The sequence below is a fragment of the Manis pentadactyla genome, chromosome 16, assembly GCF_030020395.1.
Source record: "Manis pentadactyla isolate mManPen7 chromosome 16, mManPen7.hap1, whole genome shotgun sequence".
NCBI classification, from domain to species: Eukaryota; Metazoa; Chordata; class Mammalia; order Pholidota; family Manidae; genus Manis; species Manis pentadactyla.
The window spans coordinates 77896478-77956498 of NC_080034.1; the positions used below are offsets into that span (position 1 = coordinate 77896478).

The following is a 60021-nucleotide window of genomic DNA, read 5'->3' on the forward strand; positions in this document are numbered from 1 at the left end:
TGGGCCAGAGTTCCAGGCATGGCATGGCTAAGCTGGTTCTTCTCTGGATCTCACAAGGCTGCAATCAAGTAGGTGTCCAGGTTGCATTCTCACCTGGAAGCCAGGCGGGGGAAGATCTCACTTGCAAGCTCATGGAGGTTGTTCGTTGACCAAAGGCTGAGGTTTCTGCCTTTGGCAGGATTTGGCTGGAGGCCACTCTCTGGTGCAAGAGGCTGTCCACAGTTCTCTCCCACGTGGGCTTCTCCAACCTCCTGCTGGCTCCATCAAGCTCACACTGTAGTAAAATCATGAGCATGCATCCCATCACTTCTGCTGGCTAGAAGCAATCCATAGGAGCAGCCCCTATTCAAGGAAAGAGAATTATATAAATTTGTGAACAGCATGAGGTGGCAATCACTGGGAATCACCTAAAGTTCTGCCTTTCACATCAAGCTAAAAAGCAAGTCTATTTGACTTTGATTAGAGTAGTATTCGATTCCTCAATATCGCCTTATCAGGAAGGAAAACCCTTACAAAAATGTTGAATTTGAACCTCTCATTCTAATTACAGCACATTTTAGAATTTCTCCAAATCCTCCCTTTCCTCACTCCTTCCACTATAAATACCTGTGCTGTACTAGACAGAACAGTGTGGCCTTCAGGGGAAAGCTCTTTTGGTTAGGCTCAGGGTACCTCTTTCCTTGCAGTTCTGTGGACTTCTTGAACACTCCGGGTGTTGGGCTCTCCTACACTGTGAAGCCGTATAAACCCTGGAGGCGGTTGCACTTGGGCTGCAGCATAAGTATTCTTACGGAACCATCTGGGACAAAATAGAAGCCGCCATATACATGTGGCACAGCGGCTAAGAGCATAGGCGCCAGAGCTACGCTGTTAGCCGATCTCTCCGTGCCTGTGTTTCCCCATCTATGAAATGGGGTTAGTAGCAGCAGCTGGCGGAGGATTGCTGTGAGGATTAAGTGAATTAACTTGCAGGCATCGTGTTTCGTGGCCCGTCAGGAGCATCTGACACACCTTCCCCTGAAGCCCTTTCCCCTCAGCTTCCAGAGCGCCACACTCTCCTGGCTTCCTTCCTACTCACCCACTGACCTTTACTTTTCAGTTTCATTTACTGGTTTTTCTCCATTTATCTGACTTCTAAACATTGAAGAGCCCCAGAGTCAGTGCCTGGTTCTCTTCCCTGTTTATTCTCATTTCCCAAATATCATGGCTTCAGTATCATCTGCAGATTATTGACTTCCATGTTATGCTCATCCCCTACTCTCTTCTAAACTCCTCTAGTTTCTAGTTCTAAACTCTAGCTGTATATCCAACAACACCCCCAACCCCTTCTCTTGGATGCCTAAAAGGCATCTCTGTCTGTCCAATAATAAGCTCTTGATCACCCCGCTCCCCCAAAACCTGCTCCTTCCCCACAACTCCCTTTCTCAGTGAATGGCAGCGCTATTCTTTGAGTTGTTTAGAACAAGAACCTCTCCAATGCCCCTTCCCTACCCATCTGTAAAACTGAAGCACTGACTTAGCGTCACTCCACACTGGGATTTATCTGGGTTCTGATCACATTTTAGCTCTGCTAACCACTCTAGTCCAAGGTTCTTCACTGCTCTTCTGGATTACTGCAATAGCTTCAAAAATACTCAACAAAATACTAGCAAATCAAATTAAAAATACATCAGAAAGATCACCCATCATGATCAAGTGGAATTTATTCCAGGGATGCAAGGATGGTACAGTATTTGAAAATCCATCAACATCATAAACCACATCAACAAAAAGAAGGACAAAAATCACTTATCTGATAAGGGGTTAACATCCAAAATATATAAAAACTTACACGCCTCAACACCCAAAAAACATCCATAGATGCTGAAAAAGCATTTGACAAAATTCAACATCCATTAATAATAAAAACTCTCAACAAAATGGTTATAGAGGGAAAGTACATCACCATAATAAAGGCCATATATGACAAACCCCCCACAGCCAACATCATAAGGAAGAATAAAGCTGGGTGGGGGGATTACGTGCACCAGCTTCAAGCTCTACTACAAAGCCACATTAATCAAAACAATTTGGTACTGGCGCAAGAAGAGACCCATACATCAATGGAAGAGAATTGAGAGCCCACATACAAATCCACACATATATGGCCAATTAATATACGATAAAGGAGCCATGGATATACAATGGGGAAATCACAGCCTCTTCAACAACTGGTGTTAACAAAACTGGGCAGCTACATGTAAGAGAATGAAACTGGATTATTGTCTAACTCCATAAACAAAAGTAAACTCAAAATGGATCAAAGACCTGAATGTAAGACATGAAACCATAAAACTCTTAGAAGAAAACATAGGCAAAAAATCTCTTGAATATAAACTTGAGCAATTTTTTCCTGATCACATCTCCTTGGGCAAAGGAAACAAAAGCAAAAATGAACAAATAGGATTACATCAAACTAAAAAGCTTCTGTACAGCAAAGGACACCATCAGCAGAACAAAAAAGCATTCATCAGTATGCAAGAATATATTCATAAATGACTTATCTGATAAAGGGTTAACATCCAAAATACATAAAAACTTACATGCCTCAACACCCAAAAAACAAATAACCTGATTAAAAAGTGAGCAGAGGAGCTGAACAGACACTTCTCCAAAGAAGAAATTCAGATGGCCAACAGGCACATGAAAAGATGCTCCACATTGCTAATCATCAGGGAAATGCAAATTTAAACCACAATGAGATATCACCTCACACCAGTTAAGATGGCCAATATCCAAAGACAACGAACAACAGATGCTGGTGAGGATGCAGAGAAAGGGGAAGCCCTCCTACACTGTTGGTGGGAATGTTCAACAATTGGGGAAAGTAATATGGAGGTCCCTTAAAAAAACTAAAAATAGAGATACCATTTGACCCAGTATTTCCACTCTTAGGAATTTACCAGAAGAAAACAGGATCCCTGATTCAAAAGGACATATGTTCCCTATGTTTATTGCAGCACTATTTACAATGGCCAAGATATGGAAGCAACCTAAGTGTCCATCAGTAGATGAATGGATAAAGAAGATGTGGTACATATACACAATGGAATATTATTCAGCCATAAGAAGAAAACAAATCCTACCATTTGCAACAACATGGATGGAGCTGGAGGGTATTATGCTCAGTGAAATAGGCCAGGCAGAGAAAGACAAGTACCAAATGATTCCACTCATATGTGGAGTATAAGAACAAAGAAAAACTGAAGGAACAAAATATCAGCAGACTCACAGAACCCAAGAATGGACTAACAGTTACCAAAGGGAAAGGGACTGAGGAGGATGGGTGGGAAGGGAGGGATAAGGGTGGGGAAAAAGAAAGGGGGCCTTACGATTAGCATGTATAATGTGGGGGGGTCACAGGGAGGGCTGTGCAACACAGAGAAGACAAGTAGTGAGTCTACAGCATCTCACTACACTGATGGACAGTGACTGTAATGTGGTTTGTGGGGGGGACTTGGTGAAGGGGGGAGCCTAGTAAACATAATGTTCTTCATGTAATTGTAGATTAATGATACCAAAATAAAATTTTAAAAAGAAAGACCTACCCTGTCTTGACCCCTCTGCAAATGTCTGGACAGTGTGTACAGTGTGTTAAAGCTCCCAAGGGGGCAATATTGGAACCTTGGAAAAAAGCAAAAACATTAAGCACTAAATGAGCATTAATGAACATATAACATGGGGGTATGACAGAGACCAAAGTCAGACATAGCTTGAGAACTCAGCATCTCAGGAGGGCGGATGACTTTTACTCAAAGTATCACACAAACTAATGTGCAGTGACCACTGTGCAAAATGGAATAACAAGGGGAGCATCAGGCTGTGAGTATGAATGATGGCACGTATGCCAAAGCCTCAGGGTGAGAGCGGGCCACCACTGCGAAGCTCTAAGTGAGCTGGGAACAGAAGGGCCATAGTTAACCGCTGCAGGAGGTAGACGGGGAGGGCCCTGCAGGAAGGGGGCACCGCCTAAGCCGAGGTTTGGCGGCAGATCAAGTACGGCCGGGGTATAGAGAGTGAGTGAGGCGTAGGTTGTGAGGAGGCTGTAGAGGTACGCACAGGAACACCCTGTGTGTCAGAGACGTGCACTGATTTTTATCTTGAAATCAGTGGGAAGTGTTTTTGTGGTAAGGGATGTAATAAAGTTTTTATTTTTCATAGTTTTCCGCCTGAGCGAATAGGTTGAAGTGTTCAGTGTATAGTTCAGTGTGTAGTCCGGGAGAGAGCGACTGGCAGGAGGGAACGGACGTAGTGAGAGGCGGACAGATTATTTGATTTAAGCAATAAATCTGACAAGACAGACATAAATGAGAGAGCACAAGTGTCGGGAATGATCCTAGGCTTTGGCTCGCCCCGGACGGCGGGGGATGCCTCCCCCTAAGGTGAAGAGGACAAGGAGTACGGACACACGGGTCTGAATTTCACACGGGAGATCTGGACTCCAGTTACAAATTCAGAAGCATCTAGATACAGGTGGTGATTAAAATTCTTACGCGGCTGAGATTGCCCAGGGTGACGACATAGCCGAAGAAGGGAAAGCCTGGCAGCAGGCCTTAAAGGGACTCTGACACTTCACGGCCGGCCAGGGGATGATCAGTCTTTAAAAAGAAAAGTAGAGAATTAACTAGAAAGAGAGAAGGAAAACTAAGAGGATATGGTGCTAGAAAGGAAAGAAAAGAGAGAATGTGTTTCAAAAAGGACTGAATAGTCACTTGTGTCAAATTTACTGAGAGTTCAGGCAAGATTGGGAATGAGCAGAAAGTGGAAAAAGGAGAAAACCGCCGAGAAATATGGCTGCCAAGGGGAGGCAGGAGACAGGAGAGGGGCCGCAGAAGGATCTGGGATCAAGAGAGGAATTTGAAACAGCGTGTTTAAGACTTGTGAGAAGAATCTAGCTGAGCAAAAAAAAAAATGACTATGCTAAAGAGCACACATTAATGGGAAGTCCCTAGGCAGGCTGTGGGAAGGGGAGAAGTGTGCCGTCTAAAGCCCCGCTGGGAGGATGTTGAGAGGTGGAGAGAGGGCTGCTCCAGCCTTTTCACCAGGCGCCCTATGATCAAATCCATTGCTGCTAGTGAGAGGTCCAGGGAGGTCCCCTGTGTGGTTTTATTTTGTTTATCTTGCCTCCTACTTGGAAGAGTGCAGTTTATGGGGTAAGAGAAAGGTCTGCTGTGCTCTTTTCAGACAAGAGGAGAGTGGCCTGGAAAGACACCCTTCAGCTGGCCTGACAGGACGATCCCCTCCCACTGAGCACCTCCCTTAACTCACATTGCTCCTCAACCACTTCATTTACCACAGTTTCATCTACCAGTTCTTACTGCAGACTACTAGAGTTCTGGAACCGTGATACATACTATTTTGCAATATCTTTAGCACAAGAATAGCAGCTTGCACGCAGTGTCAATAAATTCTTGTGTTTTTGTGTGTATGTAAATGCTTATTGAATCACTGTATAAATCAATGGAAGGTATGGTTCTGGGGTGGTGTGGGAGTCTGGTTAAGGAAGAAATGTGTGAGAAGAAAAAGAATCTACTTTGATCCAATTTTTCCTTAATTTCCTTTGTTTTTCAAAACATAGACTCATCTTAACCTGTGAATTCCTTTCTGTATCTCATCTGGTATTAAGATACTGAGATCTGCTGCGTTCTGTTTCTCCAGCAATCACAGAGCCACCCCAGGCTCTTCTCTGCGATAACCGTTTGCTCATCAGTGCAGTCTCCAGCTTATTTCTGAGCCACCCATGTCTGCATTTATTCATCTCCACTCTTTTTCTTGACCCTTTTGTTTCTTCCTAATCTGTCACTTTTAGCTGCTTCTGAAAAGAAGTTTGATTCCTCCTTGGGCCTGACTAGTACAGTTTCCCTCAAATGGATTAATCCTTAAAGGATAGAAATCTCAGATTTTCCTCTAGCCTATACATCTACAGTGCAGAGTAGTGAAAGTTCAAAATTGTGGAAAAGGTCATTCACAAAGTCTTAGAATAAAATTCGATCTTTTTATGTTTGTTTATTGGTTTATTTAACAATCATTTGTAAAGCAGCTGATGTAGAATGGAAGACAAGTGAACACACATTTTGCAATTCAGACATGTTATCCATTGTAAACAATTCCATGCTACAATAGAGATGCACAGGGCAAGGAGGTGGGGAGGACCAGGCCTCTTAAGAGTCCGCCTGCCATCTTCTCGGGCTCCGTGACTGCCTTTCAGTCCCAGTTCTTGCTGTCTTCTTTTCTGGAGTGGCTCATATGTAGCCAAAGTTATGGTGACTAATTCTGTAACAGTATATGATGATATTACATGGGAGAATTCAGTGTAGAGGGCAACACATAATAGATCCAAAATTCTGAAGTGAAGTGAAATAGTACCGTGCAGACATTGCTCAGAATGTCCTAAAAAAACAGTCGTGTGGTTCTAAAACAATTTAGGATTACATGAGAGTGAAAGCCGCAGGAGAGAAGAGATGGAGAAAGGCTTTGGAAGAATTTTAAACTGTGTGTTTTCTCCCTAAGATCAAGACCCAGAAAAATATATCCACTCTTGACACTTCTATTCAACATTATGCTAGAGATTCTAGGCAGGGCAATTAGGCAAGAAAAAGAAATAAAAGGCATCTAGATTGTGAAAAAGAGGAAGTAAAACTACATTCACAGATGACATAATCTTCTACATAGAAATGGTAAGGAATCCACTAAAAAACTATTAGCATTGATAAATAAGTTCATCAAGGTTTCAGGATACAAGATCAATATTCAAAAATCAGTGATTGTTCTATACACTTACAATGAATAATCCAAGAATTAAGCTAGGAAAGCCATTTCATTTAAAATAGCATAGAAAAAGAATAAAATACTTCGGAATAAATTTTAAAAAAGAAGCACAAAACAATTTGATGGTTGCCAGAGGCAGAAGGTGGGGTTAAGAGATACAGTAAATGGGTAAAGGGGGTCAAAAGTTATTTTATAACTCCCAGTTATAAAATAAATAAGGCATGGGTGTATAATGTATAGCATGGTGATTATAATTAATAATACTGTATTACATCTTTGAAAGTTGCTAAGAGTAGATCTTAAAGTTCTCATCACAGGAAAAAATTTTTTCACTATGTAAGGTGATGGCTGTTAACTAGACTTACTGTGGTGAGTGGTCATTTCTCAATGTATACAAATATTGAATCATTATATTATACAGCTGAAACTAATATGATACTGTATGTCAATTATACCTCAATAAAAAATAAATTCAAAAAAGCACAAAACTTACATTCTTAAAAGTATAAGACATTGTTGAAAGAAATTAAAAGAGATTTAAATGAATGGGGAAACATCTCATGTTCACGGACTGGGAGACTCAGTTCTGTTAAAATGGCAATACGCCTGAAATTGATCCACAGAATGAAAGCAAACTATCAGAATCCCAGATGATTTCTATGTAGAACTTGACAAGCTGATTCTAAAATTTATAGGGAATTGCAAGGAACCCTAAATAAATAAAACATCTTGAAAAAGATGTACATAGTTGGAGGACTCATACCTTCTGAGGACTCACACTTCAAAACTTTCTATAAAGCAACAGTAAACAAGACAGAGTAGTACTGGTGTAAGGCTAGACATACATACCAGTGGAATACAATTAAGAATCCAATGTGTCTAAAGGCCACTGATTTTTTACAAGAATGCCAAGGCTTTTGTTCAATGGAGAAAGAATAGTTGTTTTAACATGTAATGCTGGAACAACGGGATAGCCATACGCTAAAGAATGAATTTGGATCGTTAGCTCTCACTCATGGAGAACAGAGACAGGAACCAAGCATCGTGATTAGTTTTCCAAGCAAGCTGAGATATAAAGTGAGACAGAAGGGATTCCGTCTTAAGACTTAAGATTCCATTTTAAAAGCCAGGAAATTAGGAGGTTAGATTCCTAACATATTTTTTGGGAAACAGATAATAACTCAACCCATCTTAAAATGAGGCAAACAGTATTTAATATATTCCCAGAAAGAAGCCATGATCCTGGGGAGAAACTGGATCAATAAATTTCTTGTGTTAAGTTTATTTTGCAGAATTGGCTGGAGAACTAATAACAGAAGAGAGGAGACCTGGTGTCTCTCACTGGAGACAAGCATCTTGAGACCACCTGACAAATCTACACCTCTGGCCCTTTGTCACATTCCTGAATAAATGCTTAAAAGATAAACCCCCAGCCTTTCAGCACCTCCTCTCTGAGGACACTGACACTTTTCTCTTCAAGTGTGTAACTTTAAATCAAGCTTTCCCCACTGCTCAACTTAACTGCGTTTTGTCTCTCTGCACTTTTCCAGTGGCAAGCATCTTTGTTTCTTTGCTATTTCATTCTAAGTCTTCACTTGGTCTCCACTTTACTCCTGATTGGTAGAGAGGGGCTGCTGAGAGTTCAGACTTGGGCCTGCAAGTTCCCATCACCTGGGTGACCCAGAGGAAACTGCACCTGCAGGAGCTGCCTTTGAAAACCTCCCTTCTTTGGGAAGTTCTCAGAACATAATCCCACTCCATCCCGTGCTCTGCAGCTCCCCCAAATCCTGGGGTGGTAGGGTTAGTTTAGCCCCCCACGCCTAAAATGGACTGGAGCTGCCAGGTGACCCGGGCTTTAGGAGCTGGCGAGGGAGACTTCCCCAGGCCGAAGAAGTTCACAAGCTCCCACCCCCTTCCTCTGCACTTCTCTGCCCTCCGCTGTCTGCAAGGCGCTGCCATTACTGCTCGCGCTGTAATGAATCCCTCCTTTACCTACACTCTTCCGACCTGCTCCTTCTCATTCAGAGTCAAGGACCCTCCCAGTGGAGGCTGAAGTCTCACCTAGTGCATAGGGGAGAGCTGCCCGGAAATATCACTATTTATGAAAACTAATTCAAAATAGATCAAAGATCTAAATGTAAGAGCTAAAACAATAAACTCTAAGAAGAAAACACAGGGGTAGATCTTCACAACCTCAGATTTGGCAATGGTTTCTTAGACAATGACACCAAAAGCACAAACAACAAAAGAAAAACTAAAGTGGAATTCATAAATATTAAAAACTTCTGTGTATCAAAATACACTTACCAAGAAAGTGAAAAGCCAACCTCAGGATGGGAGAACCTATTTGCAAATCACATATCCAATAAGGATCTAGTGTCCAGAATACATTAACTTAACAACAAAAAAAGACAAACCCAATTAAAAATAGGCAGAAGACTCGAATAAACATTTTTCAAAAAAAGATATAAAAATGGCTAATAAGCACATGAAAAGGCGTTAAACATAGTCATTAGGGAAATGCAGCTCAAGATCGCTTCAAACCAACAGCATGGCTAGAATAAAACAAAAACAAAACAGAAAATGACAAATGTAAGAATGTAGAGAATCGGAACCCTCACCCATTGCCGGTGGGAATGTGGAATGGTGCCGTCGCTGTAGAAACAGTTTAGTAATTCCTAAAAAAGTTAAGTATAAAATTACCCTATGAGCCTGTATTTCCACTCCTTGGGTATAGTTACATACTCCACACACCTGAAGCAAATGTTCACACAAAAACTTGTGCCAAATGTCTACAGCAATTTCTTCACAATAGCCAAAAAGTCGAAACCACCCAAATGTCCATCAATGAATGGATAAACGAAATATGGTATATCCTATACAATCAACTATTACTCAGCTACAGAAAGGAATGAAGCATTGCTGCTACATGCTATACCACGTATGAATCTTGGAAACATCATGTTAAGGGAAAGACGCTAGTTAAAAGACATATAACCCCATTTGCATGAAATGTGCCCAATAGGCCAATATGTAGAGACAGAAATTGGATTAGTGGCTGCTTCAAGGTCAAAGGATGAAGGGACAGGAGAGTGAGGATAAAGGTACAAGGTTTCTCTCTAGACAAAAATGTTCTAGAATTAACTGTGATGGTTACCCATATCTGCGACTATACTAAGAAATACTGAATTTCACATTTTAAATAGGTAAATTATATGGTATGTGAATTACACTGTTACGTGACTAAAGCTGTTTTTTAAAAATAATTGTCCTGTTCTGCTCCAGAGTAGGTGGAAGGCTGGCCAATCCCACATTCATATCTACTGGGATGTGCCCTCAGTGAAACCACGGGAGTCTAGTGTGCATTTGGGTGGGCACGTGGCTCTGCCACTGGCACCCCTGAGGGCCCCGAGAACGAGGGGTTGCATCAGAGGGGCAGGGCAGAGAGACAAGGGCTGCTGCATTGCGAGTGGGCCACACTTGCCAATTCTGTCAGCCTAGAGGATGAATGGCTGTTTCTCATGTACCAGATGCAGATCACAGGAGCAGCAGTCAGATCGAGGGACCCCCTGAAAGGGTGACAGGACACCCACGGCGAGTGTCTGTGAAGAGCGGAGCCAAGGGCCAGGGGAGGTGGGCGGCTGGAAGAACCCAATGTGCTGCCGCCTTACAGACCTCGTGTATGTGAAGGGAAGGGTCTTCTTTTAACATCTGCCAACCCGGGGAGCACAAGGCATCTCACAACAGGGCCAGGTGATCAAGAATCTCCATACCTGCTTTCCCTCCTTCCCCTTGTTATACCCCGGAAGGGGCCGGAAGTGGAGTCAGCATACTGGGGGGTGAGGAGAGGAGAGAGAAGAAAATAGTCACACCTTTTCCCTGAAGGTGACAGTCTGCTTGCAACTCTGTCCCAGTGGGACAGTCAGGAAAGGGGTCTCATACTTGAAGGGTAGTTGATGTGCTGAGTTATATATTGGAATGAGTATCCTCAGTGACCTCACTGGGATTGTGTGTTTGTTATTTAAAATGACCAAGGACTTTTTTTAACCTATGTGTGTATTAAAAAAGAAAAGATGGGGAAAAATCCAGACTTCTCATTGCTTCTTCACTGAGTGATTTCCAAAGGAAAGCCAAGCCCTTGCCATCCCCTTTTCATTTCCTGAACATAAATTGGCCAAATTAGGGTGAAGGGATTAAAAGGTGATCTTCCAGTTATAAGATAAATAAGACCTAAGGTTGTAACATACAACATAGCAAATATAGTCTATAATATTGTAACTACTTTGTATGATGACTGATGATAACAACTTATTCTGTTGCCTATTTGGTAATGTATATAAATATCAAATCACTATGTTGCATACCTGAAACTAATACAATATTGTATGTCAATTATTATTCAATAAAAACTTAAAAAACAACCAATTTATTACTTAAGAGTAAAACCAGAGTCTATGCAGCTAAAGCTATAAAGAATAAAGGAAAAGTAACATTAACCCATTATTTAAGTTTTTCTAGAAATTCTGTTAAGGGTAATGAGCCAAGGGAAAAGAAAAGAAAAAGGAGGAATCAAAATTATTATGATTATTTGCAAATGATGTGACTGTCTACCTGAAAACCAGAGAAACAACTCATAAACCATCCTAAAGAGATAACTCGAGGTAGCTTAGCCATGGTTAAGTTTTTCAGCAAAAAAAAAAAAAATTCAAATTATCTTCCCTATGTCCTAGTCCAAACATATAAGAAAATATAATAAAAATCACATTCAGAAAATATAAATTAAATTTTGTAAGAAACATACAAGAAACACAGTTGACCTTTGAACAATATGGGTTTGAACTGTGCAGATCCACTTACCCATGGATTTCTTCTATAAATATATAGGAAAAATTTTTGGAGTTTATTTTTAAGAATACAGTGTATAACACATACAACATTCAAAATATGTGTTGTTTATGTTATCAGTAAGGCTTCTGGTCAAATAAACTATTAATAAAGTTTTGGGGGAGTCAAAAGTTAAACTCAGAATTAGATTCAAACCACACTCTCACCATGACCTAAAAACTCTACAGAATCTGGCCCTTAACAGTTGATGCTTGAACATCTCAAGTACTATGGACACTGACCCTTGTACAGTTGAAAATTCACATGTAACTTCTGACTCCCCAAGAACTTAACTATGAATAGCCTACTCTGTTGATTTTATGGCAGTAAATGATCAAATAGACTAGTATCTTCATATATTTTATGTATTCGTGACATACCTTTGTCTAATTTCTTGCTATTTCTAGGCTACGCTGTTTGTGAGTTTTTACAAATTATTACAAATCTACAAAAAAATTTCCAATACAGTGATTGAAAAAACAATTGCACATAAGTGGACACAGTTTGAACTCATGTTGTTCAAGGGTCAACTACAGTTCCAAATCTCATCTCCCTTTACTCACTAGATCCCAGCCACACTGTCCTCTGTTCTTCAGTGGACTGAGCTCTCTCCCATCTTAAGATATTTACCTTAGTAACTTTTTATGCTTGGAACACTCTTTCCCCAGATTTTCATGTGGCCCCCATCACTAAAGTCTCAGCACAAATGTCACCTTCTGTTCCTCCACCTAATGTAGGTCTCTTGGACATTCCCTACCATGTTACCTTATTTCATATTCTTCATGGTGTATCAGTACCTGGAATTGTCTTCACTTTTAAAATATAGATTTCATCCTTCCCTTCCCTCCCTCACCCTGTCACACACACCACACTGCAAAGCTCTTTTAGGTACGGACATTCTTGATGGTGTTGCTCATTTCTCTATCCCAGTATAAAATATTTCTTATCTGGTTAAATATTATAAAGCAGGAGTTCTTAATCTGGAATCTGTGAATTCATATTAGAAAAAAATTACATCTCTTTATCCCTAACCAATGACTGAAATTTAGCATTTCTTTCCATTATGAATGGCAGGCAACAAACCACAGTAGTATCAGCAGTACTGTGACTTTGATGCCATAAGAAATATTTTCTTATGACATTACAGTTATTACCAATATCCTAGAATATATTGTTTTGCTCATCACTAGTTTGAAATTACAGTAGTTATATCAGGCCTGTTGTTCATTATTTAATGAAATAAAAAACATATATATTATCATAAATATGCTTTTTAAGTATCTTGGTAACTATTTCACATAATTATTCTCCTTTGGAGTTCTCCTTGCTATATTCTGAATTGATGTCTATTGCACCATTAAGGAACTTCCACAGGCAGAATGCATGTCCCTTTTCACAACTATTGTCTCAGGAACCCACTGAAACAAATTCAAAGAAGCAATAATAGAAAATTACAAAAACTAGGAAAGTATCTCATGCCAAACCAGCAAGGACGTTTTGCTAAATTCAAAACAACGAGGACCAAACGAAAAGCTGACATTGGTATCAACTCAGAGCTGCCCATCAGATTGAGGCTCCCAGGCGTTCCTCTGAGGAAGGAAGACAGGAAACGCCCCAGGGCTGGGCCTGCAGGATCCTCCCACCAGGGTGAAGCCAAGAGGGCAGAAGTGCATCTGGTTACCAGCTGGACTTTTGCAGTTTCTGGCCCTTGGCAATGGCCTCTGGGCCGGAGGAGAAGCACATGACCATGACTGAGCCCTTTTTTATCTTCCCCTAACTTCTTCAATCAAGATGGAAGTTGAGATTGAACAGTTTTGCAACAACGTGTGTTTTGCCCCTGATGGAAAAATACTGCTGATTCGGAAAGCAAAAGCTGTGTGCGCCTGATGGAGGATAGGCTACAGAAGTACGTTGTGGACATAACAGCAATCAACACAACACAACAAAAAGCAGCATGGAGGAAAACATCTCCCAACCACCCTGCTGCCTGTGCTGGCATTCCCTGAGCTGTCTGTCAGGAGCCCAGGGGCTGAGAGGCGGATCCCACACTTCCGGCCCTCCAGCCCCAGCCTAACAAGACCCCGTAATGGAGAAAAGTATACCCACATCATGTTTGGGGAATTATAAGCTCAGGAAAAATCAGTCCTGACCAGAGGAAAAGAATTGGAGAAGTTGAATGTGTTAGATATTTTGGAAGGGAGAGGGCAGAAAGAGAAAATAGCATACCAGTGAATATTAACACATTTTCAAAGATTTAATGAAGGTGTAAACACAATCAAAATTTAAAATATTCCATAAACCTTCCAAATTACTAGAGGTACTAAAGGGGCTGGAGTAGAAGGAGGACCACAAGAATGAGGAAATTTTTTAAGGGAATATAAAGTAACAGAAAATGAAGTATATTTGTAACGATAATAAATGCAGTTGGATTCAACTCATCTGTAGGAAGGAGATAGCTCTGAGTGGGTGAAATAATTGACCCCAGTTAGGTACACTTTGTAAGAACCAAATATTACATGAAATGACTCAAGTGGAATTTAAAGAATACAAAAAAGTATTTCAGGGAATCAAAAACAAACACACAAACAAAAAATTTGAGGTTGCAATATCATAATGCAGTTAAGAGTGAAAATCACAAAGTGGAAAAGACTGATAATTTTACAAAATCAAAATTAAATTTCTGTTGCTTGAGGAGGAGGGGGTTTCCCACTCCAGGCAGGTTCACTATGAATTTGGTGAGACCCAATAAAGACCAGGGAAAGTTGGGGGCTAAAAGCAGGTCGCCCCAGGTTTGCTGCCCCTGGTCTCCGGGTCCTGCGCCCCTCCAGCTTGCTCCTCAGCCCGGGGCTCTCTCCCCTTCCAGCACTGGGGCTCCATGCGGCTTCTCTCCTGCGTCCTCTCTCCGCCGCCCTGAGGTCTCGGCCTCTGCATGCCCACCACTTTCCCTGCTCTTCCGGCTACCTCCCCACCCACAGCACCAGGAGGAACTCTGTGGGCAGGTCTCTGTGGTGACTGTCACCACTGACCAGTCAGATCCAGGTGCTTGCGTTCCCTCCGCACTCCTCCCCTGGGTTCATAGTCCCGTGACTGATGGGGGGCTCTGTGGGCCAGTAAGCACCCTACCGCCCATGGGTACACAAAGTCGGCTCCTTGATGTGGAGAGCGGTTCATGGTAAAGTCAGGAGAGAATGATGGTCATAAATATCCATGTTCTCTATAATTTCCAATTAAGATTCACTTGTCAAAATTTTTTTGAAATTGTAATATAACATCAGAATGTTCAATAATAATTGCCTGCGCATAAACAGAAGTGAATAGAAATAATAGTAGAAAACTTTAGTAGTATAACATTTTGTATTTAATAGGTCACATACATAGAAACAAATAAAATGTATAGGGTCTGAATAAAATAATGATTACTGCCATAGGTGTGTCCGACTCTGTACCTTGGAAAGAGAAGGTAAACCTTTGTTAACCTATGAAATATATCCTAGTGTTGTTATGTGTTTATTCATAAAGACCTCAGTAATTTCTATATTAAAACATTTGTATGGTCTCCCATATTTTTCAACTACTGGTTATATTCCATTCATTTATACGGAATCTATTAACTAAGACTACACCGACTCCACATTTTTTATCTAGATTTTTGCCATTTTTAATAAGCAATGTTATGTATAAATGTATCTTGATTAAATTTCGTGAGTGCACCATTATGGAAATTCTTAGTACCAACAGTACTGAATCCATTTAATTTTTTTATTAAAACTATCAAATTTCCCTCCAATCATCACTTGGATCATTTCTTTCAATAAATTTGCTAACTGGTTATTGTTGTTTAACCTGAAAAAAAATTATTTCTGTACTAATAGGTTAGGAAACTTACCGTATGCATTTATTATTTCTATAGCTTTCTAGTCAACCAAGTTGGATTTTTCTAGGTGAACAGTCATATCATTCATTCATAATGGTAATTTTACCCCTTTCCAATGTGGAATTCTTATTCCCTCCTCCCAACTAGTCCCTCTTAAGTAAAAACCTCACTGCTTATTGCACAGATAAAATGCCAACCCATATATTGACCCACCGTATTTGTCCCCATAACCAATTCTAAAACAAACAACAAACAAAACCCCCCAGTGCCACATACCCTGCAGGTACCAGGCCATGTCTCTGATTCCCTTTGCAGGGTTGTCTGTTTCTGCTGTCTCCATTCCCTCAGTTCATGTCCTCTGTCTCCCTCCCTCCTTGCCTTCTCTCCTTTATTATAAAACATAGATACAGAAAAATGCACAAAACAAATGTGTAACTCAATGAATACTTTTAATAGCCACCCTGGACACGAAAAATAGAATACTGCCAAGACCCCAGAAGCTTCCGTGTGGTCTATCCGAATCACAATTTCTCCCTCCCCCTAAAAGTAATAACTATCCTGACATCTAGAGTAACGTTTTCTGTGCATGTACTTATAGATTCATCACCCATGTATATATATGAGTAGAGTTAGACTTGCCAGAAAAGTTAGTATGTCTTTAAAGTCCCTTCTAATCTAGAGGCTACCCTCTCCAACCTTTTTCTTGTTCCTTTTTAATTTATTTATTTATTAAGAAATCTGAGTCTTTGACCTGTAAAATTCTCACAGTTTAGATTTGCTGATGATATCCTTAGGATTTAGTTCAACACGTTCTCTGTCCTGCCTACTTCTTATTACAAACAGCATCGCTATCCAGGGGCTTGATCGTCTCAGTGTGGTCCTCGCAGCAGGACCTCGGTGGTGGTGCGCTCTTTCATCAGGATGTACACCATGTCTCCAATGTCTCTCTTTCTGTGATGTTAACAGCCGTTGATGCACAGCACCTGGATCCCTGAATTCATAGGAGTTTACAAAATGGGTATGTCCCACACCTATCAATTCTTACTTGTGTAGTAGCTGAAACAGGTTTACAAAAACACATTTCTCTATTTTACCACTGACGGAGTTTAAAGAAAGGCACTCTTGAACTTTAATGGACCCTTTGTCCCCATGATTCATTTCAAAACCATTCTACTCAGGGTCACCTTAAGGTGCCTCTTGCCAAATCCATTAGGAAATTCTCAAACCTTATGTAATTTGACCTCTTGGTAGCATTTGCCATGGGTACTCATTCTTACCTCTTTTCTGAGATACCCCAGTCTTCAGTTCTTCCTACTTCACTGAAGGCCCTTCCCAAGCACCCTTGCAGACTCCCCTTCCCTTCTCACCTTTAAATGTTAGAGGGGCCCAGGCTTCCAAATTTATATCTCTAGCTCCAGTATCTCCCAGAATCAAGGGTAGTACATCCTCTGGGCTGCATGCCATCCCCATCAGGATGTCATATAGTTTCACGCTTTGCATGGGGCCCTCTTCCCTTCCAAAACCGCACCCCTTATCTTTCCCCATCTCAGTCAGCAACACCACAGTTTGTTCAGGAGTCATCTTCAGTGCCACTTGCACCAGCACTGCCAGTTAAAAAAAAAATCTGGTTTCTTAATCTAAGTACTTCCTACCTTCAGAGGCGTGTGTGTTGTCCTTCTTTAGCCCAGTCTTCAATTTCTGCTTTAATAAATACAAGGCAGAAAATGAGGCTTATCACATTCACGGCCACAATCAGGTAGAAAGTTTTAAACAAGGAAGATTCTGGATCCTGAAGAATTAAAGACAAAGTAATTATAAATTATGGGGCTTGTTGTTGCATTTTTTAACATTTAAAATAGAATCTTAAAATTAATTTAGGCTCAATGCAGGTCATTAACATGGAAAAGTCATAAGGGGCAAAAACGGTCGTCATTTCACTCTACAAAGATAATCACTATTTGTCTATCTTCTGATCTGTGTCAATGTCCATATCATTTTCATATATAAAAATGACATTATGATATACATGATGTCAAAAATGTATATGGTTTTTCATTTGGAAATATATCATAAACATGGTTGCGACTGGCAGGGCATTGATATTACTATGGACCAATGGCTGCTGTCTGTCTACCAGTCTTCCTTTTCTGAAAGGAAGTATTTATTATGGCCATTGGATCCCTGTGCTGTGATAGTTTACAGCGCAATGGGGCATGTCACCCCTGCTATAGAGGGGTGTGGTGCTTTATCTTCCAGTGAAGGGATGACGCATTCTGCCCTTTGAACTTGATGCTGTAACTAGGTGGGACTCTGGGTTTGTGCCACATCCTGTATGGAGGAGTGAAATTGTCCTACAGGCAGGAAGAGTAAACTGAATTTTTGGTGAGTGGAAGAGTAGACTGACATAATCAGTAAGTGGCTCACCAAATATTTTGGTCCTCTTTCTTGACCAAATGGCACATGATAAGGTGGCACTCCATAGCTCCCTTAAAGTCAAGTTCAGCCGTGCAACTCCTTTGGACCATGAGGTGGAGCAGAAGGTTAAAGAGATGTCACACAACTCACTACCCACCTTTTCTCTGCCTCAGCCACGGGGAATGCTTAGGGAAGGGGTGCTCCCCGCTTAACCCGCCAGCTGACTCGTGACAGCTCCGTCAGCCAAGAAAGGAAAAACTTTTGTAATTTTCTGCTCCCAGGATTTGGGTTGTTAGCATTGCAGCTATATATGTCAAGTTCATCCACTGAGTTCCTAATTTTGTTTTTAAATTTTCCATTTTTAAAACTATTTTTTCCGGGAGAGGATTAAAGATGGCAGCATGAGAGGTGAGACAGAGGCTTCCTCCTAAAACTGCATATAACATGAAAATATAATTAATACAACTAACCCTGAGAGAGAAACAGGAAACAGGACTGTGCCAGACTGCACACACCTGGAGAAAAGAGCAGACCTCACGGAACAGGGTCACATACCAAAGCTGTGGCCTGGTGGGACCCAAGCCCTTCCCCCACCCCAGCTCACCGGCAGGAGGAAGAGAAATGGAGCAGGGAGGGATCTGCTCTGGGAGCACAAACCTACATTTCATGGTGCTTTCATGATACTCTCATGATTACAGGGTTGGAAAGCTAAGACAGACAGAATTCCTGGAGAGACTGAGATTCCAGCCACTAGTGGAAAGCAGGGATCCATATCTGGCTGCTCTGGGACAAAAACTTATACCTGTGTGCCCGGCCCACTGGCTCAGGCAGTGTAGACAGGCACAGCAGCCGGGAGGCGGGGAACAGCCCTTTCCTACCCCCAGTACCGCTCCCCTGTGACCCCCGACATTGCTTCAGGGGCTCAGCAGCTCCAGAGACTACAGCTTCTGGACACTAGAGGGCGCCATATACAAACATGAAACGCCAAAGGAACCTGGTCCAGAGTAAAATTAATATAACTCCAGAGAAAGATTTAAATGACATGGAACTTATGACTCTTCCTGAAAGGGAGTTCAAAATAAAAATAAACAACATTCTAACAGAGGTATGGAAAGACATCCAAGAACTCAGTAATAATTTCCGGTCAGGATTCAATCATTGAAGAGCACAATGGAGGATATTAAAAGCAGGTTGGATACAGTGGAGGAGACGATAAATGAAATAGAAACTAGAGAAGAGGAATGCAAAGAAGCTGAGGCACAGAGAGAAAAAAGGATCTCTAAGAAGGAAAGAATATTGAGAGAACTGTGTGACCAATCCAAGCGGAACAACATTCGCATTATAGGGATACCAGAAGAAGAAGAAGAGAGAGAAAAAGGGATAGAAAGTGTCTTTGAGGAGGTAGTTGCTGAAAACTTCCCCTATCTGGGGACGGAGATAGTCTCTCAGGCCATGGAGATCCACAGATCCCCCTACACAAGGGACCCAAGGAAGACAACAGCAAGACACATAGTAATTAAAATGGCAAAGATCAAGGGTAAGCACAGACTGTTAAAAGCAGCCAGAGGCAGAAATAAGATCACATACAAAGGAAAGCCCATCAGGCTAACATCAGACTTCTCAGCAGAAACCTTACAGGCCAGAAGGGAGTGGCATGATGTATTTAATGCCATGAAGCAGAAGGGCCTGGAACCAAGATTACTTTATCCAGCAAGATTATCATTTAAATCTGAAGGAGGGATTAAACAATTTCCAGGTAAGCAAAAACTGAGACAATTTACTGCCCACAAACCATCTCTACAGTGTATTTTGGAGGGACTCCTATAGATGGAGGTGTTCTTAAGGTTTAATAACTGTCACCAGAGGTGATAAAACCACAGTAAAGAAAGGAGAACAGCTAATTACTAAGCAAATGCAAAATTAAATTAACTATCCCCAAAGTCAATCAAAGGATAGACAAAGAATACAGAGGATGATACCTAATATATAAAGAATGGAGGAAGAAGAAAAAGGTGGAGAAAAAGAAAAGAACCTTTATATTGTGTTTATAACAGCATACTAAGTGAGTTAAGTTAGACTCTTAGATAGTAAGGAAGTTAACCTTGAACTTTGGTAACCACGAATCTAAAGTCTGCAATGGCAATAAGTACATATCTATCAATAATCACCCTAAATGTAAATGGACTGAATGCACCAATCAAAAGACATAGAGTCACTGAAAGGATAAAAAAAAACAAGGCGCATCTATATGCTGCTTACAAGAGACTCACTTTAAACCCAAAGACATACACAGACTAAAAGTGAATGGATGGAAAAAGATATTTCATGCAACTAACAGAGAGAAAAAAGCAGGAGTTGTAGTACTTGTATCAGACAAAATAGACTTCAAAACAAAGAAAGCCACAAGAGACAGAGAAGGACATTACATAATGATAAAGGGGTCAATCCAACAAGAAGATATAACCATTATAAATATCTACGCTCCCAACACAGGAGCACCCACATATGTGAAACAAATACTAACAGAATTAAAAGGGGAAATAGAATGCAATGCATTCATTCTAGGAGACTTCAACACTCCACTCACTCTGAAGGACAGATCAACCAGACAGAAGATAAGTAAGGAGACGGAGGAAATGAACAACACAATAGAACAGATGGACCTAACAGACATCTACAGAACTCTACACCCAAAAGCAGCAGGGTACACACTCTTCTCAAGTGCACCTGGAACATTTTCAGGAATAGATCACATACTAGGCCACAAAAAGAGCCTCAGTAAATTCAAAAAGATTGAAATTCTACCAACCAGTTTCTCAGACCACAAAGGTATGAAACTAGAAATAAATTACACAAAGAAAATGAAAAATCCCACAAACACATGGAGGCTTCACAACATGCTCCTAAATAACCAAGAGATCAATGACCAAATAAAAACAGAGATCAAGCAATATATGGAGACAAATGACAACAATAATTCAGTACTGCAAAATCTGTGGGACACAGGGAAGGCCGTGCTGAGAGGAAAGTATATTGCAATACAGGCCTACCTCAGGAAAGAAGAACAATCCCATATAAGCAGTCTAAACTCACAATTAATGAAACTAGAAAAACAAGAACAAATGAGGCCCAAAGTCAGTAGAAGGATGGACATAATAAAGATTAGAGCAGAAAGAAATAAAATTGAGAAGAATAAAACAATAGAAAGAATCAATGAAAGCAAGAGCTGGTTCTTCAAGAAAATAAACAAAATAGATAAACCCCTAGCCAGACATATCATGAAAAAAAGAGAGTCTACTCACATAAACAGAATCAGAAATGAGAAAGGAAAAATCACTATTGATACCACAGAAATACAAAGAAATATTAGAGAATACTATGAAAAATTATATGGTAATAAACTGGATAACCTAGAAGAAATGGACAACTTTATAGAAAAATACTACCTTCCAGAGCTGACCAAGGAAGAAACAGAAAATCTGAACAGACCAATTACCAGCAACAAAATTGAACTGATAATCAAAAAACTACCTAAGAACAAAACTACTGGACCAGATGGCTTCACCACTAAATTTTATCAAACATTTCGTGAAGACCTAATACCCATTCTCCTTAAAGTTTTCCAAAAAATAGAACAGGAGGGAATACTTCCAAACTCATTCTATGAGGCCAACATCACTTTAATACCAAAACCAGACAAAGACACCACAATAAAAGAAAATTACAGACCAATATCCCTGATGAACATAGACACAAAAATACTCAACAAAATATTAGCAAACCAAATTCAAAAATACATCAAAAAGATCATCCATCATGATCAAATAGAATTTATTCCACAGTTGCAAGGATGGTACAACATTCAAAAATCCATCAACATCATCCACCACATCAACAAAAAGGACAAAAATCACATGATCATCTCCATAGATGCTGAAAAAGCATTTGACAAAATTCAACATCCATTCATGATAAAAACTCTCAACAAAATGGGTATAAAGGGCAAGTACCTAAACTTAATAAAGGCCATATATGACAAACCCACAGCCAACATTACACTCAACAGTGAGAAGCTGAAAGCTTTTCCCTTAAGCTCTGAAACAAGACAAGGATGCCCACTTTCCCCACTTCTATTCAACATAGTACTGGAGGTCCTAGCCGTGGCAATCAGGCAACACAAAGAAATAAAAGACATCCAGATTGGTAAGGAAGAAGTTAATCTGTTCCTGTTTGCAGATGACATGATATTGTACATAAAAAACCCTGAAGAATCCACTCCCAAACTACTATATCTAATATCTGAATTCAGCAAAGTTGCAGGATACAAAATTAATATGCAGAAATCTGTGGCACTCCTATACTCTAACAATGAACTAGCAGAGAGAGAAATCAGGAAAACAATTCCATTCACAATTGAGTCAAAAAGAATAAAATACCTAGGAATAAACCTAACCAAGGAAGTGAAAGTCCTATACTCTGAAAATTACAAGACACTCATGAGAGAAATTAAAGAAGATACCAGTAAATGGAAACATATCCCATGCTCATGGATAGGAAGAATTAATATGGTAAAAATGGCCATCCTGCCTAAAGCAATCTATAGATTCAATACAATTCCCATCAAAATACCAATAGCATTCTTCAACGAACTAGAGAAAATTGTCCTAAAATTCATATGGAACCACAAAAGACCATGAAGAGCCAAAGCAATCTAGGAAGGAAGAATTAAGCTGGGGCATTATGCTCCCCAACTTCAAGCTCTACTACAAAGCCACAGTAATCAAGACAATTTGGTACTGGCATAAGAACAGACCCATAGACCAATGGAACAGACTCGAGAGCCCTGATATAAACCCAACCATATATGGTCAATTAATATACGATAAAGGAGCCATGGACATACAATGGGGAAATGACAGGCTCTTCAACAGCTGGTGTTGGCAAAACTGGACAGCTACATGTAGGAGAATGAAACTGGATTATTGTTTAACCCCATACACAAAAGTAAACTCGAAATGGATTAAAGACCTGAATGTAAGTCATGAAACCATAAAACTCTTAGAAGAAAACATAGGCAAACATCTCCTGAATATAAGCATGAGCAACTTCTTCCTGAATGCATCTCCTCGAGCAAGGGAAACAAAAGCAAAAATGAACACATGGGACTACATCAAACTAAAAAGTTTTTGTATGGCAAAGGACATCATCACCAGAACAAAAAGGCATCCTACAATATGGGAGAATATATTTGTAAATGACATATCTGACAAGGGGTTAACATCCAAAATATATAAAGTTACAGGCAGCTCAACACCCAAAAAGCAAATAACCTGATTAACAAATGGGCAGAGGATATGAAGAGACAGTTCTCCAAAAAAATTCAGATGGCCAACAGACACATGAAAAGATGCTCCACATCACTAATCATCAGGGAAATGCAAATTAAAACCACAATGAGATATCACCCCACACCAGTAAGGATGACCAGCATCAAAAAGACTAAGAACAACAAATACTGGCAAGGATGCAGAGAAAGGGGAACCCTCCTACACTGCTGGTGGGAATGTAAGCTAGTTCAACCATTGTGGAAAGCAATATGGAGGTTCCTCAAAAAACTAAAAATAGAAATACTATTTGACCCCGGAATCCCACTTCTTGGAATTTACCCAAAGAATACAAGTTATCAGATTCAAAAAGACATATGCACCCCTATGTTTATCGCAGCACTATTTACAATAGCCAAGATATGGAAGCAACCTAAGTGTCCATCAGTAGATCAATAGATAAAGAAGAGGTGGTACATATACACAATGGAATATTACTCAGCCATAAGAAAGAAACAAATCCTACCATTTGCAACAACATGGATGGAGCTGGAGGACATTATGCTCAGTCAAATAAGCCAGGAGGAGAAAAACAAGTACCAAATGATTTCCCTCATTTGTGGAGTATAACAATAAAGCAAAACTGAAGGGAAAAAATGGCAGCAGACTCAGAGACTCCAAGAATGAACTAGTGGTTACCAAAGGGGAGGGTGTGGGAGGGTGGGTGGGGAGGGAGGGAGAAGGGGATTGAGGGGTATTATGTTTAGTACACATGGTGTGGGGGTCACAGGGAGAACAGTGCAGCATAGAGAAGGCACATAGTGGATCTGTGACAACTTACTACACTGATGGACAGTAACTGCACTGGGGTATGGGTGGGGACTTGATAATATGGGTAAATGTAGTAACCACATTGTTTTTTTTCATGTGAAACTTTCATAAGAGTGTACATCAATCATACCTTAATAAAAAATATTTTTGATCAAAAAATCAAAAATCAAAGAATAAAACACAATTTGACCCTGGCAAATGACACTACTTATGGGGCTAAAAGATTGATGCATATTCAAAATGAATTATTAAATTATACATTAATAGGGAAAACAAAAAAAACAACTATTTTTAGTACTTTTTCAAATATTCTATATGACTTACAGTTTTGAGCCTTCTGCAGAAACTTTCAAGCTTCGCTTATACTTTAACAGAGAATACGTGCTGATTTGACCGTCTGATTTGAAAATCCCATTATTGTAGTCCTTGAGTCTGTTTCTGTTGCAGCTATTTGCTGTTGTGTGCTATTCTGCTGGTCTCCCCCATTTTGTCATGCCTCCTCAGTGTGCCTGATTACCTTTTGTTGTTTGCAGAAGACTGTACTCAAAAACTATTTCTAATGATAATTTGATTGGTGATGCTATCTTCCTCCAAGCAGCGTTTTTCTTTGCTATGACCAGGCTCGTCTGGGACACTAGCCCTTTAAGTTGAGGTTTGATATTTTCTGGTCTACCCACATGACTCAAAGCAGACCTTGTGAGGGCTGGTTTGTTTTTGTTAGCCTTTATTCTTCCCATGAAGCACTTGGAAGCTCTCAGATTAAATTCTAACTTAATTTATCAAGGTCTTCATCCTGGCTGGCCCTGGAGAGCAGCTTTCTTCACCCTAGTGAGAAAATAACCCCTAGTCCTTCACTCAGTTCTTTCATGTCCTGGCTTCCCCCAGATCTTTCCTGTTAAAGCTTTCTATCTCTTTAGTTCTCTGAAGCTTCACAAAAGATTCTTTTGATATTTTTCCAGGCTTTTAAATTGTCTTCATTAACTACTTACTCTCCCAGAAGCACCACTAATTCTCTTTTTAGCTGTATTTGATCTGAACATTTTTATTTCAGTTTTTATATTTTTAATTGCCAGAGGTTAGATTTGGTTCTTTGTCAGATTCTGTTTCTTTATTTTTTCAATCCTCTCTTTTACTTCTTTAAAGAATGCATAGATTTCCAATATTTCTGAGGATCTGATTCTTTGGGTTTTTATTCTTCTAATTTTCACATGACACCTATTTGTTCAAGGGTTTCATGCTTTTTGGTTGACTGTGAAATCATGTTCAATAAAACTATGTGTGGGAAAATTCTGGAGTATGACTTTAGGGAGAGTTTCTCCAGAAAAATTTTATTTGTTCCTACTAGGCATCCGTGGACTACTTAGAATTCAATTCTTGGCTTATGGTATTTGAAGCAAATAGAGTTTGAATTTGGGCCTCAAGCCTTTGTGTAAATTGGTTTGTTGATTCAAATGTTCAGAAGATCTTCATTCAGTTATTCTTCTGCCTTTGAAGCTGAGACTGAGACAGACGTTTCCTTACTGGGCAAGGACAACTTTGGATTGTTCTGGAGCCACATTTCCTCCCACCTTTTGAAGTTAGCAGAGAAGTTAACTCACCTAATGACCTTTGGAAGTCAGCTCAGCATGTCTGAGTGTGTTCAATAGACAAACAGGCTGAATAGGCTCTATGCTCACGGAAATAAAACACACCTTGGTCTCCTGGAGTTCTCCTTTTCTAGTGAGGCCACTTCTCTGACCAGGGAGTTTCCATTATTATAATGACTTTTCCTGCCTTTCTGATACCATAAGTACATAGAACATGATGGTGGAGGGCTCCTCTCTATGGGAAATTTGGCATGGGGATTGCAAACCATCTCTCCCTGGCCCAAGTCATGAGATAAGGAGGATTTGGAGGCATTGCCTGCACACTTCAAATTCTCAGCTTGTAGGTTTTCCTCCAAATAAGCCAAGTTAATATACGAGCTTCAGGGTGCTCATGTATGAGGGTGTAGTCCTTAGTGAGTACAGGTTTATGCCTGCATTTCCATTCTGACTCATCTTGTATTAGTGATTTTGGGATTTTTATCTCTTATTCTCTGTTTGTCAATTACCACTGAAGCTGCAGATTACCCAGGCTGGGTCCCCAAAGCAGCTGGTGACTTTGATGGTCCTTTACCTTGAAGGAATCAAGCCCTTCATTAATTTTTGATCTCTGAAATTTTCTCATTTTTTTTCCAAGATCAGGCATGCATTTAAAATGATCGTCAAAATTGGTAGTGCATTTTAAACATTTGTAAGAGGAGGATTTCACAACACTTGTAGAAATAGAAGTTGACCTTTTAGAAGGGTTTCTTTTGGCCTTTTAAAATTCTGTTTGCCCCAGATTTTTCATTTCTTCTCTGACAAAACTGTACCTTGTCACTTAATGTTACCACTCACCCAGTCAAAGACCTGTTTTTATCAAGCCACACATTCTTCATTAAAAGTCACAGAGGGCTGCTTCTGTTCCAATGACCAACGATTTGTTCCTACCACAACTAATTGATGTGCAATGAGAAACTGTATTATCTGTAGATTTGGAAGGTTGCCTGATTTGATCAAGTTTAATATGACATAAAAACTCATTACTTAGCTCCTGCTGATGTCTCTTTTGCAATTTTTTGTATATGTATTACCTTCTTTCTCTGTACAAATAATATTATAAAAATAACTACCCATGTCTAAATGTTCCTTACCTGACCAAGAATCACTCCAATCAGAGTAGAAGAAATTACTGCTCCCAACATTCCAATTAGATTTGTAACTCCTTTAAGAAATCCATAATACCTATACAAAAAATAATGATAATACATAGATATAAAAGAACACAAATGCTGCAGGAAAAGCCAACTCTAATGAAATGAGGTTTAAGAGAGAGAACTGTTGTTTCCTGAATTTCTCATTCCTACTTTTCAAATTCCATTGAAATGTCAGAAAAAGAATGTGAATATAAATAATTTTCTGGTTGTACTATAGTCAGAAAGGTTGGCTTTAGCAGTAAGAATATTAAAATACTGAGAAAATGAAACCATATCAGAGTGAAAGCCAGAAGGGTTCAGAAATCTACAAATACAGTTGAAAAATTCAGAAGGTGATGTGTGTGGATAATAGGCATTGGGTTTGGCTTCATGCAAAACTGAAGGAGTCTGTTCTTTTCCACAGTCCCAGGGCTACTGGCTCCAGTGACTGCTGCTTATGCTCAGGTAAGGAAACCAGAAGTCTGGCTGACAAGCAACTATGACCTGGGCCCCCAGTCAACTTGAGCAGAAAGTGAGCTCTAAAATCAGGGAAGCCTCATAGAATAATAGATAAAGTAGGGACCAAATCCATCAGCCATAAAGAACAAAGAGTGCCTTTTGAAGAACAGAATCAGTGTCTAATAAAGAAATTAGCTCATTCCAGGACAAAGAGTTTTTTGCCTTTCCTGCCCGACAGATTTCACATTAAAGGTTCTGTGTTTTTAGTTCTTCCCTTTTATGAGAAGGAGGGCCTTCAGTTTGTTTTGTTCTGTTTGCATTATTTCCCTGGGTCTATTCCATTCCTATTTGCCTTTACTTGTTGAACATGGGAGGGAGTGTGTAATTTGTTTATGAGTTTATGTGTCCCTGGTCAGACAGGCGTCACGTAGGGATCTGGACGCAAGCTGTATGTAGTTACTGGCTGGAAGTTTTGAGCTGTGTCTGCGTGAACAACGTTCATGAATATGAGCGGCCACAGGTGTAGGCTGGGGCAGAAACCACCAGTTGTACCCAGAACTCATTGTTCCTTTTTTCATTTTAGTAATAGAAGCCCCAGGGCTTTCAGTGGGAATAGGGCCACTTAGGCCTTTTGTGAGCCCTTGTCAGTTTTATTAGCCCTTTCCCCCAAGAAAAATACTGAAAATCATATTTTGTGGCTGTGTATATGTGTGAGTGTGTGTGTGTGTGTGCTGAGGGACTTCCCGTTTCTAAATTATCAGATTTACTGGTGTAAAGTTGTTCATACTATTCTGCTATTTTCTTTATTAAGTGCTAAGGCTATAATGTAACCTTTTTCATTACTGATATTGATCATTCTCTTTATTTTTCTTGATCAACCTTTATTTAATTAATTTTATTACTTTTCAAAGAACCAACTTTTGATATTATTGATTTTACATGTCATTTTTCTATCTTATCTTCATAATTTCTTTGCTTTTTGGTTTAATGTGCTGCTTTTCCCCCTGGCTCCTTGAGATAGAAATGTGATTATTGACATTAAGACTCATTTGTCTACCAATATATATCTAAGGAGCTATCATTTCTCTCTGGGCATGATTTTAAAACCATCCCACATGCTCTGATATGTCATGTTTCATTTAAGTATTTCAACTGCGATTTCTCCTTTGACCTAAATATTAATTTCAAAGCAATGGGTGTTATGTATCTTTTTCTTTTGATGGCAACCTGAGTTTCACTGTGATCAAAGAAAATATTCTGAATAATTTCAATCATTTTAAATTATGACCCAGCATACTGTCAGTTTCAGTTAACTGTCTCAGAGGCAACTGAAAAGAATGTGAATCCTCCCCTTGCTGAGTTCCACGTATGTCAGTCAGGTTGACAGTGTTGTTTTTTGTTGTTGTTCTAATCATCCATACCCTCACTTTTTGTTTACCTCTTTTTTTGTAAAGCTATTGAAAGAGGTGTGTGAAAGTCTCTTTCTTCATTATAAGTTTGTCTAGTTTTTTGAGTTCTCTCAATTCATGATGAATATACATTAAAGCTATATTATTAGATTCAAACAACTAGAATTCTATTTTTTCTCTTTATAATTATGAAATATCACTCTTTATTTCTAGCAATGTTCTTTGCATTTAAAGTCTATTTGACCTGACATTAATACAGTTAGTCCAGGTTTCTTTTGGTTAATACTTGCTTGGCATATCTTTTTATTTCATCCTTTCTATATCCTCATGTTTGTGTCTTTTGCAGTATAGGGCTGCATTTCCTTTTATTGAGTCTGACTATCTTGGTACTTACTCGGAATATTTTGTCCATATTAATTTAACATAAATATTGATATACTTGTAATTGTCATTTATCTGCTCACTATTTTCAATTTGATATCCTCTTTTACACTTCACTTCTTCTTTCTTTTAGATTCATGCATTCTTGTTTCATTTTTCTTCTATAACTATTTCACTCTTTTTTTCAAGTACTGACATTATTATAACATGCACTTTTTATTTAAGGTTATTATGAATCATACTTGTACAATTTTCTCTGTAACACCAGAATCTTAGAACATTTTTTAACTTTGTATATCTCCCTCCTGCTCTTTTATTATTTCATCTTGTATTTTAATTTCTTAACACATTTTATTTATTTATGTATTTCAACTTGCAGGGTACTCTGTTGTTTTTAAAGGGCAATAGTCTCTGTAATTGCACACATATGTATTTACCCTCCTATTACACTTCAGTCCTTCTAACATTTTCAGATTTCATCAGGGATCATTTATTTTTGCCTGAAAAAATAGTATTTCTTTTAGTGAAGATCTGCTGGTGACAATTTCTCTGTTTGCCTATTTGTTTGAAAACTCTTTTATTTTACTTTAACTTTTGAAAAATAATTTCAGCAGGCATAATATCCTAGGTTGGCATTTATTTATTTTTCAGCACTTTATAGATCTCATTTTGCTATCTTCTGGTTTTCAAAGTTTCTGTTGAAAAGTCTTATGTCAGGCTTACTATTGCTACTTGAAAGTAACATGTCTTTCTAGTTTTTTTTAAAGATTTTTCTCTTTGTTTTTGGTTTTCAGCATTCTTACTACAAATATGTATTTTTTAATTTACATTTTATCATGCTTGAAATTCACAGAGCCTTGTGCATGTTGGTTTACTGTCTCACTACTTTTGGATTATTTGGGGCTGTTTTATCTTAAAATATTGCTATGTCACATTTTATCTTTCTTTTCATTCTGAGACTCCAGTACAGATTTGTTAGCCTTGTTACTTCATTCCACATTCCTGTTATTCTCTTTCATTTATTTTCTACTCTTTTTTTCTCTATATAGCTTAATTTGGATATTTTCTTATGATTTGTTTTCTAGTTTACCAATCTTGTCTTCCTAGTTTACCAGTCTTGTCCTCTCTTGTGCCTAATTTGACATTAAAATCTATCTATTAAGACCTTAATTTCAGATTTTTTTTTTCCAGTTCTAGAACTTCCAGGTGATTGTTTTTATAGATCCCAGTACTGGTCAAATTCTTTACCTTTTCATTATATTTATTCAGTTTTCCCTATGGTTTCTTGAATATATACTAATCATAGATATCTCAAAGTTATTTTGTCTGATAACTTTAACATCTGTATCCATTGGAGGACTGTTGTTAATGGCATTTCATGGTTATTGTTCACATGGCCTTATCCTTTGGCATGCCTAGTTATTTTTATTAAATGCTGGACATTGTGAATAAGAAATGCTAGGGACCTCAGAATATGTTATACTCTTGCAGAAAAGAGTCACCTTTCTCTATAATAGATAGAGGGGAGGGAACCAATTGTTTTAATGTAATTAGGGAATGAACTGAGATGAGGCCAGGTTTCAGTTTTGATAAGACTCAGTTTACCTCTGGTACCCCTGTTTCTTAGGTATCACCCTCCATAGTGTTAAACGGTGAACTCAGTTTATTCAGCGAGGTCCCTCCAGGCCCTAGTAGGTCTTGCCTCCTCAGCATAGATGGTTTGGGAAATTCTGCTATTCTCACAGGTTTTTTGCTTAGTTTTCTGCCCTTTGCCCCACTGAACTTCATAACAAATATCTCAAAGAGATATGTTTAAGTTCTGTTAATTTTCAATTTTGTTTCTCTAGACCTGAGTAACTACCAAATGCTTACCTAATTTCTGTGTTCTAAAGCAGCAGCTTTCTACCAGGGCCAAACTTGGATTACCAACCTTTTGCCAAATCCCAGAACTGCCAGATGATACCAAAGAAAGGTGGGCATTTTCAGCTCACCCCTGAGAGATGCTATCCTGTGGTGTCTTTGGTCTTACTGGCCTCTGCTGCTGTCTGATACCTTTCAGGGAATATTTTTAGTATTTTATCTGGCCTTTTTAATTTTTTCCCAGCTGGAAAGTCAATCATCCATTAGCTGACCTATGTGGAGTCATCCTCAACCCTATATGGAAGTTGAACAATTTTCTCAAATTTTGCTTCACAGTTGTAAAATGTTAGCTGCATAGAAATTTAGAATATATCTCCTAGTAGATTAAAGTAACTATAAAATATCCTTCTTTATCTCTAGTACTCTTCCCTTAAAGTTTGCATTGTCTGATCTATTTTCCTTTATTTTACTTTCTATCTATTAAGTTTTGGTTTAGCTTTTATCTCCATCTAAATTACCTTAAAATTTGGAAGGATTAATCATTTTATATTTCATGGTTTTCTGATACATTTGATTTAAAATGATCATCATTCTATTTTTCCCACCTATTCCATGTCCCCTTTTAATTTCATTCTTGATGTCTTTTTCATTAAGTGTTTCTTAAAAATATCATCCCCTTTACACATTTACTCAGTAGTTACCCTAACAATTAAAACAAATAGTCTTGATTTATTTTAATCTAATGCAAATTAATATTTTTATAATTCCCATTAATAAAAGCATGTTAGAAAACTTACATTCATTTATACCCTCTTATCTTATGTATTGTTTATTTTTTTGCATTTTAATTTATATATATTTTATGCCCAAAAAGTATTGTTTTTGTTTTTAATAATTATGTAATAACTGTGTAATAATTATTATAATTATTATATAATGACTATATAACAATTACTGAATTTACTAATTATTATATTTACTCTATTATTTTTCCTTTTCATGTCTCTTCATTTGATCTGTATGCTTCATCTGTGAAAAATTGCCATTTAATAATTCTTTCATTGGAGGTCTGTTGCTCATGAATTCTCATAGTTTGCCTGAAAATAATTTAATATTACTTTAATTTGTGAAGGAAATTTTTGCTGGCTATAGACTTCCAGGTTAATAGCAATTTTTTTTAAGTTAGAGATTAACCTCTAGCTTGCGTTATTTCTATTGAGAAGGTAGTGGTCAGTCTTATTACTGCTCTTTCTAAAGCAATGTGCCTGTTGCTTATAGCTGTTTTTCAGAGATCTTGCTTTTTCTCTCTTTCCTGCCTTCCCATTTTTAGCAGTTTTACTATAACAGTCTAGGTGTGGTCTTCTTTGCATTTGCCCTGTTGTATATTGTAGCGATGACATCTTAATGAGTGCCTCTTCCCAGATTCAGAAATCATTAGTGTGCTGTGGCTGTGGGAAAGGGTTTGACCCTCTTTCACTGATAGAGGTGCTTTCATTCCATAGTCAGAAATATAAACACAACACCTAACGTCAAGAATCTCGAGTGCCGTGACAATTCCTCTGAAAACCATCACACGTGGATAGGATAGAGCAGTTCACTGATCCGAGAGAAGCAAGGTGAGAGCTTTTGTGCTTCACCTCTCAGGCCGCCCTATTCCCAGATACCAGGTTTTTGGTGTGGGGAATAACCTTGAGGTTGTTTTAATGCAGGACAATTTCTGGGCAACAATCATTTCTAAAATTGCTTATTCTTCATTTGAAACAGCCCATCGTAAAGAACACTTTGGAAGTTTAAATAGCCACTGAAGTAAACTTCGGATTTTATTGATTTTATATTTTGGCATAATATGATTTAGTAGAACCTGAATAAGACTCAGGTATCTGAACCTATAGGTCAGCCCCACATGGAGGGAAATTTAAGGATGCGCAATCCATACATCAGTCAAAAATAATTAAAAGCAATTAAAATTTTTTTGGAGCCTTTGAGAATGTCAAGGGGATAACAGTGCCTTCTTAATACACCACAGAACATCTTTAAAATCTGTGCTTTTGTTCTCTTGCTACCCATCAAAGAGACAGCAGCCACTACAATCTCAGGTCTTCTGCCTTACTCGATCTCATTTCCTAAGCAATATTCTCACAAAACCACATCTGTGTGTCTCTTCTTCTTCCTTCCAAAACTCCTTTCTTGCCATCTCTGTTCTGCCCAAACAAATGTAATCCCTTGTCCTACTCTTCAGTTCTAACAGACCAAATTCCACTAAGAGGACAGTTTAGAAATTTATCCTCTAAGAGAACTCTCTTTAATAGGCAAAGGAGGTATATGATTAGGAACATTCTTATCTAAGTAAGTTCTGTCTCCATCCCATTAATAAAAACAGTAGTTTAAGCAATACAAATTAATGTGGTTGAGATACAACATACATATGCCCTAAAGATTGAGGATGAGTCTCTACCTTAAGAGACTAAGAAATTTTTTTCAATTGTACGTAAGTATAATTATTCTCTCTGACTCTACATTGGAGTGAAGTAACTCAGACCATAGCTTATTTTACCCAAGCCATTACTGGCTGAAATATTACACATCCTACTGACAGGTGCTGGCAAATAACACTAGAGAGGAAGGGGCTACAGCTACACAACTTTAGAGGCAGACATATCTAAGAACCTCACTCTACGTATTACTAACCATGAGAATTTACATAAATTCACTTCCCTGGTCTTTTGTTTCCTCATCCACAGTTGTGGGTAATACTATCTCACTCACACTGGGGTATGGCAAACCCATAAATAATACTCAATAAGTTGTAGCTATTTATAATTTCCTTTATCTGTTTGCATATCCATTTTTGATTTACCTGTTTTCCAAAGTGCATAAGGCTCAGCTGGTATTGTACATTCTTTATCAAATAATCCTTTTATGTCTTTATACAATTCCAAATAATCAGAAAACCTACAGGCATTTTAAGGAGGGTCTAGGAACAGAATAAATCAAATAGACACATGTCCTCATTACTCTTGCACTCACCTCATGAGGGTCTAATGGGCAAGATCTTCATAAAGTTGAGACAAGGTTGATTATTCTTGGTTGATTTTGCCCCTTTACCCCAAGGCCTCTGCTTTACTAAACTTCAGAGAATTCAGTTTATATTAGGTCTATTTTCTCCAGGGAGTGCTAGCCCCATAAAATACAATGTAAACAGCATTCCCCTGGACTTGTGCAAATGGCAGAACTGCTTCCATTAGTCACACTTGTTAGATTTAAAAAAAAAAAAGGCTTAACATAGTAGGAACAGCAAAAGACTTTGCCAGATAGATCTGGATCAAAATCCTAGGTAAGATCCCAAACCAGTGGTGAGAATTTAGGCTGACAATTAAGCATGTGAACCTCAGTTTCCTTAGTTACAAAATAAATATACTAACTGATGGGTGGTCTTGAGGATTTATAATATGTAAGCATGCACCCAATAACAATAGTAATGGGGTGGCTCTCACAGTGTTTGCTATGGGCCTGACCCAAATCTATGTCCTTGACCTATATTAATTTACTTAATCCCCTTAGTAATCCTATGAGGTAAGCATTCTCTTATCACTACCATTTTATAAGTTCAAAACAGGCACAGAGAAGGTAAGCAATTCGCTTGAGGAAGATGGTCATGTTATTATTAAACCCAACAGTCTGACTCTAGAATCTGTGCTCTTAATCACTGGGCTATCCTTCTTCATATATATGAGAGTTGCATATATTCACATATATCACTAGGTACATAATAATTGTTTAAATTATATACCTGACCTATTTTGATGCTTCTTTAGAACTTTTGGCCTGCTGGCCATAAACTCCAGAAGACATGAAATCTTGCAACACTCTTGAGAGCTTGGATACAAGAAATAAATAAATTTTTAAAACCCTACCTGGGAGCAATATCCAAGACATTTATTATTATTCCGCTCAAACAAAAGCTTCCTGTTGCATTAGCAAGTACCAGGAAAATGATGCTGCCGTAGAAGCTCGAATCCAGATAGCACAGGCACATGTAAAAGAAGGCAGGCAGAAGAAGTCCTGGGGAGCGATTCAAACATAACAGTCAGGCGCGTCCTGCAGATGAGGGCGAAGTGCCCCAAAGGTCCTTGAATGCCCCACCGCTCCTTACCCAGCGTGGTGAAGAGTTTCCGGATGATAACTATGCTGAGAATATTTCTGGACAGTAAGAAGTCGGCCGTCTCCCCTGCTATGATCCCGATCATCCAGGCAAACAAATAGGGGAGGGCAGACAGCAGCCCGTTCTGAGGAAGAAACGTCGCTGTGACAGTGAATATGATAGTTGTCATAATCCCTACACTGGGATTCCGTATCTCAAATTTGTCCTATGATACAGGATAGCATCAACATACAACCTTAGAATTACTTCTGGGGCCACACTATCCAAAAGAAAAAGAAAAGTAGTTTTGAGGTCAGAAACAGTCTTCACAATCTGTCTCATTTTCCGTTTTTAGTATCATGGGACCTGAAGGTACTGGACAGTGGAGAGGAAGACTACCTCGGGAATGGGAAGTGCTGGCCCCGGGGAAAGTGACAGAGATAATAATGGTAACAGTTGCAAACATTCAGGTGGTGCTCACTCCAGACCAGCTGCTGTTGGTCCTTGCGGCAACTCCACGGTCTCGTGGAAGATAAAACCGAGTCAGAGCTTAAATGACCTCACTGTCGCAGCAGTTCCTTGACTGTTTTAGTGGAGGTTCATTGCTGCGTGCCCAAAATGGCAACCCCAGACTCCATTTCTCAAGGGGTCTTTGCTGGTTGTTAAGGCATCAAATGACAAAAAGTTCGAGGCATCAGTGATTCTCCAAGTCAGCCGAGCAATGCTAGTGCCAGTTCTTTCAGAATAAAACTTGAGTCATGGATTCTCAGCTCGGGATTCATCGCCTCACCTCAGAGGAAAGGATTGGTATGAGCTGGGTGGGGTGGCAGGGCCTGGCCAAATGGCTTTCCAGGAAGGATCTCAGTCCCTAAAGGCAACGATGGTGTTGAGCTTAAGTCATATGCAATGGTGATCATTCACCGAATGGGAGGCAAGGAATCCGTGGGAACATGAGTGAGTGTGTATTGTTGTGGGAGTGCTACTGGGCAATACTGACATAAGAAATGGAAAGAGTGAGTCTCCAGATAAGGAACATCAGCTAAACGGTATAGGGGTGGGCGAGAGCTGGGGCTAGAGTCGTGAGAGACAGAGAAATGAGCACAGAGCCCTTCATAAAGTTAGCAGGAGAACAGAGGTGTACCCACCTGTTTTATACTAACATGAAGCTTGGAGTCGAGAAATACTGGCGTGAACAAAATCATGATGTTATTCGTCCACTGAAAAGCAAAAGTACCAAAGGAAATGGCCCAGAGTGGAAGAGACTTAAGCATCGCCTTGATGGGCAGAGATTGTCTACTTGAGCCGACCTGGAAAGGAACCCATTAAGTGTTAGCGCGTCAGAACAAGCTGGACCATGATCTCATTCGGCGCAGCACCTGGGCGATACCGGAGTGGAGCATCTGCGCTCTACCTGCTGCGTGAGGGAGGTCGCGATGTATTCCTTCTCACTGATGTTCATACATGGGTGGTCCTTTGGGTCGTCATAAAACAGAACAAACCAGAGAAGACTTAGGGCACAGCCACAAGCACCTATCAAAGCAGGACAAGTTAGAATTGGGATTGCTTATGTCTGTACTGAGTCTCTTTCCCAAAATGGCAGTTTTCATTATTGGTCTAAGAACCTGAACCTCATCTTTTTTCTGAAACTTTGCAACAAGACTCACATTTCTCAAAGTCCTCTGTGCATCCAGTTGCCTCTCTGTACAGAATGAATTTTGCAGAAATGGTGGCAAACCGTCTGGTCTCTCCTGATCACCCTGCCTCTGTATTTCTCTACTCACGACAGCTGGGCCTTCCTGCTCTTAGCCCTCATCCGTACAGATTCCCAACATGTCCCACCATGAGAATATAGCAAAACTGAGCCTTCACAGGGCTTGACAATCACCCAGTTTTGACCTTAGCCATGCTCTTAAGATACAGCCCAGGCCACAGGGATTGTGCAAGTCCTATAAGAGTTTGCCAGTTTTTTTGTATTTTTTTTTTGAGTGTTTTCGTCCTAGTGATCTTATCATAGGGAATCCTCTGTTAGGACAGGGAACATGTAGTGCTTATCTGTCGGTCCTCCAGAAATGCGTTTATTCATTTGACAAATATTTGCCTAAATGCCCACTACATTAAAGGAACCATTCACTATTCTAGGTACTAAGATATAGCAGTGAATAAACAGATAAAAATCCCTGCCTGGATCTTACTTTCTAGTGGATGAAAAATAACGAAAAGTAAGTAAGTGAAAGGTACTGAATGGCAGCGCCAAGAGCTGTGGAAAGAAGTTACAGGGGAAGGAGGTGAGTAGTGCCATGCTCAGGGGAGGCTGGGACATGGACACAGGTCAAGGATACTCCAGGCAGAGGAAGCAGCAAGTGCCAAGGCCCTGGGTTAGGCTAGAGGGACCGGAGAGGAAGCAAGGGGAGGATGAAATGAATGAGGACGGGAGTAATGGGATCAGACATGTGGAAACCGGGAGCCATGTGAGGTCTTAGACTTTTATGACACACTAAGCAATATTAAAAGGATATTTTGACAATATACTATTTCCACCTCATTCTGTGACCTGATAACCCAATTCCAAGGCAAAATGTAAGTGAAGCAAGCACACACTAAGGACGTGTGCAAAGCATACATACCTAACCTATATACTATTTCATTCAACCCTCAGAAAATTCATTTGATGCTATTATCTCTTTTTCAGAATGAGCAACCTGATGCTCAGAAAGGTCAGCTTCCTCAGCGCAGGAACACCTGGCGAGTGAGTGGTGACTGACACTTAGGCGTCAATTATGTAGTCTAGGGAGGGACTGGAGCCCTGGAGCAGTAGCTTGGGCCAGAGCTTTAAAGAAAGACTGAGGGAAGAGCAGGTAGAAGAGAGCAAGTCTGCAAAAGAGACGGAGAAGAACGGCCAGAGGGTGAAGTCCAGTGGAGGGAGGGCAGAGTCAGAGAGACAGAGATGAGAAAGAGTGGCCGAGCATCGGGGTTCAATGCAGGGAGTCCAGGGCAGAGGCCCCAGGGCGAGAATGCTACTGTTGGATGTGACTGAGAGGTCAGGTCAAACGGAGACAGAAGAACCTCCGCTTGATTACGAGCATGGAGGCTTGGCTGGTCGTAACATCTGCGAGGCCTTGGGTGAGCTTATAAGTGGAAACACACATAAACATTTAAAAGTTATAAATTGAGCATTTATTAGTTAATTAACTGTTAAATAAGTGTCTTTTGCCATCCTATGTTGACAGATATAACTTCAAAATGACAGGGAAAGAGAGTTCTGGATACTGGGCTACCATGTAAGGAGCTTGGAAGTCATCATTCCCATCCCCACAAGAAAAATGCTGAACAAACTAAAAATCAACAACCCTTCTTTGATCTGTCAGAGAATTTGAAGTCACAGGGCAAACCACTGTCCCCCAAATTAGAGAGACAGACAGGCAGTTACAGCAAATTACAACTTTCCAGAACAGAAGCCCAGAGCAGACAACTCCATGGGAACCAGTGTACTAGGGGAGAAGAAGTTAGTCATTGATGAACTGCAGTAAGCTCAGTGTGGAGACGTTTGAGAGTTAAAAAATTCAGGGGTCCCAGTCCTAGGGGGACCCCCCATGCTTTGGTGAGTTTTACCTCCAGGACACCTGCCATGTTCTCATAGTGAAGATCAGAGATAAACCCCTTCACTCTGCCGGCAGGGAAAAAAAAAAGTAGTCATTTTGAATTACATCTAGAGCATCTGTCCTTCTTAACAAAGCCTACTCTCAAGGGAAATTTTACCAGAGCCTAACCAATTAAGGAAAGGAAAATATGTAACTCCAGTCCCCTCTGGCCTTCCTGCTTCAGCTGAGGGGGGAAAAAGACTGAGGATTTATGAAGATCAAGCCCAGGGTCACAGACTCACAAAAAGTCTAAGAGCTTATCACACAACCATAGAACACTGTCCCCCACATAATGCCTTTAATACTACATCAGTAAGGCCCCTGTATGTAAATGGGTATCCAAATGGAAAGAACTGCATGTCTCAAACCTTATTTAAGAAGTCTCTAGAGAAACAAAGACAAGGAAATTGTAGCCTCTGAAATTTAAACTATAGCAAACAGTAAGCGAAGCCTAACATCTAGCCAAGCCAGATAAACATAAAACCTCACACTAAGGATTTTATTTCAGTTCCTCTTACTTAGTACATCTTGTTGAGCTTTCAACAAAAAAAAAATCACAAGGTATACTAAAAGAGAAAACATACTTTGAAGACAGAGCAAGCATCAGGCAGATTCAGATATGGCAGAGATACTAGAATTATCAGATCAAGAATTTAAAATAACTATGTTTAATATGCTAAGCATTATTTTGGAAAAAGTGGACAACATACAGGACCATATGTATACTGTAAGTAGATAGATGGAAATTTTAATAAAAAATAAATAGGAAATGATAGAAATCCAGAACACTGTAAAGAAATGAAGAATCCCTTTAAGAGGTTCGTCTATAGACTAGCAATGGCCAAGAAAAGAATCACTGAACTTGAAGAAATGTCTGTAGAAATTCCAAAGCTGAATTGCAGACAGAAAAAGAGTAGAAAAGAACAGAATATCCACAGAATTGTGGACAATTGCAAAGGGTGTAACATATGTGTTAGGGAAATAATTAGAAGGAGAACAAAAGGAAAGGAACAGAAGAAATATTTGAAGGAATAATTACTGGGAATTTCCCCAAAGTAATGACACCAAACCACAGACACAGGAAGCTGAGAGAATACCAACAGGATAAATGTATATTTAAAAAATGTATGCTGAGGCTTATGACAGTCAAACTGCAGAAAATCAAAGACAAAATTTGGAAGAGGCCAGAGGAAAAATATGACCTGGGAAGTGGGGTTTAAATTTAGAATTCTTAGGTTCCACTGGCCACAAATCTCTGGTCGCTGTGGTTTAAGGTTTGACCTCTTCTGTTCCTATCCAGATCTATTCCCACACCACTCGAAGTTTTGATTGGGTATGTACAGTAATTCTTACCTTCCCCATTATGCTCCATCTACATCCTCTGCAAATAATTTTGCCTATTCCCCTCAGCAAAGCCTCAATTCATGAATGCGTTGAAGAGTTCTGCCAGGTCTGAAAAAGCCTTGATTGTATTTGAGCAAAAATTTCTGGCAATGATGACTAGAAAGAGGGTCATAGTTCTGATGAACTTATAATCTTGACCCTGCAGAATCCCTGACCTATGAAGAGGGCCTGGCTGGAGGTGGGCCAGTATGGGTTCTCTACAGTGTGGCATTCAGAGCAAAGGCCCTCTTGCCCAAGCCTCAGAGCAGCTCTGCTGGGAGCCATAAGTAATCTTGGCAAAAGCCGTCTTGATGGTAGAGTGGGTCTGACACTAGTCAGATATAAGTTAAGGAGAGTGGGAAGCGAAGAAATGGGGGCAGTGGATACAGACAGGTTATGCAATAATTTTGACTGCTTAAAGGAAGGTAACTTGAAAGAGAAAGCAGGGGAAAGGGAGCCATTTTAGAGGTTTGAGGAGAGTAGTTTGATACAGTCTTTGTGGAAACGGCAGAAGAGCCAGGCCATTGAGTGTGTGATCCAGTTTGCTCATTTTGGTATTTTCTCCAGATTATCAGCTGCCTGAACGCAGACATTATTTTATTCCTTAAAATAGTATGGATTCAGATATATTTAACATTATTGGGAGGAAAATTCAAGTAAAGCAAAATATAATAATAATAAATCTTGGTTTTAGACTTGCTTTTACCATCAGCTTGGTGGGGTCACTGGACGTGTAAGAGCATCGTATGTAACTCATTGCAAGAGCTGTGGAGGCAGATGCCTACACACCTGCCCTGGTGCCATCTGAGCCCTTTTCCTCTATTCTAAGTGAAACAGAAAGCATATGAAGCAATTCTTGGTAGAGATGTCCCTGTAGTATGATGTATAGTCCCTTTGTTTGAGGCTCACGGAGCCACCCACAGTGACTGCGAATGTATGTTGCTGCACACATGTGTGTGACGTTGAAATAGGGTACAATATGAACGTTGGAGGCCATCCAGCCATTGATCAGAAATATTGGTCAGCATTAATTATTCACAATTGTTTCTTAAATAGAGCTGCAACTCCACCTCTTTGTGATTTCTGCATACTAGTTTTAATGTTATAATGCTGAGCAGGTATGCATTTCTCTGATATGACAGTCCTATAAGACATGCTTTCTCAAGTTTTCTTTTCACCTTGCTAGACAGTCCCAGTGTATTTGGCTCCTTTTCTGGTACAGGGTTTGTGTATACCATCACTATACTGATCATTACTTACTACTGATGACTAATAATAGTGATGAACACAGCAATGAAACTTTGAGGATGGAAGACATGTTTTCACATTACGGCTCTGCCATTTGCTCACTGTGTGCATTGGATGTCTTCTGTTTGTCCTTCTTCACCTACTGTCTACCCTCTGTGGCTTTGGCCAAAGATGGCTCACTTGAACAAACATCAACAGGCCACCATGTCCTTTGTTTTCTAGAGAGATTTGGCCAACAGAAAGCCCTAGCAGACGATGAGAGGGTTGAATGAGATTAGGGTCTCTTCCCCTAGTTATCTCCTTCCTAACATTGCCTCAGTCTGTATGCTTTTTTATGAAAAAGCATCGATCCTCAGCCTTCTCTACAGGACTGTCTCCTAATGTATTCCTATAACTACTCCCCTGCTTGGCCCTTTGGACCTAGAGATGGTAATATAGCTTCCATGCTGCTAACTCCAGATTACTGCACTATCCTTATGATTCTGCCACATCTCTTACCTTTTTAATTAATCACTTTGTAAATAAATCCTTCTGAATTAAGCTTCTGTAAATTTCCTCACCTGTCAATTGGGCATAATAATATCCATCTATAGTCTCTTATCCATGGATCTGAAACCATGATCTGAAAGTCAAAGTTATTTTCCAACTTATTGGAAATTCCAGTCCTTCACAGTTTCTTATTTATTCCTGTTTGTAAGGATTTCATATTTTATGTCAGAAATTAATGGACCATGCTTGGGGTATTAGGTATAAATAGTATGCTCATTGTATTACCTTCCTGAAATCTAAACAGGGTTCTATTCTGATCATCCATTTCTTCAAGAGTTTCCCCATTCAGAGGGGCCTGGGCCTTTAAAATCTATATTATAGAATTGAGAATGTTATGCACAGTAATGCTTGTGCAGGTCTGAGTGTAATGCCTTGTCATAAGAAATTAATGGATGTTGACTTATCTCTTTCCTTCAATGTAATTTACAATTTTTAATATTGTTATCTTCATATAAATTATGTTGTATCTGGGTGTTATTTTTAATTTTTCCTAAATTCTGAATAATGACAGGAATTTTATATAAAGAGACTCACCAAAAATATAGAAGACCATAGGCCAGCCTAGAGATTGACAGATGAATCCAGTTGCAAGCAGGGCAGTGAAGGAGCCCAGCAGGAATCCTAATCAGGAGGCACAAAAACACATCCCTAATGAACGTAGGCCTCTGAAAATAGTGATGATGTTGCCTCATAGTAGCAATGAACAATTTCCAGTGAAATAAATCTCTATACCATAACACTGAGCAGGAAAAAAGAATAAAATATTTGCCTTTCTCTCTCTCTCTTTTTTTTTTTTTTTTTTTGTTATTTGAGAGAAGGAAGCCTCTTCTCCATTCTAGGTACTTTCTATATCTTTAAAATGAGGATGCTGGTTGATGGTTTTCCAAAGTCCTTGACAGTTCAAAATACACACATTTCTTATGGTTCTAGGGAAGAACATGATACAATGAGATGCCAATGGTATTCAACTCTTCTAGGCTGTAGGTCATTACCTGATAGACTTACAGAGGTAAGTCGGCCTCGTTCCAAAGGTGGAGACCACTTGATCCATATTGCATGCTGAGCTGCGGACACTGTCCCCTGAAATGAAAAGGATTAGGACATTTGATCTCTGACACTTCCTGTGAATTTAAGCCCTGCTCAGTTTTTTCATTTCTTAATACCTGGGCTGCCCCCTGGACTACTCGGCATGTGATAACAAAAGTGACTCCAATTTCAGCTGCCAGTGGGATGAACAGGCAAAGAAGAGAGCTGAGGAATAACGCAGAGCCCACCATTTTCTTTATGGAGTATATTCTAGATAAGTATCCAACAGGAACTTGGGTGAAAAGTACACCATAGAAGATAGAACTGAAGATGACCCCCTGGATTTCAGGGCTCCAATTATACACAGGGTTCTGAAAGAAAAGAGCAGACATGTTCAGCCACTCCGCATGCTGGTGATTGACCGTGATGTTCAGGGATGCGGGGCAACTGGTCTTCTGGGTCACCCCGTGTGAAGTAGCGCCCTCTGCCTGATACTCTCTGTCTGGGACCTTTTATTCCTTTAAAACATCATTTTCTGTGTATAATAACCTTTAATTGCTGTATCCTCAACTGTCATGCAAAGTCCTTACAGTTAAGGGCAACATATGTACCCCAGTACCTGTCACAGCCTAGACATTTAGTACTTGTTTCTTGAGTGTTGCTAAGTACATATAAACCGAGGACTGCATAGGACAACGTCCATGGTGATGGTTGATCCCCTCTTGCTTCCTCTCTTCTTCTGACTCTTCCGATAAGTTAACCTCACTCACAAAACGTTTCCCCACATACACACTGCTCCCAGAGAGGAAAATAGCAGTAGAGAGATCAAACCAGGAAGAGAAGTTCTTTGACTGAATTGTGGAAATAATTGGTTGGGACAGCGAAGGAAAAAGGCCATTTCTCCTCTTTTGCTCTGATGCAGCATCTTTTCATGTCTTTCAAGGGAGTGGATTCCTCTGTCATTTCCTATGTTAGGGGCCTTCTCTAGTTTTGTTGGATTGTTAAAGTTTATAGAAGATATTCTGAATATTGATTTTATAGCTAAGACTATGGGGAGGAAGTTGCATGTGCTTTTGGACTCATTGAACAGGTAGAAACCCTAATGGTAGTAGGTGAGGACCGGATAAAGCTTCTTTGGAAGCACTTAAGACAGTCCCCTCCTCTAAACTTTTACATAAGAAGTATCTTATCTAAAAGATACTTCCTTTCTTATCTTTCTTCTTTTTCTTTCCTATGCTCTATCCTTTACAATGCCCTTTGTGTTTCTACTCTCTCTGGTTTTCCCTGTTACTTTGTCTTCTTTTCTAAAGCATACTCTCTTGCTCTTTTATAATCCTTTTCTGAGTTCTGTCAACTTACTTTTTCTTCATTCATCTACGGGCTGAGCAGAGCCCATCACCAGGCCATCTCTGCTTTGAGTCCTTGGATGTACTGCACTGTGGTGTTCCTTCCGCAGCTATAATTGCTTCACAAGTTCTCAGGTTCATTTTGTAATTTTGTAATTTCTGGTTATGATTTAGATCTGCTTTGTGGAACCAATATTCAGAGACCTTTCATAATTTGGAACAATTAAGTGCTTTATTTCTTCATTTCTTAAATCTATATTTTATATAGCAACAAAGAGAATTCCTTGTCTGTGACTCATATTTGAAAGAGATCAGTTTTCCTAGATTATAGCAGAAGGTTCCAGAGTAGGGTGAATGTGCCAGAAAAATGTTCCAGGCTACATAGCTTAAGCTCCTCTTTTATTGCTACAATGAAGGATCTAAAATACAGACTCTTTGAGTAGCCATTTCTCTAGAAAATAAGTTTCTCAATATTTAAACCAGAGCAATGGAATACTACAAATATTGAAGAGTAAAATTCAAGAAAAAAATTTTGACTTAAACAGATTTTTGAGGTACAATTGACAAAATAAACTGCATATTCAATCTTTGGCTTTAAGCATCTAACCTGATAATTTTTTTAATATGTGTATACTTATGAAACCATCACCACAATCAAATGATGAATATATTCTTCACTTCCAAAAGCATCCTTTCACCTTTTGGAATGCCTCCCTTCTGTTCTTCTCCTGTCACTGATGCGCTGCCTATCACATGACTTAGTTTTCATTTTCTAGAAGTTTTACATAAACGGAGTCTTCTTTTTTCTGGCTTATTCTACTAGGCTAATTATTTAGAGTTTCATTCTGTTGTTGAATATCAATAGTTCATTCCTTTTTAGTGTTAAATTAAATAGTACTTCATTTTATGGATGTACCATAGTTTGTGCATTCATTCACCTATTGACGAACATTTTTGTTATTTCTAGTTTGGGGCCATTAAAAGTAAAATTACTATGAGAGTTTATGTACAAGTCTCTGTATGAACATATGTTTTCATTTTTCTTCAGTAAATACCTCACAGTGGAATGGCTGGATCATATGGTAAGTGCATACTTGACTAAAGTGGTGGTACCGTTTTGCATTCTCACTACAGTGAAGATTTCCAGTTCCTCAATATTCTCACCAACAATTATATATGTGCAGTCTATAATTTCAGCCATTTAAATTGATGTGGAGTAATAAACCTTTGTGAATTTGCTTGTCCCTAATAACTAATGATGTGGAGCATCTTTGCACGTCGATATTTACCATTTGTGTATCTTCCTTGGTGAACTGTCTGTTCAGAACTTTTTCCTGTTTTAGTACTTGGCATTTTGTTTCATTTTTATTGAGTTTAATAGAATTCCAATGTTAGGTACAATTTGCAGACTTTGACCCCTGTCTCTGGTTTGTCTTTTCATTTTCTTAACGATGGCTTTTGAATTTTGATGGATTCCAATTTAACGTTTGTTCCTTTGTAGATCATGAAAGTAATTCATATGTATAAATCTACTTGTGAACTTTCCATTATATTTCATTGATTGTTTTTCCATCTTTATGCTAATATCACTTTCTCTTGATTGGTATAACTTTATGACAAGTCTCAAGTCAGGTAGGGAGTATTAGTCTTACAACTACTGATTTTTCAACAGTCAAAGACATCTCATTGGGGAAAGAGGAGTCTTTTCAACACATGGTGCTAGAACAATAGCATAGCCACATGTAACACGGACTCTTCAACACAACACATACAAAAGTTAAATCAAGATGAATCATAAAAGCTGATGTAAAATCATTACCATAAGGGTAAACCTGAAATCATAAAATTTCTGGAAGAAAACAGCAGAATTTTTTTTGAACTTGGTCTATGCAAAGAGTTCTTTGATGTAAAAACAAAAGCATGATCCACAAAACAAATTTTAATAAAAGTTTTTCATGCAGAAGGAAATGATATAGCTCAGACATAAGGATGTGCATAAAAAGAGGAAGAACATCAGAAAAAACAAATGAAGGTATAAATTATTTTATTTTGAATTGATCTAAAAGGTAATCATTTGTTTAAAGCAATAATGTTATCATGTATTGGGTATTTGTAGCATGTGGATAAGTGAAATGAATAATAGTAGGGTCATATGAGATGGGAGAGCAGAATCGGGAATACTCTGTTATAAGGTACCTACACTACATATGGAGCAGTATAGTATTATGTGAAGGTAGATTTAGATTATTTTAAAAATGTATATTGTAAACCCTTGGGCAAATGCAAACACAGGTTTTTTAAGTATAAATGATACATTAAAATGAGATAAAATTGTATCATATAAAATGGTCAGTTTAACCAAAAGAAGGTAAAAAGGGGAATGCAAAAAAGAAAGGAAACAGAGAGCAGATGTAACAAACATTTACCCGTTGTGTAGTTGTTTATTTCTCCTTTCCGTTCTAGTAGTTTTTGCCTTCTGTATTTGCTATTTGTTAGGGATATATTTGCCCTGTTGTTGAGGTCATATACGTTCAGGACTATTATGTCTTCTTGTAGAATTAGCCACTTTATCGTTAGGTAATGCCCTCTTTATCTCTGATAATCTTCCTTGCTATATATTCTCCTTTTTAATTTTTATATAAATTTCTGTCTCAGAGTAATATAGCTGTTTCAACATTGTTTTGATTAGTGTTTGCATGGTTGCATGTTTGCATTTTTCTTCATCCCTTTACTTTTAATCTATCTGAGTCTTTATATTTAGTGAGGGTTTTTGGTAGATGCTATATTTTGAGATCTTATCAAATATTACAGTTTTTGTCTTTTAACTAGTATTTGTAGATCATTTACATTTAAAATCATTATTGATACAGTTGGACTAAAATCTATCAACTTTTTACATTTCTTGCTGGTAGGCCTGCTGGCAATGAATTCCTTCAGTTTTTATTTGCCTGAAATAATCTTTATTCTCTTTCACTTTTAAGTAATTTATTTGGATATAAAATTCTAGCTTTATGGGGTTTTTTTTCTTTGAACACTTTAAATATTTCATTCCTTTTTTCTTGTTTGAAAGGTTTCTGTAAGAAGTCTTCCATAATTCTTATCCTTGTTCCTCTGTAGGTAAGGTGTTTTTTTCCTCTGGCTTCATTCAAGAGGTTCTCCTTTCTTCATTTTGGTTTTTGTCCTGTTAGGTGTTCTCTGAGCTTCTTGGATTTTTGGTTTGCCATCTGCCATTAATTTGGGAAAGTTCTCGGCCCTTAATTTTTCAAATATTTATTCTTCTCACTGTCCTTTTTCTCTTTCTGGTATTCCAGCATGCATATGTTACATCTTTTGATATTGTCCACCATTCTGAAATGTTCTGTTAAGTGTTTTTTCCTCCATTCTATTTCATTTCAGCTTGGGAATTTTCAATTGACTTATATCCAAGTTCAGTGATTCTTTCCTCAGCTGTATTGAGACTGCTTATGAGCCCATCAAGACATTCTTTATTTCTGTTACAGTTGACTTGATTTCTAGTATTTATTTTTATTCTTCCTTATAGTTTCCATCTCTCTACCATGATTACCCATCTTGTATTGTGTATTACCAACTTTTTCCAGTACTGCCTCTAACAGATTAATTATAGTTATTTTAAATTCTTTGTCTGGGGATTCCTGCCTCTGTATTATATCTGAGCCTGGTTCTGATGATTGTGTAGAAAAAAATCAAGGTGTAGTACATTGGATATAGAGTGTTATTTTTAATGTAGAAAGGGGTGAAGATAAGAAAATGGGTTCATATTAACCTGTATGATCATAAGGAAACATAGGAAAAATATAGTGAAAAAATATTCTTTCCACTCATTTCCATCTTTTCCTGTACTATATCTTCTAATAAGTCAACCACTAATCAACCAGAGATGAAACTAATGAGACATGTAAATATCTACATGTTCAAAACTTAAAAAGAAAATGAATGTGTCTTGACTTCCATTTCTTGTTTAAAATGTTTCCTTTTTTTTCTCTTGCCCAAACTTCTCAATTCTAAAGAGGCCCTAACTTTTGGTTTTTATTCTTCTTTACATAGGAGTCACACAACAAAGCCTTTCACAAATATTGAGGTGTACTTTAATCATGGAAAATATTTACTTGGATTATTATAGCAAGGAAGCTCAAGACTTGAGCTTCTTTTTCTAATTTTTACTGTCATATCAATTATGATAACATTTAATCCTTACATGTACAACTTAGCAAGGTAGGATGTTAAACATATGACTGTAGATAGTATTTTTGATATACCTTTATGTTATCCAGTAGCTCCTTTGTGGAGGTATTGGGCAAACCATGTGGATTCGTCCTGTTCACCATGGCTACTATTGTGAGATTTAGACATATCATCTGTGACATTATTATAGTGTTACAGAAGTGCAGCAAGAATGATAATCCATAGCGAAGAGAACAAAAAGTTGGAACTGGGAAAGAAAGTGATTATTGTTAACACATCTGAGGTAAAAACATATTTTAACTTTAGGAAGGACCACTCAGAAATTTGGATCCTAAAATATTTTTTTTAAGTTGAAGTGTAGTTGACATACAATATTATATTATGAAGACCTAAATATTAAAATTTTTATTATATTTAATGGCCTTTGAGAAATTATATACAGTAGGAAGATGTGTGACTGATAGGATAATCCTATACATCCCTTAAATATAATCACAACTAGAATATCCCAGAAAATCAAATAGTCCTTCAAGTACTTTGGTTGTTATCTATTTTGAAGGGACCATATACAAATGCTCTGGGTTACTCTTGGAAGTAAGTCCTCTTAAATAATAACAAAGACCTTTTCTCAAGGAAACCACCTTATCTCCAAACTTACATACATAGTCCAGTTGGGAAACTCATATATGCAGATTGTAAATTAAAACTGGATTTAAAACAATATACTTTTTGGGTAGTTTCAATCTAGAATAATCAGTGTAGCATTGGTGTTAGACCAAACAAATTCATCAGTAGGAAGAAAGTAGGGAATCCAGAAATAGATTTGGTCTATTTTTCAACAGACCAAACAGTTTGGTCAAATGCTTTTGAATAAATGTACTTTTGCAATTCAGTGTAGGAGACTAAAGTCTTTTTCAACAAATGGCATTTTCCCAAGATAAGTAAAAGAATATGTCTACCAAAAGACTTATAAAAGACTTACACAAAAATGTTTATAGCTTAACTCAAAATAGCTCCATGTTTGGAGTGGATGAACATGCTGTGGAATGGTAATACAATGGATGTTACTCAGAAATAGAGGAAGGAAAACTGATACACTCAATAATCTGGATGAATCTCAATAAAAAACTTTTTCTCAGCTGAAGAAGCTAGACACCAAAGAGTGCATACATTAGGAATCTATCTTTATGAATTTCAAAAACAGGCAAAATTAATTGATGTGGCTGGATATTAGAATAAGAATTTCTTCTAGGTAAGAAGGATAGGAAAGGGACATTATGAGACTGTTAAAGTAACGTAATGTTGTCTTGCCAATGGATTTCAGCCTCAGACAAGTTCACTATGGATTCAACGAGACTGAAAAACTGACAGTGGGACATTCTTGGGGTGAAAGGGTTTGTACCCAACTTTATTCCCACAGTGGCAAGTCAGTCACTAGAATCCCATCCACTCAGAGCAAGTCTGTGCAGCCAGCCAGCCTCTACCTCTGGGCCTCTCTGCCCCCACAGCCATCTCAGTCTCTGTCCTTGTGCTGCCATCACTCCAGTCTCTGCTCTTCTGCAGCCCTGCAGCCATGCAGCAGCTCAGAGCACTGGGCAGAGCTCTTTGTATTGAATCAATGACAAGGAATTGCCTACATGTGTGTAGTAAGCCAGCTGACCAGGGCCAGGTGAGAATCCTGGCCATAGGAACCTTCATTTTCTCCACAAATGTTCTATGAGTCTTGTTTACAAGTCTATACATTTGTCAAACTCATCTAAATGTACATCTAAGATCTGTGATTTTGTTGTATATAATTATATCTCAATAAATATATTGAGAAGCTATGATCACATATCAGATTGCCATAGATCCAGAAGTACATTTATTGGCAAGTCTGAAAGAAAAGTGAGAGCTACCTTGTTACTACAACTCAACAGAGGGCAATTTGGTGTGTCTTTGGTTACATTGTTAAATTATCTGTGGTTGGTTTATGTGGATAAAGGGGTATATGTGGCCAGGATCCTCACCTGACCCTAAACTATTTGATGATGTAACTGGCCTGCTGCTAGGCTCCTGCTTTGACACCCTAGGCAGTAAGCTATTACTGACTGAGTCACTAGATAAAGAGCTCTGCCCAGTGCCCTGGGCAGAGGCAGAGAGGAAGGAGGATTACAGACCTGCAGACTGTGGGATGCAGACATAATTCTAGTGTGCAACCTATCACCAGGAGAAAAAGCCAGGTAATAAACCCTTTCACCCCAAGAACATTCCATTGTCATTCCTCAGTCTCACTGAATTTATAGTGATCATGCCCAGAGCTGAAACCATTGGCAAGACAGTGTAAAGAAATGAATTTGACTTTTAAATAGTGGTGCTATATCCAGTCAGCTGGCTAAAAGTTATTATCATTTCTAAAAATACAACTGCTAATTTGGGAAAGTTTTCTATGTAAGGAGCATGTAAATAATAGTGATTTTCTTTCTTCTTTTCCTATCTTTAGATCCTTGATTTCATAATCTCATTGGATCAGAACTACCAGTGTATTACTGATTGCACTAAGCCTCGCATTTACAGGAAGTGATTCTAATGTTTCTACATTTTGAATGTTTGTTGAAGATTTTGTTATAGGTATGCTTTACAAAGTGTATTTGTTTTCTGTTGCTGTGTAAAAAAATTTCTACACATGTAGTGGCTTGAAACAATCCCCATTTATTAGCTCACAGACCTATAGTTCAGAAATTTTAGCATAGTGCAGTTGGGTTTTTGCTCATGGTCTCAAATGTTGAAATCAAGGGATCAGCCAGAATGAGTTTCTCAGCTGAGGTTCTAAGGAAGGATATTATTTCCAAGCTGTGGATAAGATGAGAGTTCCTGCAGCCAGGATTCTCACCTGGCCCTGGTTGGCTAGCTCACTACACACACGTGGGCAATGCATCGTCATTGACTCTATATAAAGAGCTCTGCCCAGTACTCTGGGCAACACGGTGGCAGGGCTGCAAGGCTGCAGGAGAGCAGAGATGAGGACAGAGAGTGAGACAGCTGCAGGGACAGAGGGGCCCAGAGGCAGAGACCGGCTTGCTGCCTGCAGACTCGCTCTGAGTGGATGGGATGGGTTCTAGTGACTGACCTGCCACTGTGGGAATAAAGTCGGATATAATCCTTTCACCCCAAGAACATTTTACTGTCATTTCTTTGGTCACATTGAATCCATAGTGAACTTACCTGGGGCTGAAACCAATTGGCGAGACACAAGCTCATTCAGGTTATTAGAAGAGTTTGGTTTTCTGTGGCTGTAATACCGCAGTTGCGGTTCTCCTGCTGCCTGTCAGCGGGAAGCTGCTCACAGTTCCAAGAGGCTGTTCATGTCGCCTGTCACATGGCCCCTTACAGCTCCAAAGCCAGCAAGGAAAGACCTCCCTTGTGTTGAATCCCTCTCACACTATCAATCTAACAGCTGTTTCTCATCTCTAGACCAATATTTAAAGGGCTCATGCTATTAGATCAGTCCCACCTGGATAATTTCCCTATTTTAAAATCAGCTGATTTGGGACCATATTCATCTGCAAAATTCCTTCAAACAGCACCTTGCTTAGTGTTTACTTAAGTGAGTGGAGGAATGCATGTGAACACCAGTGAGCAGAATTCTGGGGTACAGTCCATCCTGTGGTCCTTAATGATTCATGTTCATCTCATACACAAAACACAGTCACCCATTCCAAGTTTCCTAAGAGTCTCATCTCATCAAAATCTTATTTGCTTTAAGTCCAAAATATCATCATCTAAACATCTCAAATAGGTGAAGATGAGATTCTCAGAGTGTGGTGAAAATAGAAGTTCCTATGGCAGGATCCTCACCTGACCCTAAACTACTCGATGATGTAATTGGCCTGCTGCTAGGCTCCTGCTCCCACACCCGCAGGCAAGAAGCTATTATTGACTGAGTCACTATATAAAGATCTCTGCCCAGTACTCTGGGCACAGGCAGAGACAGAGGTGGGTTACGAACCTGCAGACCACTGGATGCAGACATGATTCTAGTTCCTGACCTACCACCAGGAGGATAAAGCCAGGTATAAAACCTTTTATCCCAAGAACATTGTATTGTCATTTCTTAGTCTCAATGAACCCATAGTGAACTTGCCTAGAGTTGAAACTCTCAGGCTAGACATAGAGGCAATACATTCTAGGATTATATCTCTCTCTATACATCTTTATATCTGTGGACTTGTGAAACTAAAAAGACAAATTATGTTCTCCCAGTACTCCCACCATACAATGGTGGGACAGGCATGGGATAATTGCTACAGACATTCCAGTTACAAAAGGGGAGAAATGGAGAGTTTAAAAAAGTAGTCATTGATCCGTAAGGGTTTTGAAGTTCAGCCAGACAAATGTTGGATTTTTCTTGAGACCTGGGGATAATCTGTGTGGCTCTGGGCTCTCTGCTCTTTCCTCTGCATTTTGGTTCTATCCAAGAGTGCATCTTAAACCACACATGTGGTGAGGGTGTGCTCCTCACCTTGCGTTAAAAAGTAAACCACAGGACTGTGGGACACAGCGAAAGCAGTCTTAAGAGGAGAGTATATAGCAATCCAGGTATATTTAAAGAAGGAAGAACAAACCCAAATGAATAGTCTAATGTCACAATTGGAAAAAGAAGAACAAATGAGGCCTAAAGTCAGCAGAAGGAGGGACATAATAAAGATCAGAGAAGAAATAAACAAAATTGAGAAGAATAAAACAATAGAAAAAATCAATGAAACCAAGAGCTGGTTCTTCGAGAAAATAAACAAAATACATAAGCCTCTAGCCAGACTTATTAAGAGAAAAAGAGAATCAACACACATCAACAGAATCAGAAATGAGAAAGGAAACATCACGACGGACCCAACAGAAATACAAAGAATTATTAGAGACTACTATGAAAACCTATAGGCTAAGAAGCTGGAAAACCTAGAAGAAATGGACAACTTCCTAGAAAAATACAACCTTCCAAAACTGACCAAGGAAGAAACACAAAATCTAAACAAACCAATTACCAGCAAAGAAATTGAAATGGTAATAAAAAAATTACCCAAGAAAAAAACATCTGGGCCAGATGGATTTACCTCAGAATTTTATCAGACATACAGGGAAGACATAATACCCATTCTCCTTAAAGTTTTCCAAAAAATAAAAGAGGAGGGAATACTCCCAAACTCATTCTATGAAGCCAACATCACCCTAATACCAAAACCAGGCAAAGACCCCACCAAAAAAGAAAATTACAGACCAATATTCCTGATGAACATAGATGCAAAAATACTCAACAAAATATTAGCAAACCGAATTCAAAAATATATCAAAAGGATCGTACACCATGACCAAGTGAGATTCATCCCAGGGATGCAAGGATGGTACAACATTCGAAAGTCCATCAACATCATCCACCACATCAACAAAAAGAAAGACAAAAACCACATGATCATCTCCATAGATGCTGAAAAAGCATTTGACAAAGTTCAACATCCATTCATGATAAAAACTCTCAGCAAAATGGGTATAGAGGGGAAGTACCTCAACATAATAAAGGCCATCTATGATAAACCCACAGCCAACATTATATTGAACAGCGAGAAGCTGAAAGCATTTACTCTGAGATCGGGAACTAGACAGGGATGCCCACTCTCCCCACTGTTATTTAACATAGTACTGGAGGTCCCAGCCACGGCAATCAGACAAAACAAAGAAATACAAGGAATCCAGATTGGTAAAGAAGAAGTTAAACCATCACTATTTGCAGATGACATGATATTGTACATAAAAAACCCTAAATACTCCACCCCAAAACTACTAGAACTGATATCGGAATACAGCAAAGTTGCAGGATACAAAATTAACACACAGAAGTCTGTGGTGTTCCTATACACTAACAATGAACTAATAGAAAGAGAAATCAGGAAAACAATTCAATTCACAATTGCATCAGAAAGAATAAAATACCTAGGAATAAACCTAACTAAAGAAGTGAAAGACCTATACCCTGAAAACTGTAAGACACTCTTAAGAGAAATTAAAGAGGACACTAACAAATGGAAACTCATCCCATGCTCTTGGCTAGGAAGAATTAATATTGTCAAAATGGCCATCCTGCCCAAAGCAATATACAGATTTGATGCAATCCCTATCAAATTACCAACAACATTCTTCAACGAACTGAAACAAATAGTTCAAAAATTCATATGGAAACACCAAAGACCCCGAGTAGCCAAAGCAATCCTAAGAAAGAAGAATAAAGTGGCAGGGATCTCACTCCCCAACTTCAAGCTCTACTACAAAGCCACAGTAATCAAGACAGTTTGGTACTGGCACAAGAACAGAGCCACAGACCAGTGGAACAGAATAGAGACTCCAGACATTAATCCAAACATATATGGGCAATTAATATTTGATAAAGGAGCCATGGACATACAATGGAGAAATGACAGTCTCTTCAACAGATGGTGTTGGCAAAACTGGACAGCTACATGTAAGAGAATGAAACTGGATCACTGTCTAACCCCATACACAAAAGTAAATTCAAAATGGATCAAAGACCTGAATCTAAGTCATGAAACCATAAAACTCTTAAAAAAAACATAGGCAAAAATCTCTTGGATGTGAACATTAGCGACTTCTTCATGAATATATCTCCCCGGGCAAGGAAAACAAAAGCAAAAATGAACAAGTGGGATTATATCAAGCTGAAAAGCTTGTGTACAGCAAAGGACACCATCAATAGAACAAAAAGGATCCCTACAGTATGGGAGAATATATTCGTAAATGACAGATCCGATAAAGGTTTGACATCCAAAATATATAAAGAGCTCATGCACCTCAACAAACAAAAAGCAAATAATCCAATTAAAAAATGGGCAGAGGAGCTGAACGGACAGTTCTCCAAAGAAGAAATTCAGATGGCCAACAGGCACATGAAAAGATGCTCCACATTGCTAGTTATCAGAGAAATGCAAATTAAAACCACAATGAGATATCATCTCTCGCCAGTAAGGATGGCTACCATCCAAAAGACAAACAACAACAAATGTTGGGGAGGTTGTGGAGAAAAGGGAACCCTTCTACACTGCTGGTGGGAATGTAAATTAGTTCAACCATTGTGAAAGCAGTATGGAGGTTCCTCAAAAAGCTCAAAATAGACTTACCATTTGACCCAGGAATTCCAGTTCTAGGAATTTACCCTAAGGATGCAGCAGCCCAGTTTGAAAAAGACAGATGCACCCCTATGTTTATTGCAGCACTATTTACAATAGCCAAGAAATGGAAGCAACCTAAGTGTCCATCAGTAGATGAATGGATAAAGAAGAGGTGGTACATATACACAATGGAATATTATTCAGCCATAAGAAGAAAACAAATCCTACCATCTGCAACAACATGGATGGAGCTAGAGGGTATTATGCTCAGTGAAGTAAGCCAAGTGGAGAAAGACAAGTACCAAATGATTTCACTCATCCGTGGAGTATAAGAACAAAAGAAAACTGAAGGAACAAAACAGCAGCAGAATCACAGAACCCAAGAATGGACTAACAGTTACCAAAGGGAAAGGGACTGGGGAGGATGGGAGGGAAGGGAGGGATAAGGGCAGGGAAAAAGAAAGGGGGCATTACGATTAGCATGTATAGTGGGGGGGGCATGGGGAGGGCTGTGCAACACAAAGACAAGTAGTGGTTTTACAGCATCTTACTATGTTGATGGACAGTGACTGTGAATGGGTATGTGTGGGGGACTTGGTGAAGGGGGGAGCCTAGTGAACATAATGTCCTTCATGTAATTGTAGATTAATGATACCAAAATAAAACTAAAAAAAAAATTTTTTTTAAGTAAACCACAGGAGAATTCTAAAGTGCTTGGGGCTAGTAGTAAGATACTGCATATCAAACCCATAGACAGTTAGAGAAAAATGTACACTGCTGAATATATTTATCAGAAAAGAAGAAAGAACTAAAAGACTTGGAAAAATAACAAAGGAACAAACCCAAAGAACCTAAGAGTAAGGAGATGTTAGGCAGAAGGGCAGAAATCAGTGATACAGATATATATACATATATTAAATATATATATATATAATTTTATATGCTTAGCGTTTTATGCATTTATATGTTTTATCCATTCATATAAATTTGAACATAGATGAAATGGATAATATAAAAATATCAAATATAAAATTAATACAAGAAGAAATATAAAAGTTTAATAGATCACTAACCTTTACATAAATTGAAAAAGTATATAATCCTTTGCCCACCCCGTTCTTCTGGGATTTTGTTCTCCAGTATATGGACATAATTCTAAATCAATAGCAGTAATTCCTCATGATCCTTTCCTTGCCCTGCTCTAGATAAACAAGTGCCTAAAAACAATGTTCAGAAAATACATAACTGTTCATGTGCAAGGATGCAGTGACTCAGGAACATTCATCCTACCTCATTTCTATCCATGAATCTGTGTCCTTTATGAGATGGAACCAAAACAGATGCCTCTTTGTGATATTCCTCATCAAGTGGTAAACTGATAAGGGTATTAGAATCAAAGTGAGAACAACCAGGGCACATGGATTCTTTGTATTTAGGGTTTTTCTAACAGAAAACCATAGCAGGATTGCTTTGTTCACCTCCTTTCCTGAGCCTTTTTAAAACCCCTTATGTATTTTTATGAAAAAATCCTCTCACCTGGAATCTATGGTATCATGTTCAAGAAGAAGAAAGCCTACGTGATGAGGCAAGAGAATAATTTCTACCTTTCTTGGGAGGGACCTGGTTATCCATTTGCATAAGGGGTTCCAGTTGCTTCTCTTCTTGTTGAAAGGTTTGGTCTCCACTGGAAGTGCAAAACACTTTGATGTCAGCATAACACAGGGAGAAACTGACCAGAAGCCCCCCAGCACTCCTCTCTGACTTAAATCCTGCGTCACAAGGTAACATGCTTCATCACACCAGGACCCACCCAACTCCACCATGCATTTCCTTTGACATTTCACTTTTATGGTATTTTGCTTGATTAAAAATATGTGGAAAACCTGAAGACCATAGAAAATGAACAAGAAACCCATAATTCTGTATGCAATGAAAATATCCCTCAAAAGTGCAAAAAAAACAAAGATTATCAAACAAACAAAAGCTGAGGGAATTCATTGACAGTACACCTGCCCTGCAAAGAATGTTAGAAGAAGTTATTCAAGCAGGAGGAGGTTGCTAAAGGTCAGAAAATTTAATTATAAAAAGAAAGAATTTTAGAAAAGGAATAGAGAGGCAAAATGTTTAATTTTTTAAATATTTTAATAGAGCTGGAAGATAACTATCTGCTTATTAATGTCGCCCTTGCACAGAGAGGCAGATAGTCTGCATGCACCCCTCTGCCGGACGCACGGCCACTGCCCCAGGTCTGCCTTTGCTGGCAGAAATCTCAACAAAGTGGGTGATTTGAAAGAACTGGTCTCATTTCAGACAGCTCTTCCCAACTGGAGTTCAGCACCGATGCACACTGATCATGCACTGTTCTGTGCCTAGAGATTTGACCACATCAGCTTATATGACACCAGATGCTCCAAAGACAAATTCCTAAATGGAATTTGCAAAGTATTTTTAAAAGAGCAGTTTCTCAACTACCATTATCACACACTGGAACATCTTCTGGGGCTGTTGTTTATTTCAAAATATACACACACCAACACTCCACATTCATACATCACACACATACCACACGCATACACACCACACACACCTAATTTCACACACATACAAACCACACAAATACATCTCAGCACCACACACAACACATACACACAAACCACACATATCAAACACAAAGAAGCCACACACATAAACACATCATGCACATCACAGACACATGAGCATCATACACCACACAACACACCCTTCCCTTCCCTTGCCTTGTCTATCCACACATCTGTCCACCTCACACTCATTGCTAGAAATATGTTTTTTCTTTCCCTTGTGAAAATAGATATTTTCCCCCAAATGACTAAATACCTCTGATAAGCTCTTTAACAGAAAAGGCCCCTTTTAGCACCCTACATGGAGTTACTTGATTATTAACCTCCGGAGTAGTGTGGATGAGAAAGACTAACCTGATTCAGGGCAGAAAAATGACTCCTTCTTCCTCAAGGCAGACTTTCCTTTCAACTTTAAAAAATAATAAATCTCTGGATCTACTCTTTTTATTCTTCTAAATCATTCCGCAAAGCCTTTGACACCATTATGTTAAAATTAAAAGCTTAATTTTTAACTTCCCTTTCACCCTTGCCTTGAATCTTGAGGAGGGGATGTGAGTCCTAAAATCGTCCAGTGAACTGGAAACCTTCTGGCCATCTGCCAGTCGGTTCACGATCGCAGCAGACAAGCTCTCCACGTCTCCCTGCCTGGAGGGTCAGCCTGCCTGCTCCATAAGTACTCCCAAGATTTTTTATTGAGGATGGCTCTGGATATACTGACAGAACGATGTATATAGAAAAATACTGATATTGCAACAGTACTGGATATATACAGAACAATACTATTCTGACAGGAATGCTGTGGCTTTCTAAATGCCCTATTTCTTTCTTGTCTTCCTCCCTTCCTTCTTTCCTTCTTGCGTCTTTTCCCTTCCCTCTACCACCACTCTTCTCCCCTTCCCTTCCCTCTTGCAAAGGTCATATCTGCCTGAGATTGAAGCTACTCAGAGAGAGATATACTTTATTAAGGCATGTCCTCTGAAAGGTGTGCCTTCCTTAGTGGCTTCACCGGCTATGACTGTAAGTTCTCCTGGTTCAGCCACCTGTCTGTAGCTATACCTGGGGTACGTTTACCTTGGAATTCATTGACGGCAACCTACTGATCAGAGAGGAACATCTAAGCCCTTAATCAGTTACTTAAGTCAGTTAGACAATGTCTTCTGTAGTTATACATTTTTTATTTTTATATTTATTGTTTTAAAGTGGCTAATAAATGTTTGGCATATAGTAAGTAGATGCTCTATAAATTGAACCAGTTATTTTCTCTCTAAAGAAATGTTGAAAACCTTTAACTGTTTGCCTGAGAGGCTTTGATGCTTTGTTATATTCAGCTGAATTATTTCTTCGTCAGAAGTTCAGGTCCTTTTGATTCCCTTCTTGCTGGTCCAGAACGTTTGCACTCCTTGTCCTGTTTGGCACAAAGGCTGGCCTTTTCTGGCACAAGGGCCCTTTTAGTGATTGAAAGCCCCAGGTCAGTTGTTCAATGTCCATGTTTTAAATAAACAACATTCCCATCTATCACCAATGTCCCTGGCTCTAGGTAATGATTACCCGGAAGGGAACCATCTTTCAGTTTGCTGGCCCTAAAGCACTATGCTGCTCTCTGAGATGCCTTGAAATCACTTCTGGATTCTGTTTTTATTAAGCCTTATTTAACATTTTATTATGGAAATTTTAAAACATATTTAAAAAGTAGAGCAGTCGAATAATAGCCATGTACCCATTAACCAGCTT

At 38.9% G+C, this 60021-nt stretch overlaps 1 protein-coding gene across 2 annotated transcripts; it reads right to left on the reverse strand.

Moving 5' to 3' along the window:
• Nucleotides 1-16271: 16271 nt before the first annotated feature.
• Nucleotides 16272-58737, reverse strand: LOC118925648 (sodium-dependent phosphate transport protein 1-like). Of its 2 annotated transcripts, XM_036911687.2 has the most exons (13): nucleotides 58645-58737; nucleotides 57295-57374; nucleotides 48611-48783; nucleotides 43125-43358; nucleotides 42954-43041; nucleotides 42496-42582; nucleotides 36555-36673; nucleotides 36289-36450; nucleotides 35156-35288; nucleotides 34917-35064; nucleotides 26852-26942; nucleotides 17218-17354; nucleotides 16272-16556 (listed from the first exon to the last, which is right to left on the reverse strand). In XM_036911687.2, the coding sequence occupies exons 2-12, from the start codon at nucleotides 57326-57328 to the stop codon at nucleotides 17220-17222; spliced, it is 1404 nt and encodes a 467-aa protein (XP_036767582.2). In that variant the 5' UTR covers nucleotides 57329-57374; nucleotides 58645-58737; the 3' UTR covers nucleotides 16272-16556; nucleotides 17218-17219. The 2 variants fall into 2 exon arrangements, with proteins under 2 accessions (XP_036767582.2, XP_036767583.2); XM_036911688.2 differs by lacking the exon at nucleotides 42496-42582.
• Between the last annotated feature and the right edge of the window lie 1284 nt (nucleotides 58738-60021).

What these genes read in the sequence shown, in the direction of transcription:
- LOC118925648 (XM_036911687.2), bottom strand. Translation starts at nt 57,328, where the DNA reads ATGCAAATGGATAACCAGGTCCCTCCCAAGAAAG. An exon ending in TATGGTCTTCTATATTTTTG is followed by an intron (nt 36,674 to 42,495) that starts GTGAGTCTCTTT and finishes CTGCTTTGATAG; the next exon opens with GTGCTTGTGGCTGTGCCCTA. An exon ending in TTCATGTTAGTATAAAACAG is followed by an intron (nt 35,289 to 36,288) that starts GTGGGTACACCT and finishes TTTCTTCCTCAG; the next exon opens with AACGGGCTGCTGTCTGCCCT.